Below are 72089 nucleotides of genomic sequence, written 5' to 3' on the forward strand. Positions count from 1 at the left end.
ATAGAAGCATCATCGTCAAACATAGTAGATAAACCAGAAAAATTCTCACCTAAACGCAAAGTGATGGCGCTGAAATGCTCCTTAGATTCAGTAGCGTTTGATGGAGTTCCCAATTGCTCTTCAGCTAGTAACTTGAAGATTAAGCCTACTTGATGCTCTATGTTGTTAATCGAGGCTTGTTGATCTTCAAGTATCCTCTCTGTTTGTTGGAATCTATCATTAAGGCTTGTAATGAACCTCATCATCAGCTTCTCCGACACTAACTCTTCATCTTGAGTTGAAGGTGCAAGATTAAATTTCTTTGATGTGGTTCTTTGAGATTCTGGTGGTTCTAGGCCATCTAAGCTCCGTCCATAGGGTGAATGAGTCCTCCACTCTTGATTATAGGTGCTTCTATACGAGTCATTTAGCCAATTGCCCGTATAATTCACCTGTTCACAGTTACTAGAATAAGGAGTAAAATCACTGCACAATGGACAATCATTACTCAAATGTAAACCACAACAAAATTCACAAAAAACTTGAGATGAAAGGATAGGAGTGGAAAGTTGATCGGTAGCCCTACAAAACGATTCCACTCGAGCTTCTAAAGATGCACGGGTATCCCAATTTTTAGCACTCTCTTGGTTCCTAATCCCATTTTCCAATGCGTCATACAAAGAGTTTGAGTTTAGCATTGAACCTCCTTATCATTCACTATCTGAATCATAAACTTAAACTAAATAAATATGTACAAATAAAATAAAATAAATAAACAAAAAAATCATAAAATAATAAGAAAGAGAAAAAAAAATGGCTAAATTAACAAATAGCAAATTTCATTCTAGTTTTCAAACATTCCCCGGCAACGGCGCCAAAAACTTGATGGGTGCTAATCGTGTTAGCTACAATCTAAGGCAGTGTACCTATCGATGCAGTCTAGCACTAATGGCGAGTATCAAGGTCGTATTCCTCGGGAAAGTGAAAGCCCAGAGTTACTCCTTTGTTCTTTGTTATATTAACCTAAAATGGATAATGAATAATTTCTAAACTAACTATTAACTACAAGCTAAGTTTCGAGGGAGATGCAGGAGTAATTGATAAATGAAATAATCAAGACAAGAAGACAAACCCAAAAGGGAATCTAAACTAGTTGGCAACCGAACAAAAGATAAAGGATCGGTGAGTCTAATTATGCTACCCGTGGACGAATTCTTAACCGAATTCAGTTTCTCTCTCGAGATAACCAAATTTCTAAACATAATAACCTAAAGTTGGAATCTCTTCCTAACGATTGATTCTTAAATTAGCATTAAGCTTTAATCCGCCTCTATTAAGCTTTGTTAATTCTTAATCCGGCTAGTTAATTATCCTTATCTCTAAGCGATTATTAACCAGTTCTTGCTATTCAAAATTCCAATTGCCAAACGGATTTCTCAATCTCATAAAGCAATCTAAACATCACAATTCACAACGTCTCATGAATAATGCATAATCTTATTAATACTGAAAACAAGAAGAATATAAAACCAACTCAAACAATCCAACAATATAATATCAAGCCAACATAGTAAAGAAATCCTAATGGATTTAATCAATCTAGCTAATCATGTTCACTCTCAAAATATACAAGAATTCAATTACAACAATAAGCAAAGGTAGAGAAAACCCGATTACACCCTTGGATGAGAGTAAACATTGAATCCTTTTGCTCCAATTGAATCGATTCTTGTTCCTCTTGCTCGATTTGAAAATCAATCAACGAACCTTGCCCAATCTTCGATCCTTCAAGGAAATCTGATTGAAACCTTGATTCAAGTCTCCTTTTCCCTTGGTTTCAGCTCAGAAAACCCTTAGGGAGAGAAAAATTAGGGTTTTGGGACGTTCTAACCCTAGCCTCCTCCCTATTTTTTCTCTCTTCGTTCTTTTAATTAATACCCCATGTCGCCTCCAACACGGCCATGTCTCTGGCCGTGTTACTCTCTGTGGCCGTGCTCCATAAGATCTACTTCTTTCTTGATGTGCAACACGGTCGTGTTGGTAACACGGCCTGTGTTTGTGACCGTGTTGAGAACACGGCCAGTGTTGAGACCAACACGGCCATGTTCAGCTTCCTCATGCTCGTACTTAGCTTGTTTCGGCAGCTTTGACATTCAATTATGCTCCAATTCTTTCCTTTTTCATTCTTTGACTTCTTTTAGACCTAATGCACACAAATATATGCATAGGGTGAGTGTTGGTACCAATTTACATCCAAATATCCATAAAATCAATCTTAAAAACCCCATTTAGATGTGTATATTTTACGCACATCACCTTCATTCGTTTATTGATTCTGTAGATAACCCCCTCTTTCACCATTTTTTATCATATTTCATTGCCACTTAGTTTTATTCTGTTTTGGGTTATGATTCTGCACATGAGTTGTTTTTATTGGGAATATTTGTCTTGCGAATAGCGTTGGAATCTTGTAGTAGCTTACTTTAATCCAAAAGAATATGTTCTTCCCTTATGAAAAAGAGGAAAAAAAAAAGAAGAAGAAAAAAATATAATAAGAAGAATAAAAGGGAAGGGTGATGAAAAGAAAGAAAGTAAGTAAGCTAATTATTTAATTGCTTCTCGGAGTTTACATTTTGACTTGATTCCTATTTCCCACCTTGGACTACTGTCCATTGTTTACCCCTTGTGATCATTGTGGCTTGTGTGCAGTTCATGTATTTCATTGCAGAATACCATAGGTTCAACTCTAACCAAATTTACCTACCCCTACCTAATCCTCATTACAACCTTTATGAAGACCTCTTGACATGGTTGTTGACTCTCCATAAGTGGTAGGAGTAGGATTTAAGAGCAAGCATATAGTAAGTAAGGTAGTAGTTGATGCATTGAGCGATTAAACACTACCCTTTAAACACCTTGAGTGATTTAGAGTGTATCTGGTGAGGAGTTGGTTCTGAATAGTTTTGTTGAGACAGTGTTTTGCGAATTATTGGCATCTTGGTTGTGATACTTGAATTGATTGCTTCATTTCTTTTTGTTTAACTTACGCTTGTTAAGGATATGTGCAGGAGCTCCCTAGCTTGTCTGTCAGTTCAAGTGTTGTTCCTTAGTGGTTTATTTTCCTTATTTTACTTTTGATTGCTTGAGGATAAGCAATGAGCTAAGTGTGAGGTTATTTGATGTGCGTAAAATACATACATCTAAATGGGGTTTTTAAGATTGATTTTATGTACATTTGGATGTGAATTGGTCCCAACACTCACCCTATGTATTTGTTTGTGTGCATTAGGTCCAAAAGAAGTCAAAATATGATAAAGGGAAGAATTGGAGCATAATTGGACATCAAAGCTGCCAAAACAAGCTAAGTATGCCCATGAGGAAGGTTAACACAGCCATGTTGGATTCAACACGAACACAGCCACCAACACGGCCGTGTTGGATGCATCAAACATCAAAGAAAAGAAAGAGAGGTTTTTAGGGAGCACGGCCACAGAGAGTAACACGGGCATAAATACCAGAACGTGTTGGAAACACGAGCATCAACACGGCCATGTTCATGGCAACTGGTAAAATTCATTTAAAAAGAAAGAAAAGAGAAAAAGGGAGGCAGCTAGGGTTAGAACGTCCAAAACTCATCTTTTTCTCTGTCTAAGGGTTTTCTGAGTTGAAACTAAGGGAAAAGGAGACTTGGATCAAGGTTTCACTTGGATTCTCTTCGAAGATCAAAGATTGACGAGGATTGTCGATTGGTTTCAATCCGAGTAAGAGGAACAAGAATCGATCCAAAATTGGGCACGAGGAATTGGAGCTATTTACTCTCATCCAAGGGTGTATTCGGGTTCCTCTACCTTTACTCATTTTTTGTAATTGAATTCTTGTTGGTTGTGATTATGAACATGATTAGCTAAACTTATTAACCCATTGGGGTTCTTTATCTAGGGATTTTTGTACTTCAATTTTGAATTGAATGTATTGATTGTCAATATTAGTTTGCAATGGAAGTATTTATTGATTTGTTCTTCATATCTTGTTGAATGATTTTTGAAATTTGAATGATCTTGAGAAAGACGTTTAGGTTTGGATTGTCCTTTGCAACCTAGAATTGAATTTTCCTAGAGATAGGGTGTTCGTTCTACCGGATTGAGAATTAACAACTCTCAATAGTGTTAAATGGTACATAATGCTAATTTGGGTAATTAGAGTTAGGAAGAGATTTCAACCTAATTAATCTAAGTTAAGATGTTAGTGTCCTTGAGAAAGGCATTAATTGTATAGAGATTTTCCCACGGAAATTGGATTCAATCAATCAATTCCCCTCTTAGTTTCCATTCCTTAGAGACAAGAATTCCCAAAGGGTTATTCCTTTACTTGAATTAATCATTCCCTAGTATACGTAGTTCGACAACAATTAGAGTAGCTATTAGTTAATTTAGGAATTATTCATTAACACCATTTTTTTCTGTGATTAGATAGTAGAGAAGATTGAGTAGATTTAGGTTCACACGTTCTTTGGGGAATACGACACTTGGTACTCGCCGTTAGCTATACTCCACTGATAGGTTAGTAACACATAATACAAATAATCATATAGGTTTAGAGAGACCAATTCGAGCACGTTCATCGATTGGTCGGTGTTGCAAGGAGGTAGTTCTTCGTCCTTGCCGAGGACTAGTGGGTAAGAAATAATTTATGCAATGAAAAATGTATGCATGTATGTTTGTATAAAATGTACTAACTAATCTCCTTTAGGTTTTCATCAAAGAGACCACAAGAACTTGCAAGAGCAGGTGGATGACCGACATTGTCAGATTGATGCTCAGTAACATAGGATCGACACTCTGACGTTTCAGTTATCTACCTTGCATACTCAGGGGATGGAAACTGATTTAGATGATGGGATGGGGTACTCAGGAGAGAACCATGACTTTTGATTCTTTTATTATTGCTTGTACTTTTCTTTTTCTGCTATTGCTTGTAAAACTCGGCTTTTGATATATAAAATGTCACGCTTTCGGTACATGCATTGTCACTATTTCTTTTTGATGTCATCTATTTTGGGTATACATATGACCAGGGCTAAGAAAATGCCAAAAAATCCTTTGAAAAGCCGAAAATCGGCCTGATGATAGCACACAGCCGATTGGCTATATGATAAGCTGATTCGACTCTGTAGTCGTAGAGTCTAAATAAAATATTGATTTTAAGGCTATAAATACACATGCATCTGTCACACTTCCTATACATGGTTTCCTCTTCCAAAGGTTAAAACAAATGTCCTAAAAAAGCACTAAAAGCCTACAAACTCTTCTTAAAACCCTAATTGGTGATGGTTGGATCAAGCTTGGAAAATTTCATTTTCATCCTTCAAAGTTGTGCATCACACCAAGCTTGATTATGTATTTCTTCATTCTCCTGTCAAATTTTGGTGTCTAAGAGACCATGTATTTAGGTTCAATGGGAAAGAGTTGTGCCCCATAATTGAAGAGTTCTCCACCATTCTTGCAGGCCCTATAGATTCCTCTTATCCGATTGCTTTGCCAAAGCTTGATGATCCCTTCTCTAATAAAATGGTGGAGCTATTTGACATGCCCCCAACTGAAGTACTTTCCCATTCCGTTGGTGAACACATTACTCTTACTTCTCTAATCTCTTGTTGTGAGAAGAAAGAATGAGGAATACCTACTTGGATTCGGATGCTGGGCTTGTTTCTTTATGCCCAATATTTATTTTTTTCACCTCAAGGAAGGGGGGATATTAGGATTGTTGGTATCATTGATCAAGTGGAATATGGAGTGAATCCTATACTCGTTATTCTAGCTAAAACCATCATCGGGCTAGACATGTACAAAACCCATCAACGGTTTGGAGGCAGCCTCATTCTCTTACAAGTATACAACCAAATCTCTTTCTCCTTTGTTATTTTCGCCTTAACTCTTGCCTAAGCCGCACTTTCGAATTTTTAACTTGGCAGGCTATTATCTTAATTTTTGCCTAAGCCACCTTTTCGAGTTTTCAACTTAGTAGACTCTATTTTTACCTAAGCCAGCCTTTCGAGTTTTCAACTTAGCTTTCCTTTTCCTTTTCCTTTTCTTTTCATTTTTCTGTTTCTTTTCTTTTGCAGGTCTGGTTGCGCGAGAAGTCCAATTACTAACCATCTTAGGAACATTAACACACACAAGACAAAGCACGTGTAAGTTCGATCAGTAGTTACCCCGCGGGACCATGATGGCTGGGTTTCTTGGATGAAAGGCATTCCAGATTGATGTGCGCTATCCGCATACGGCAAAGCGCACTGATTGTATCAAGTAATATAATGATAAATAAGAGCATCATTCTACTAGGGACTTAGTTATGCATACTACCTTGAATCTTATACTAATATTCATCAATCAAAATGTTGTTTGGGTGTAGTTATATTTAAAATAAAATAATCTTGAAAACGAATTAAAAGGATTGGTAAATTTATCAAGGGTAAAACCTATTTAGGTAGTGATTCCCCCTAATAAGTTAAATATTTCATGAAACAAACAACTAATTCAAATCAAGAGTTGAATTGGCATTCCACAAATTTAGATTTAAACCTTTCTCAAGTGATTAAACCCCTAATTCCTAAGAGGAGGGAGAGGAATCTCTTCTCAAATCCACTCAATTAGGTCATGCATTAAGATTAAGGAACTATTGAACCAAAGTATCTTGTAGATCTAACTCTAGTATCCTAATCAATCCTCAATGCCTAAGATGTGAGCAATTCATATCTCTAATCAATTTATGAAAATAAATCCTAATTAATATGTCGACTTATCAATTGAAATAGATAATTAAGTAATTAGAGGGATAACACAACTCATGAAAAAGATTAATTGCATTAACTTTAAATTAATCCACACAAAATAAATTAGGGTTCATCAAAACTTAAATAGCAAGAAGATTAATTTCTAGAAATTACAATAAAGAAGTAAAGATAAGGGAAAGAAGATCTCAAACTCGTCATGGAAGAGTAGAAATAATAATCTTCAATCTTGACAAGCAATGAAGGAAATGATGTTCTTCCTTGAAAACAAAAAATAAAAACCCTAAGAATGTAAGGCAATTAAGTTCCCTAAGCTTTTCTCTCTTTAGAAATGGAAATATGATGGAACTCCCTTGAGAAAACCTAAAAGTTCGCTTAAATATTATGTGTGGCATCCTCGACCAAAATTCACACTAGAAGATATCTTTTACCCATACGAGAAGGGAACACGGGCATGTCCTCTTCCCGTGTCATTCTTTAAACAATCTGCCATCTTATGTCAACTCACACAGGTAGGTCACATGGGCGTGTGTGTCCCATGTCATGCAAACCAACATTTTACCACTTTTAACACTTCACACAGGAAGGTCACATAGGAAGCTTCTTCCCATGTCATGCCCGTGTGACACTCCTATCCTCAATAACAGGTGCTACTTGGCTAATTTTTCTTGTACTTTAAAGCTAAAACTTCCTCCCATCAAGCAATCTTGCCAAATATCTAATAAGAAACTAAAAACAAAGTCTGACAAATAAATTAAACTCAATTTAAGGTGAAATTGAGGTAAAACAAGCTTCAAAAGTAAGTGCTACCAGTACTTATCGAATTCCCCCACACTTGAGCAATTACTTATCCTCGAGCAAATTGAATAAAATCAAAAATAAAGAAATGATAAACTCCCTCTCTAATAAATAGATTTCAAATAATATCAAGGCTAATCATTCATATAATCTCAATTTAGAATTGCTTAACCAATAGTAGATCCTTAAAGAAAATACCAACGTCTAAAGCAATCGAATAATAGGAAGCAATGAATATTAAAACCTTGAAATCTAAAGTTCAAAAAATGAGCATTCCTTCTAATTAACCCAAAATTTTCAAGAAAATAGAGATAAAGATTTCCCCCTAAGCACAAAACAAGTTCTCATGAAACTCGATAGCTTATATCATTTTTTCATAGAGATCCACGCATATTCAAAATTGTCATTCTAGTCTTTTGATGCGAGTGTAGACATTGGTGATGCCAACCCCCGGTTACTGAACTAGAGTCACAAGTCTAGAAACTACTCATATTCTCAGGTTTCCTTTAACTTATTCTTTTCATCACGAACCCTTTTTGAGAATAGCAGAATAGAGCGAAGGGCTCTTAGGATCATTACTGTTGTTTTTGTTTGTGTTTTTTGTTTCATATCAAAAAGAATAAGAGAGTACAAAGGGATATTAGATGTGTTTACTTATCAAAATTACGAGAAATTTGAAATCTTAAGGCTCATAAACATAACTAAAGTCTAAAGATATAAAGATAATGTAACACTACGGATCATAATCCCTAGCATCGATACCAAGCTTAATTCTCAATTCAAATACAAATCAACTAAATCTCAATTCAATAAATAATTAACAGCATTTATTTAGAACCTATAAATTCGAGAGAAAGAAAATCATAGCAAGTAATTAATCAAATTTAATAAGTTTATAGGAAATCAATCACAACTAAGAAGAAGATAATAAAAACCCTTCCCCCACACTTATTAGACATATTATCCGATGAAAGAAACAAAGGGAAAGGAATTTCTTTCCTGGTTTGCACTAGATTCCCAATTGCCGAATCCAAAACTCATAGGTACTTGTTCTATCAACACATGCTAAACACAATGATAAATAAAAGAATAATAGGAGAACATATTAACACACTAGAATTTTGAACTAAATTGACTAAAAATATAATTGAAACAAAAGAATTGAAATAAGTAATTGAAATGGTGCAGAAAGTAAAATTATTCTAATGCAAAGCACCTTCAAAACAAAAACTAAAAATGAACAAACCAAAACAAAACAAAACTAGTAAATTGTTCAGAACATGTAACGACCAAATGAATTTGGTATTCAGCTGGCCATGCCATCGTCATTGTCGTCCTCCTCCTCCTCCTTTACTATCATTAATCGCTCCGTCGTCCGGTTGCACTTGATATGGTTGATAAAAATTTAGTGGAGGTCGTGGCGGAGCATATTCTTACGACTGCTAATAGTGTACCATTGAGTTTTGGAGCCAGTCCATGTTCATTTGTTGATAGCGCATTATTTCCTATTGATTCCGAAGAATCCCTAATATTTGGACCTGATTATGTAGCAGCTTATTGTCTTGGCCTTGAAGGCCATGCAATTGCATTTCCAATCAAAAAATTTGCTGCTCAAATTATGTCGGCTTCCGGTCCTCATTTGTTCATATAAAATTGTAAGCCATCCAATCTTTATAAGGTTCATCACCAGAAGGGGGGGAAGAAGAAGATGATAGCCTATCGCCTTGGGGAGCAGATGACGTACCCTGAGTGTTTGGAGGAAAGGTCGGTGGTTTAGTTGGAAGGTCAAAAGGGAAATCATCTTGAGGGGGAGGTATGTTAGGTAGAATGCGTTTGTCCTTGTCCATCCACTATAGAGTTTCAAGACCCATCAACTTGGGAAATTCATCGAGTGTCATTGTCGAGAGTCCATTAAAAACCCGTAGATTCTTAGAACTTAGTGATATACATTCCACCATACAAACACCCCATTGTCTAATTTTTTGGCTTGCTCAAGCAAATAGACTAACAGACATAAAGCCACACTGCACCAAATACCCTCATATAGACATATCATGTAAAATAGGTCTTATTGAGTGCAATGACCCCTGCTCTCCCTTCTAACCATGATTGTGGTAGTCAATGAAAAGTGCAAGAAATGCAAGGGAAATGAACCGAAAGTAGAAGCCTTAGATTTAGAGGTCAACATACCCTGATGCGTTTGGTAACAATTTTGCCCAAACTCCTTCCGAAGTGTGATTGCCGAAGAATTTGAAGGGTGCATGTTTATACTCATCGGACACCACTTCTTCCTCGGTGTAGATGCCCATTGCAATTATAAACTCATTCACTGACATATCAAAATATTTTATACCCAATCTAAATTTAATTGTCTTACTCGTGCGATTAATCCTTGGTCCCACTTCAAAGCAAATGTACATAAGAATTCAAGAGTGGTCTCTCAAAATGTTGGTTTTGAAATCTCGAAGAATTTTTTCCACACCGGTTGATTAACCCATCCTCTGAGTTCCTTTTAAATCCAATAGACCTCATGAATTCCCAATCAAAGTGACGGGTTGGGCAAAATCTTTTACTGTCAAGATTCTCAAACCTTGCTTAAGAGACATTATCTGTGAATTAACGGAAGGGTGGTTTCTGTCAAAGGAAACTAAAAGAGCACCGGAGGAGGGATTTGTGATGAAGAACTCCCACTCTTGGGCCGTTTGGTTGAGATTTGGGTGGGAGTTTTCTTTTTAGAGGCATTCTTCTTCGATGCCATAGAGAAAAGAGAAAGAAAAATGAATAGAATAAGGATGAAAAGAGTAAAGAAGAGAGAAAAAGAATGTGGGAAGAAAAAAATGTAATGTATGTAAGCAAGGAAGGAAGGAGTTTTGAGAAATAAGCGAATAAAGGAAGAATGGGCTGCTAGGGTTTTGTAAAGAAAGGAAGATAGAAATTGTGAGAAGTTTAAATAGCAAGTGAGTTTTAAGTCCACATGGGAAGTTCACACGGGTGTGTGGCTCCCCGTGTGGCGTTACATTACGTACACACGGTTGGGTCACTCAGGAATGACACGGGCATGTCACTACCCATTGATGTGCATAGTTTTACACATATTTGCTTGCATATTATTGCGTATGTTCTTAGCAATTATTGTGCTTTTATTCCCATATCACCCGTGTTTTGTGTTCTTTTGCATTTCAGGAGCATTTATAGGACCGTCATTGGTGTTTAAGCAATTATAGATCAATACGTGTGTAAATGGATGAGAATTCATCAAGATCGGACAAGAGCCTGCGTTGCACACATTGAGCACGGCCTGAGTCAAGGTCGTGCTGACCATCACGGCTTGGACTCTGGCCACGACCAACCATCGAAACTTGGTCTTCAAAATAATGGTTTGGGCACGGTTTTCGAGGCCACAACGAGCCGTGGTGGCCAGCACCGGCGGGGGCACGGCCATGGTGAAAAACCTACTTGGTGAGATCCACAGTTTCATCACGGCCTGGACTCCGGCCGTGCTGACCAGCATGGCCTTGACCACGGCCATCCTGAAACAAAAATATAAGGACAATGAATTTTTTAGGTTTAGAAACGGAGGAATGAGTGAGAGAAAGCCCTGGCGGCTGGTTCGGTTTTTGCACAGTGTTGTGTGCGGGAGAGAGTTGTAGAGAGGAAGAACCTCGGAATCACAAGGTTTCGAGTGCAAAACAATAGTGGAGCAATTTAAGAGGCAATTTGGGAGATTAATCGTAGTGCAGATCCAGATTTGGAGTTGTTCATCCAATTCGAGAGAAAAGGGTGTGCATGTTTCATTTTCATTATTCTTCCATTGTAATTGATTTCCTATATTGTTTTAAACATGAACATGTTTAGCTAGATTGATTAAATCCATTAGGATTTCTTTACTATGTTGGCTTAATATTATATTATTGGATTGTTTGAGTTAGTTTTGTATTCTTCTTGCTTTCAGTATTAATAAGATAATGCATTATTCATGAGACGTTGTGCATTATGGTGTTTAGATTGCTTTATGTGATTGAGAAGTCCATTTGGCAATTGGAATTTTGAATAGCAAGAACTGGTTAATAATCACTTAGAGATAAGGATAATTAACTAGCTGGATTAAGAATTAACAAAGCTTAATAAAGGCGGATTAAAGCTTAATGCTAATTTAAGAATCAGTCGTTAGGAAGAGAGTCCAACTTTAGGTTTAAGAATTCAGTTATCTCGAGAGAGAAACCGAATTCAGTTAAGAATTCATCCACGGGTAGCATAATTGGAGTCATTAATCCTTTATCTTTTGTTTGATTGCCAACTAGTTTAGGTTCCCTTTGGGTTTGCTTTCTTGTCTTGGTTATTTCATTTATCCATTTATGTAACGCCTGCATTTTCTCATCATCCATGTTATGTGCATTTACATTTAATCATTGGGCATATGATGGTATATCAATGATATTTTTATTTTATGAGAACATATATATATTAATTATAAGTAGAGAATAAGAAGCATGATATTAGATTATTAATTTAGATAAGTTGATTAAGTACTTGGGTTATGTGTATTAAGCCTTAAGACTTAATTGAACCAATAGTTGAAGGTTGGGTAAATAGATTGGACTTAAAAGATACAATTAAAAGTTAGTACCTATATATGGTTAGTAAGAATTAATTTAGGGTGATAAAAATAGTTTAGTAGGTGGTGGCATTAAGAGAGGAATATTGGAAATTGGAACCATGAGTAAGCTCATTTTACCTCTTCATTTCTCTAAAATTCGTACATGGCCAAAAACACAAAATTTGGAATAAGAGAGAGGAGTGGAATACCTAGAAAAACTTAAGATTAAGATAGGATTTTGCCAACTATTGAAGGAGCCAAGCTAAAGCTAAAGGATTTAAGCATATTAGCAACCCAAAAGCTGAAATTGGTAAGTTGTTACTTGAGTGTTATTAATTTGTCATTAGGGTTCTTGATTACAAATTGGAAAAACTTCATTTGATGCTCTCATTGATTAATTAAAGGTCTGATTATCATGAATTAGTAGAGTATTGAATGATTGCATAAAGATTAAGCTTGATTTAAGTTTAAGTATGTTAAGATAGAAAACTGTCAAAATTCCAGCAACCTTGATGTTCTGTATTTTAGGCATAACATGGGTTATATAAGTCCAAATTAAGCTTAATTGGTGTCTATGGAAAGTTTAAAGAGTCCTCTATAACTTTGTAGTTTTGTGATATTGCTATTTTTGCCGTTTTGGTTGCTTAAATTGAGCAAACAGATTTCTGCTCGGGTACAACTAGCTGTATGACCCTTGCTCAGTAATTTGAAAATAATTAAATCTATAGAAGTCGGAATTGAGTAATTCTTCTTGGAGATGAAACTAGACGCATAAATGGATATGTCTATTTAATATGAGATTTTTGTATTAAGCCAATTTTTCCCAGCAATAAATATACCTTGGTACTAAATTCTGTCTAGAAAACAGAAATGTTGGAGATTAGTTTTATGCAATTTATTGATGTTAATTTGAGTTAAATTGGTATTTAACTAGATGGGAAATGTTTATAGGATATTAAAACAGTAATTGAGAGTCTTAGAGGAAGAGTTAGACCTATGAATTAGAGAGGGGATGATCTTGTAATGCATTAGAACTCGCATTTACATGAATATTTGTAATATGCATGAAATGTGAATTGATGAATGTGTTGACAGGTACTCAACGGCCTGGAAAGGAAGTTGTGGAGAAAGGAGGTTCTTATATGCTAAAGGAATAAGTATATTTTGAGTAAGTAAATAGTTAGTATTTGCTATGTTCATATATTTAATCAAATGTTCCGCAAATGGTTGCGTTTGCTTAATATTGTTTATGTTTGAATGACTGAGATGGAAATGATTGGTGTTGAGTGGAACAATTGTTATTGCTGAAATATGATATAAGTGAAATGATTGAATTGTGATGTTAAGTGCATATGTGCATGTGAATGGTGGATTCCCCTATGAAAAAAAAAGATATATATATATAAAGCCTTGGGAGGCTAAAGCCTAGAGAGGCTATAAAAGTGTATAATGTGAGATGAGGCGGAGCAGCTTACGTGTGTGATATGTGAGGATGAGGCGGAGCAGCACATTAAAGGGGATCCACAAGCCATGAGAACTAACCATAATTGTTGAATTGTATTTCTTCTATGATGGTTGTAATGAATTGAGTAGAATGGTATGACTTTATACCTAAACTATGAATATCATGGAAAGTTATGTGATTGGGTGGAAATTGTATTAAGTGTATGTGATATAGATTATGTTGATTATTTATTTACTGAACTGGAGGCTCACCCCTCTCCAAAATTTTTCTTTTCAGGTTTGTAAATAGTAGTGCATCCGTTGGTTGTATGCGAAGTCTAGCTTTTAGCAGTTCTGTCAAGTTGGGCCAGTTTTGTGAAGTCTCCTCCTGATGCATTTTTGTATGCAGTTATGTGATATATATGGAAGTATGCCTTATAAGGCATAAGAAGATGTTTGTAATACTTGTTAAATGATGTTTAAGTATAATCATATGTTTATATGTTAATAACCTTGTGTCTGGATTCTTAACAACCTATATATTGACCTATCTACCTGTAGTATATATTCTACGACGCTTGTATGCTTCCTGGCTAATGTTTATTGGTTAACATGTGATGGGGGTGTTACAATTTATTCCTGCATCTCCCTTAGAACTTAGCTTGTAGCTATTAGTTAGTTTAGAAATTATTCATCATTCATTTTAGGTTAATATAACAAAGAACAAAGGAGTAACTCTGGGCTTTCACTTTCCTGAGGAATACGACCTTGATACTCGCCATTAGTGCTAGACTGCATTGATAGGTACACTGCCTTAGATTCTAGCTAAATAAAGTAGCAACCATCAAGTTTTTGGCGCTGTTGCCGGGGAATGTTTGAAAACTAGAGTGAAATTTGCTATTTGTTACTTTAGCCATTTTTTTATTATTTTATTTTATTATTTTTATTTTTATTTATTTATTTATTTTATTTGTACATATTTATTTAGTTTAAGTTTATGATTCAAGTAGTGAATGATAAGGAGGTTCAATGCTTAATTCAAACTCTTTGTATGACGCATTGGAAAATGGGATCAGGAACCAAGAGAGTGCTATAAATTGGGATACCCGTGCAACCTTAACAGCTCGAGTGGAATCATTTTGCAGGGCTACCGATCAACTCTCCACTCCCATTCTTTCATCTCAAGATTTTTATAAAATCTGTTGTGGTTTACATTTGAGTAATGATTGTCCATTGTGCAGTGATTTTGCTCATTGTTCTTATAACTTTGAACAGGTGAATTATATGGGAAGCTGGCTAAATAACTCGTATGAAAGAACCACCAGGATTTCAGCAACTACATCAGCAGCCTAGTCTTGCACCTTCAACTCAAGATGAAGAGTTAGTTTCAGAGGAGCTGATGATAAGGTTCGTTGCAAACCTTGATGATAGATTCCAACAAACAGAGAGGGTACTTGAAAGTCAACAAGCCTCAATTGAGAACATAGAGCATCAAGTAGGCTTGATCTTCAAGTTACTAGCTGCAGAACAATTGCGAACTCCATCAAACACTATTGAATCCGTGGAACATTTGAGCGCCGTCACTTTGCGTTCAGGTGAGAGATTTTCTAGTTTATCTACTATGTTTGACGATGATGCTTATGTGCAGGACGATTCTTTGAACATGGAGATAGAACCAGAAAAGGAAGAGGCGAACATGATTCCTCTGAAAGACTACCAACAAAAATGTATAGTTGATGAAGCTGAGTTGCAGTTACAGGAATTTTTGGTGGATTTTCCACAAGTCCTTTCGATGATGGAAGATGAGCACGAGTTATCCAATGAAGTAGTCTTGGAGGAGCTCGAGTTCCTTCTAGCAAGTGAACCAAGCCAAGGACTATAGAAAACCATTGACATTCCTGAAGAAATTGCCCAACCTTTGGTCCTTCCAGTTGGTGAAACTTCAGCTTTCAAATTGGAAGAGCCCCTAGAGCATCATGACTACGTGCAACTATATGAGGAGCGAGTTTTACCCATCATATTGGCAGCCTGCTTGATAGTCGAGAGGAGGAAATTGACGATTATCCCTCTAAGTGGATACTTAAAGCCATTTGCTTGGAAGAAGGATGGATGGTCGTCGATCATGCCCGTTTGCTTTTCACTGAGGCCAAGGACATCTAGGCAGACAACGATTCCGAGTCTGAGTCAGTGGGTAAGGGCAAGGAAGCTCGGGTATAAGAGATGAAACAAGAGAAGCAAGCACCTAAAGGCCGGGATGCCGTATTGCTAGAATTGTGGAGGAAGGAGAAGAAGACAACTGATGTCTAGGAGCTGTTGATGCATTCATTAGACCATACAAAGGCTTTGATCAAAGCCTTATCTGGTATAAGTGTTAGCATATGAGAAGATAATCAAATCGGACTCTGCACTGAGCCGATCGGCTTTAGGGCTTTGGCAGGAGATTTTCGATAGTTCTTCCCTCGATCCTAATCATGTTATTAATAATTAAAACATTTACCAATCAAATCATTAAAGAATTATATATCTAATTTAACATCCTAATCATGTTATTAATAATTAAAGGAAATAAATAAATTAAAATCTTACATGTTCCTATTATTAGATTCAATTCCTAGTAATATTATAACATGCAATCATCCACAAAAACCATTCTAATCATATAAAAAACATAAATGAATAACCCTAATCATGTTCTTAGGAAAGCATAAAAGAACCAGGTTTAAGAGATGATATGGATGATGAAGATGTTGGAGAACCTTTAGGCCGTCACTGTAGTTGGTTGCTCTACGAGTCTCAAGAGACGATGATGCAGTTGAATCGAAGATCGGTTGAGAATCTAGTTCTGCTTGGGATATGAAAAGGCTTTTGTCATTCTTCTAAAAAACTTTCTAATTGTCTTAGTTCTTTCTTAGTGTCTTAACTCTTTGTATTTTTTTTTTAAAAAGTGTATCGACTGCTAAAAGTTTCTAAGAGTCAATGTGTGTAGCTATAGCTTAGAATTGGTATCCCTCCCCCTAGACCTAGAAGTTAAATCTGTATATATAAAGCTATAGTTTGGAAACCCTAGAAACAAATCGATATGTTTTAAGTTTGTTTAGAGATTATCTCTCATAAAATCAAATAAAATTCAGTATTTATCCATAAAAATCCTTTTAGAAAGTCATTTTGGACATTAAAATGACGTCGATCGGCTTAGCATATAGCCGAATCGGCTTTGTGTAGTGCCAGTTGGCTCTAGGCAGTGCTGGTTGGTCCAAAAATCAGATTTTTGTGTCGTATTTGAGTATTTTTCACTTTAAAATGACAAAATAAATAAAAATACATCTTCTAGAATGTCTTATTGATAAATATGAAAAAATTTAATGGTTTTCAGAATATTTTCAATATTTATCGATAATTATCTTTAAACAATTTGATAAGTCCAAAACTATGTTTTTTAATTATGGATAATTATCAAACAAATCAGAATGTATATCTAAGTCTCTAGGGTTTCCTTAAACCTTTCCCTATAAATAGAAAAGAAAACCTTAGGCTTAGGGGGGGCAACTAAGTATAAAATGATTGGTATGATTTAAGCATAAGTATTGTGATTTTCAAAAGTAAACACAAAACCCATTAAACACTCTAGATTCCTACCCCATCTTTGGATTAACTTTCTCCTTTACTCCTTAGACTCAAGGATATGCACATATGCTGACAATCTGAGGGTTTCAGAGCATCCACATCATCGTCTTTCCCTTCTCTTCTAATTTTATTTATTGTCTTTTCATGTTTTCATTCTCAGGAACGTGTTAGGATTTTATGGTTTCTTTCTATGATTGTTATTCCTTTTAATGTTATATTTGTTATAATTAGATTTCTTGCATGATTTATATGTTTTATGATATGCATGTTTCTTAGATTTTGAAATGGATAACTTTTATGTTCTTGGGTTTTGAATATGATAATATGAACATGTAGGGTTTTGAATCTGATAATATGATTTTATTGGATTTTGAATCTGATTAGTCAATGAGTAGGTAAACATAATTGATTTATATTTTTATACAATTGAATTAGATTTTAGGGTTATATAATTGATATTTGGAATCTGTCTTAAAATATTATATTTGCCTACTATTTATTATACTTTTTTAGCTTTTGTATCTTTTTAGGTTTTCTAGTTAAATTTCATGTTTTTTATGCTTTTTGTTTCATTTTACATGTTTTGATCTATTTTCTACCTTTTGTGCATGTGAAATCGATTCTTGGATATGAGAAACTAAAGGAAAATTGCAGAAAGACCATATAAAGCCCTAGAGCCGATTCAGCTCTGCGTTGAGCCGGTCGGCTGTATGCCCTAAGCCGATTGACTTTGCACATCTTGGCTCCCGATTTTTGGATTTTTAATGTATTTTGGCGATTCCATGTTCTGTACTTAGTTTTAGGCAATTTTCTTTCAGTTTTTAGTTGTAGGAAGAGTTATAATAGCTAGATTTAATTTTTCTGCACTTTTACTTTTATTTTTTGCCTTACTTTGGATGGGTGCCTAATATATGTTGTGTGATTACATAATTAAAACTGGATATATAAATATTAGGCCTTAAAATTGGACTTGGCATGAAAACTGTAGTTTATTAGGTAAGTAGATGGCAAATTTGGCTTTAATCTATTATCTATATATACTTAGGGGACTTGCCTTATTTTAAATTGAACTAATTAGGTCACATTAGATTTAAAATCACCTAATTGGGCCTTATCATAAAAAGTAGTCCATTATGTTTAAGGGCTAAAATCCAAAGCATAATTTATAATTGGGCTAGAATAGGAAGGCTTTGTACATAATTAACTAGTAGATTAGATTAATAACTACAAATGTGGGATTGGGCTTAATAAAATGGGCTAGACTTAGGTGGACCTCACATACTTTAATGCTTAATATGTAGAAATATAACTATTGCATTTATAGGGAATAGCCTGTTAAACAATAAAATTAGAGATAAAGATACATAAATACGGAAGTTGGCTTCCAGATGCATCTCTGGATTTGTGGCGTAAGCTTTCTTCTGGAATCAAGAAATGTCATTGTCAACACCCATTTTTCGAATATAGATATCGAGGAAAAAACAGAAAAATCTATGATGAGAGTTACTGCTTTCTCGAGTCTCGGGAGGAGAAGGACATGTGAATCTGAACCTAAGTTCGAGGTTAATCCAGTTGGAATTATCTCTTTGGAATAAATTTGGACCTAATTGCTAGAAAAAATTAAGTCTGGGGGTCAAAGTGGTAATTTTTACAATAGGGACTAAACTGCAAAATTTAAGACTTCCTCTATAGAGCCAGTTGGCTCTACATAGAGCCGATCGGCTCTTCATAGAATCGATTGAATTTTAACATCCGGATGTCGTTTTTCTAGACGATTTTATATTCAGATACAGATTCTAGAAGGTTTCCTTGACGATAATCATCGTTTTATAAATAATTATTTAAATTTTAAATAAATAAATTGAATATTTATCAATATTTCCTAAAATTTATATCTTTCTTTAGGGTTTCCTTTAAAACCGTATATAAATAAAAAGAAGTGTTTAGGATTTCAACAAAGAAATAAAGAACTAAAATTTGGGTGTGAGTTAAATCCATATAGAGAAAACACAGAGAAATAAAGAACAGAGAGAAAATCAAAAAGAAAAAGAAAGAAAAACACTGTCAACCTTAGCTATCATTAGAGAGTAAAAGCCATTGAAGAAAAAGCCATTTTAGGAAATAAGTCACTTAAGAAAGAGCGTTTTTGGAATCTTTTTTTTCAAACTACAGAAGAGTTTATAAAGCCAGATCCAACTCTAGATTCCTACCCAGTTTTCAATTTAACTACATCCTCATCGCCCGAGACTCATAGATCCAACATCCATGGTGACAACTTGAGGGTTCCTTCCACCATACATCTGCATTCATCATAAAAATCAGTTCTTTCATTCATTCTTGTGTTTTCTATATTATTTGTTTTTAGAAACATGATTAGGGTTTAAATCTATATAAATATGATTAGTTTAGTTTCTTTAATTAATATGCATGATAATAGAGTTTTGAATTTGATATTAAGAACTTAGGGTTTCTTTGAGATTTGATATTTTTCCAATTAGAATTTTAGATTTTATTAGAAACATGTTATATGGTTAATATTTAGATCTATTTGTTAATATGATTAAGTAATTAAATTTGTTAAAACACAATTCTTCTATTTTAATTGCCTTCTGTTAGTCTATAAGATTTAGGGTTTTAGGGATTTAGGGTTTTGATTAGCTTCTGTAACTTTTTATTTTGATTTTTTTTATCTATTTTATCTCATTCTAATTAATTTTTAATGTCTGTACATGTAAATATCGGCTTTGAGGGTGCGAGATTATACTTGAGATTGAAGGAAAATCGATAAAAACCTATTTAAGGACCCTAGAGTCGATCGGCTGTTCAAGCCAGATTCCAGATTTTATATATTTTTGACATATTTTGATGTAGTCTCGGCCTCTATATAGTTTTAGGTCTTTCCATTTTTGTAATCATAGTTGTAGGCGGGTAGTAATAATTAGAGTTTTTCTTTCTTGTTTTGTTTATTTTTATTTATTATATGTTAACACAATACATGATTAAGTGACTGGTAAATTAAAATGGGCCATATAGATTTAGGGCTAAAAACTGATCCAACATGAATATGGTAGTCTCATAGGCTAATTAATCTTAACCAGGCCTGAAACCCTAAAATTCAAGTAGACTAGCAGGCTTTGACATGTTTAGTTAGGGTTGAAATCACAATTAATGAGCCTTTCTCATAATAAGTAGTCCATTTGTCTTAAAAGGCTGGAATTCTAAAGAGCATAACATGTAATCGGGCTAGACTAGATGGGCCTTACACATAATTGGTTAGTAAACTAGATCAATAACTTAAACATGGGCTGGGCTTGAATAAAGTGAGCTAGACTTAGGTGTATTCTATGTTGCTTTGGTATGCCTGTGTATAATTTGCTTGCATTTATGGGGAATACTTGGTTAACCAATAAATTTAAAAACTAATATATACAAATAAAGAAGTTGGCTTCTAGATCCATCTCTAGACTCTATAGCATAAGCTTCCTTATAGAATATAAGAAATGCCATTCATTAGTAAAAGTATCCCGGTGATTACCTGGGGTGGCGACTCCCATCTCCGAGCTAGTCTCAGTGATTAGTTAGCATGTTCCTGATTAGGTTGAAAAATTTTACAGTGTCGTAGTCGCTAAAGACATTTAGGTGTGCGCCCGAAACCTCCACCTACAATGGCAAATCCACTAGGGATAAAAGAAGCTGATTCTAGTGTATGTTTGTCTTTCATTTTATTATTAAAAAAATATTCTTAGGTGTCCAACCAAAACCCCCTCCTAAAGTTGCTACTAAAGCTCCTTATGCATCTAAATCTACTTCTAAAGTAGTGAGGTGTTCAGGGTGAATTAAACAAAAAATGTTTTCTCCAACACCTCTGCAGACCCTTTGAGCCTTTTGGATTCTTCTTCCGACTAGAGTGAGGATAAGTCTTCTTCATCTTCTTCTTAGATGAAATGCTCTTATTTTCTTGTTTTTGATAAGTAAAGCTATATATGTAAACACTTAAATATTTGTTTTAGTTTCCATTGTAGAGTGAAGAAAACTCTTTGCCTCCTAATGTTGGTGATGTTTCTAGTGGAGGTCAACCATATGAATTAGATGATGATGATATTGAGACTGAGATCGATACTGGTGGTAACCTGTTTGACCAGTGTATTCCTGACCCTCCCTTTAAGAGGGGTGCCCCCAAAATTCTAAGAGCGTTGATGCTCCTACTCCTTTTGTCTTTCCTGAGGTATTTCTCACTTTTTTGGAACCTTTTTTATTTATACTTCACCCCTCATTACTCTGATGTGATATATTATTTTTTTTACTTCATGGCTTCTATACCTGAATGTGTTAATCCTCTCTCTGGCCTCGATTTTAGATTTCTCATTAAGGCTTCTTCAGATTAGAGCTCTATATCTTCTCTTCTTTCAGAGGCCTCCATCAAGTCATCTAAAGTTAACCTCCAGCATTTGTTAAGCCTTGACCTGATGGGTTTGAATGAAGCCCAGCAGCAAGTGGTTCATTCTTCTTTCCAAACCTTGAAAGTTGTTGTTGCTTCACCAGAAGATTAAACCCTGATTGGGGATATTGCTTATGAAGTTAAAGTAATGTTTTCTTTAGCCCAAAAGATACATACTAGCATTTCTAGTCTCTCTCAGAGAATATTGCCTTTAAAGCTTTGGAGGATAGCTTTGATGTATTGACCATCACGACTGGAGCTGCTTAGTGCTTACAAAAGGGTTTCAGATGCCTATGAGTAAACTTATGATGAGCTTCATACTTTGAGGGCTCAGGTAATCGCAAAATAGGCCAAACTTGTTGAACTTTTGGCCGAGAGTGAGAAACTAAAGACAGATTATGAAGCTACTTCTTCTAAGGTTGTTATTGAAGGTCAAAAATTAAAAGCAAATTACCCTTCTATTCAATCTTGTAATGAAGAACTCGAGGTTGCCCAGGCTATTCAGGACTCCATGTGTTAGAGATGGAGTAGATTTATTTCTCCTTTGTCCAACTACCTTAAACCGTAGTACATTTATTCTTTTGGTATTGATTCTTATACTCTCTTAGTTTCCTGAGATGGTTTTTTATACTTCATTGGTGATGGCCGTCTTTTATTTTGGATTATCTAAAGTTTTTATACTCCAGTTTTCTCTAATGTTTGATCAAGCTTTGATTTTCAATTTTTGTGTGTTTGTATTTTTTCTCGGAAGATGCGTGGCCTTGTTTCTCTCTTGCCACTTTATGCAGCCATTTCACTTTTCCTTTCACGTACTTGCATTACAGCCATATCATCTGCATCATGCAGCCATTCATTTCATACAGCCACTTTTCATCTTGCAGCCATGTGTTTGTTGTATATCTCCATATTCTTATTAACTAAAAATATGATAAACACAAATATGATAAACAGTGAGAATAGAATAAGTGGCCATAAGGCCTACTTTCATTCATTTTCAATGGCTCTAAAGCTGACTTACAAAATAAGACAAAAAACAAACTAAAGCCTAAATAGATTAAGCAAAAGAATGGCCATATTTTAGCCTTGCAATTCTCTAAACAACTGAAAATATTATTTCAAATCCCCAAGCCGTGGATTGGCTTTACATCCCAATTTCCTCCTTTCCCATTATCTCCCACATGGTAGGAAAATACTTTTTTAAATATTTATCGTTGATGTATCTTCTATGAGGTTCGTCTTTTAAATTAGACAACCAATACGCATTGCCTACTAATACCTTATGAATTTTAAATGGTCCTTCCTAATTTGGAGACCATTTGCCCAACTCACTATCCTTCATTCCCACTGGTAATATTATTTTCCAAACTAAATCTCCTTTAGCAAATGACTTTTTCTTCACTCTTTTGTTGTACAGTTGGACTACCCTCTTTTTCTGGGCAATTAAATTATTGAGAGCCTGCATTCTTTCTTCATCTACTTGTTCTAATTCCATCATCATGGCTTCATTATATTACAAAGGCTGAAGAGCATTCTGTTTTACTACTCTTAATGAAGGCACTACTATTTCCATAGGCAACACAACATCATGACCATAAGTGAGGAAAAATGGACTCATACTTGTAGAACTTCTTTTGGATGTCCTATAAGCCCATAGGGTTTCAAAAAGAATTCTTGGCCAGTCCCTTAGATTATCTTCTAACATTTTCTCCAAAATTCTAATGAGGATTTTATTTGATGCCTCTGCTTGTCCATTGGCCTGTGCATAGAATGGGGTAGACTTGATTACTTTTATCCTATAATCTTTTACAAATTCTTTCATGTCTTCCCTAGTGAACATCGTTAATTGATCAGTAGTGATGGACTGTGGGATGCCAAATCTATGAATACCATGTTCTTTTATGAATTGAATCACATCCCTTTGCTCTACTTTCTTCATAGGAATTGCCTCCACCCATTTGGTAAAAAAATCAGTTGCCATAATAATGAAACTATGACCCTTAGATGAAGCTGGGTAAATTTTACCTATTCAATCGATGGCCCATCTTTTGAATGGTCATGGCTTGAAAATTGAATGTAGTTCATTCCCTGGAGCTTTCTAAATGTCTCTATGCTTCTGACACTGTTGACACCCTTTTGTATAGTTTATACAATCTTTTAAGAAAGTTGGCCAAAAGTGGCCATGTCTCCTAATTATCCATCTCATTATCACCCCGCTTGATGTGCTCCACAGATGCCTTCCTGTACTTGTTTCATCACCTCTATTGCATCTGGGAATCCTAGGCATCTAAGCAACAACCCATCATGACCTCTCCTGTAGAATTCCTCTTCTAACAAGACATAATTCTGAGCTTGCATCTTTATCTTGTGAGGCATTTTCTTTCTAGCACACTTAAGATATTTCTTTAAATCACTCCTCCAGTCTTTAACAATTCTTGCATCCAAACTAAAAGTTTCCACGTTAATTCCTCTCTCAACTATTAAGGGATGCATTCTTTTTTCTACCACAATTAATTTATTAGTAAGCTCTTCACTCATCTTGATGTCTGAGGCTATCTAAGCTAGTTCAACTGCTTCCTAATTTTCTTCTCTAAGTATATGTAAGAAAGAAACTTTCTTAAATGAATCAATAATTTGAGTAGCAGTAGTAAAATAAGGAGCTAAAGATTAACTACTACATTTATACTCTCTTAATAATTATTTAAGGACTAGTTGAGAGTCTCCAATCACCATGACTTCTTTTGCTCTTAGCTCCTATAGAATTTCCAACCCAATCACGAGCGCCTTACACTTAGCTTGGTTGCCGGTACAATCAAATGCTAAATTGAATGATAATGCTATTTTTGTTCATTTGGTGATGTTATGATGACTCCTGCCCCTGCAGATTTTCTGTGCTTGATCCATCAAATTTTAGTATCCATGTTTGGACCTCCATGTTATTCATTGGAAATTCTTGCTATTTACTTTCTCCAAACTTTAAGGACGGGTGGTCAGCCAGAAAATCAACCAATGCCTGTCCTCTCATAGATTTTTGAGGAAAATAAAAAAAATTAAAATTCAGTTAAAGCTAAAGACCATTTACCTATTTTCCCTGTGATAAGTGGCTTGCTGAGCATGTATTTTACCAAGTCTATTTGAGATAATACGTACACCCTTGATTTAAGGAGAAAATGTCTTAACTTTGTACAAGCAAAATAAAGTGCCAAACAAGCTTTCTCAATTAGTGAATATTTGATCTCAATAGGAGTTAAAAACCTACTTAATAGTAAATAGCCTGCTCGTGACCCATAGAGTTGTTTTCTGCTAACAAACAACCTATAGATTTATTTGCAGCTGACAAATATAACTTAAGTGGAAATCCATCTCTCGGAGGCATTAAGACCGTCAGTTTTGTCAAAGTATTCTGTGATTCTTTCAAACGCCTTTTGATGGTGATCCTCCCATTTGAACTCTTCTACTTGCTTCAATCTCAATAAGTTTGAGAATTCTTTGGTTTTTATTTCCAAGTTAGAAATAAATCTCCTTAAATAATTTACTTGGCCCAAAAATCTTTGTGGAGGTTTTGCTTTAATAATTGCCTAGGCTTTATTTTTGTCTACCTCCACTCCTCGTTGATGCACCAGAGAACCTAGAAACTTTCCTGCCTAAACTCCAAAAGCACATTTCAATGGGTTCAACTTTAGTCTGTGCTCTCTTATCCTCCGAGAGCTTTTCTTTAGGTGCTTCACGTGGTCAGTAGCTTTTTTAGACTTTACTACTATGTCATCAATATAAACTTCCATATGATGACCTAGCATATCATGAAAAATGGCATTCATGGCCTTTTGATAAGTGGCACCTGCATTTTTTAATCCAAAGGGCATAACAAGCATTTAAATGTCCCTATTGGTCCTGGACATCTAAAAGCAGTTTTAGTAACATTATCTACAGTAATTAAAATATGATTATAACCTAAATAACCATCCATAAGAGATAATATTTTATAAGTAGTAGTAGCATCAACTAGCATGTCTACTATAGACATTACATACATATATCCTTAGGAGTTGTTGTATTTAAATTTCTAAAGTCAACATATACCTGTAGCTTTTGATTCTTCTTCATAACAGGCACAATATTGGAAAGCCACTAGGAATACCTTGTGGTCTAATGAAGCTTGCTTTTAGCAATTTCTCAATTTCATCCTTTACCCTGAGTTTGATTTCTTTAGACATTCTCCTGGCTGGTTGTTGATATGGCTTAAATTCTTCCTTGATTGGAAGGCGATGCTCTACCAAGCTCCTGCTCAATCCAGGCATTTCTTCATAGCTCCATGTAAAACAATCTTTGAACTCATGTAGAGTCTCTATAATTTCTTTTCTCAAATCTTCTAGTAATAATGTGCTAATGTACATCACCCTTGGTTCTTATGAGGTACCAAGGTTAACTTCCTTTAGAGGATCATGTACTCCTGGTTTCACATCTTCAAGTTTTTGGGATGCCATTGCTAATCGTCTACATCAAATTTTGGTTCTTTCTTAAAGATTACCTCAGCTCCATCCACCTCTTGAGAACCAACTCAAGTTTCTCAGAAATTGTTGCTTTTTAAATATAGTGGCTACAGCTGCCGCCAACTCCTCATTAGAGTGCTCAGTCATCAATCTTCTCTATGATGGACTGAGACATCAGCATGTGGGGTTACGATGGTTGTGGGTTTGAGAAGTGCTTTAATCTGGCTGTCAATTTCTTCTCTGCACATATAAACATGTTTAGGATCTCCATTCTTTTTTCTTCCTGTGAATCTAATTGGCCCAAAATCTAAATCATAAATTTTGGCTTCTATTGCATCTGAACAAGTAAAAAAAGGTTTTCTATCCGCCCATACCACCTCCACATCATTGCCCTTCTAAAAAAGTAAAAATTGGTGAAGGAAGATGGTACACACCAATTGGCATGAATCCAATCTCTCCCCAATAAAACATTGTAACTAGGAGAAGAATTTACAACAAAGAAAGCGGATGATGAAGTCTTACTTCCAGTAGTAATAGCACACCCATAAGGGGTAGGGACCCTCCTAATACAAAGGTGCCTTACATCAATTGATCTTCCTGCATGTTATCATCAGAACTCCCAATAGAAGATAACAAATCATCATCCTCATCAGAGTTACCTATATCTTTAGTGGCCTTTCTGCAGAATTTAGATTTTCCTTTGCTTGGAGTCTCCATTATTCCCTGTTTTCTTTTTTCCTCAGCCTTCTGTCTCTGTATTCTTCTTTTCTAAGTCTTGTCAACGATACCTCGGGGAACTTTTCGTGCTGCAACCTATACCACTAATAACTTGGTTGCACTCTAGGTGGTACAATAAACCTGGCTTGTCCCCTTGAAACTTTAGACTTTGAGAAGAAAATGGCATTCTCTTCTGAAGCTCTTTGGAAAAAGGGGTAAAACAAAAAATCTCTTTACTTCTTGATTCTCTTTGATGGGTAAAAACCTCTTAGGAGCCCAAACTTTATCAAACACCTTTCTTGGGTTGAACCTCCACCTTCCTTCCCTTCTTTTGCTCTGCCTTTCTATTTAACAAGGTTCTTAGATCAAACACTGTAGTGTTGATTGAAGCTACAGGTGGGAAAGGATCTTCATCAATAAGCATGGCCTCCTTTTTCTCTTGTAATTTTAGGATTCCTTTATTAATCATGTCTTGAACCATATTCTTGAAAGCCCAATAGGAGTTAGTTGCATAATTAACAATATTATAATACTTATAGTAGTCCTTTCCCTTAATCTCTTCTTTAAGAGGAAACTTATGATCTGGTGGAAGCTTGATGAATTTCTCATTGAGTAAGAAATCAAATATCTCTTCAATCTTAGAGACATCAAACGTATACTGTGGAGATGCATTACTAGCGTAGGATTTTTTCCAAGTCTCAGGGACCTTCTTCACCAAAGATGGGCAAAAACTTCCTGTATTACAGAAATCTGCTACTGCTACTTCTGGAGAATTGATATCCTGATAGTACGTCCCCATATTAGATTTCTTCTTTTGATTTTCTTCTTTGAATAGTTCTTCGTATTCAGCCACTTTTGCTGCGAGCTCGTAAAAATCCCAAGACTCCATTCCTTGAAATTTCTTTCTCAGTTCAATATCTAATCCTCTTTGTGCCATCTTCATAAATTTTATCTCAAGTAAGAAAATTTTGCATCTATTCCTCATCTTTTTAAACCTGGCAATGAAGAGATTGGTAGTCTCCCCTACCCTTTGAGTTATCCTGGACAATTCAATAATGCATACTTCAGGTTCAACCCTGAAGAACTGAGAATGGAACTATCTCTCCATTTCCTGCCAAGTTAGAATAAAATTCTTAGGGAGAGTAGCGTACCATGTGAATGCAGCACCAATTAAAGAATTTGAAAATAACCTCAATTTGAAATTTATAAAATTTTCATAATTAGCCAGTTCACCACACTATATGATAAACCCAGCTATGTGTTCAAGGGTTGACTTCCTCTAGCTCTTTATGAGTTTATTATGAGCTTCCTCCATATACTTTTGAGCAACCTCTACTTGCATTCTGAAAACATCAATCATAGGATTTTCATTCCTCAATTTGAACTAAAGGTAATATTTCACCTTCTTCTCCAACAACAGCATTTCCTGTTAGAGGGATAAGTGCCTCACGTGATTGGACATCTTGAAGCACCATGTTCTTTTCAATCTGCTCCATAATGTGAGGAACAAGGCCTTTTGTCCTGCTTCATCAGCAGTAACTGGCATCCTGGGACCCCATGATGTCCTTTCCAGTAATGCTTCTTATTTTAAGTGCCATAAGCACTAGTTCCACCGAGCGTGCTAAATTATGTTTAGTGAAAAATTGAATGTTGAGCGTGCCACATGTGTAAGGTACAAGAACCATTAAAACTGAATTGCGCTTTGACTTCTATAATCAGAGTAATTGTGAATTCCTAAGCTCTTTTACCACAATTTGCTTAGATCCTCAAGGCACCACAAAAATCAATTAAATAGTAAATGATTGGTATTTAGTTTGCTAGGGAATTGTATAAACATTGAATGTTTAGGATGAGCTGAAAACTTGTATTAAATTGATGTTTGAAATAAACATAAGGACAAGGAAATGATTAAAAAATAAAACTTGCTGGAAACTAAAAGTATTTGCAGAGAAATTGTGTTTGAGATATTTGAGTTTTGCAGTAGTGTTGTTGATGTCGATCCTTTTTTTTTCTTGGATGTTGCCTTGCTCTTTTTTATAGAGATCCATATGTTTCAGTTTACTTAAGTATCTTTCCCCATGTTGTGTGCCTTCAGGACCCATTATCTCCTGCTTCTTTGGGAAATGGGAGTAACTGACTCTCTTCTCTTTCCACTACTCCTTTTTCACGTGCCTTTGTTAACCTCCCACTATCCAAACAATTAATTTAGTTAACCTAATTAAATTAATCTGATTAATTATTTAAATAATTATAGATTTTGATCTTTTGGGCTTTCCGTTTATTTTTTGGCCCAACAATTATTTCTAAGCTCAACATCCTTATTAAACATTTTATTGTTACGATATTATATTTTATTTTAGTACCTATTAGTAGAGGTTTTGACAATTTTATGTTTAAAGGTGTTTTGATGCTTTCTTTATTATTCAAATATGATGAAATCCTTTAGAGCAATTACTATTAAGATCTAATAGTTAAATTTTATTATATTTTTCATTGAGTTGTATGAATTATCAAATTTAAACCACTATATTAATGGCAAATGTACAATAAATAACTATGGAGATTTGAATTCGAACCCTAAAGAGCTAACTTACAACAAAATTATTGTTTTTTTCAAATAATATCATAGTTACATATATATATATATTGTTGTTGAAGGAATAGAGGCCGTTTCGGCTCTTGGAGAGCTCCGTGACCGTTCAAGGGAAGGTCCACCAATGATTGATAGGCCATTCCCCCCTTATCCGTCTCTTGATCCCCGGGTGGGCGTCGGCCGGTCTTTCGACCAGATCCCCCTAAAAACCGTACGTGCGGGTGTCCCCGCATGCGGCTCACGCCATTCGAGGTGGTCCAGCCTAGCAGCTAGCATATGGGGGCAAAGTTCAACACCACATGGGAAAAATCGACAGTAATCCTGGCACAAGCTGCGCTATACATCGTTAGTAATTTTCGATTCCTCGGGTAGTCTCCTCTATAAAGGCATTCCAGCTTATATATATATATATATATATATATATATATATATGTGTGTGTGTGTGTGTGTGTGTGTGTGTGTGTGTGTGTTGCTATAACTTAACAGAATTAAGCACTACTTTAGTGGCAGACTATACAATCACTATAGTGACCTGAGTTTAAATCCTAGGGAGCAAGTTTACAATAATTTTTTTATTTTAAATACTACAAGAGTTGAATATGATTTATTGGAATCAATAGTAAAATACCTTATGGCAACTAAGAGGGGGTGAATTGGTTGTTTACAAAAATCAATTTTAATTAAAAACTTTTACTTTGAAAAGCTTGAGTATTAAAACCAATATTTGCATAAGCAAATAATCAAAGCAATTGAACAATTCTCAATATAGAATGCAAGAATAAATTAAAACATATAGCAAATATAAATATAAAAAATATAAAAGTGTAAGAAAGAGAGATTCAAACACAAGATTTATAGTGGTTCAACCAACTCCTTGCCTACATCCACTCCTCAAGCTTCAGTTGAGATTTCCACTATCAATGATCTTTTTACGGGTGCAAGATCAAACTCAAATATTTTCAAGCTCACATTCAAACTTCTTACAAGTGTTGTGATGGCTAACACTCGAACCTAAGTGTTTTTTTATGGCTAATACTCAAATCCAAATATTTTTCAAAGGCTAACACTCAAACCTTCAAATTCAAGTGTTTTATTGCTCACACTCAAACCAAGTACTTTTCTATGACTAACACCCAAAACTTCAAATCCAAATATTTAATGGCTCACACTCAAACCCTTACAATAGAGAATAATTTAGAGAAGAAAGAAATCAAGTTCACTCTTACAAATATAACTCAATAGTAAAAAGTAGAGTGAACTTACAACCCTCAAACAAAAGTATTTCAACCTGACAAATGAAACACAAGAAGATTTGATGATGAATTCTATGCTCAAAGATGTAAGAAGATGTTTTCCACTTGTATTTTATCTTTTGAGAGCTTAAAAACCTTCAATTTAATGTTCCAAGTGAGTATTTATAGTGTTTTTCCTCCATACAGCAGTTACAAAAATTAGTTAGCTCAAATTTCTCTAACAACTATAAAAGCGTCATTAAATGTACTGTCAGCACGAATTTCATTGTCAAAAAATCCTTGTCGTGGTCGCAACCTCTACTGGACTATTTTTGCTCTTTTTTGTAGTCGTGATTTTTATTACTTCATGATTTTATCTTGATCTTCATCTTGGAATACCTATTAAAAACAACAATATTACACAAAATTGTTAGTAATAATAATGTTTTGCATCATTAAAAGCACATACAAAATCTTGGGATTAATAAATAGATTGAGAAGCGATTTTATAGATCAATAGCTCCAATTACCTTTTCTAGTTATACCTTCTATATTTATTTTTTATATTTTTCTTTTATTATAATAGTGCACCCATATAAATGTGGTTCTCTCCTACTATTACAAAATTGTGGATATTGAAACATATCTTGCTCATCTTATGCATAAATACAAAATTTCTATCTGCAATTTGTAAATAAAATATTTTTTAATCAAATATGGATATTACTAATTTAAATATAAGTCATTAAAAAATAACCTAACAAATTATAGTCCCTGGTTATATGAATTACCATTACCTTTGGTTATATCAAATCACCATTAATTCTAGGTGTAATACAAAATCACTATTGTTGGAATAAGATCCTATTGTAATAAGTCAAGAAGAGGTTCATATTTATTTACTCAGTTACAAGCATTCCCTCTCCAATTACATGACCAAGCATTCGGTTATTTACTCAAATTTCAAGCATTTCCTCTCTAATTTCATAATATTCAGACTTTTCTACTTTACTCTCATTAATGTTTTCATTACAAAAATAAGGTTTTCTCCAATTTGATAAAAATAAAATAAATATAGAGAACCTTTTTGAATGAGTCAATTTGTGATGTCCCTGCCCGAACTGGGCCTAACTATCTAATTTGCCAATTCTCAATCTTCTCTTTTTCAGACTATAGAGTTTAGCAGCTTGAAGCTCTAACTATTACTGCTTTAATCCTGAACTAACTCTTAAATATCCTACATAAAACTAATGCTTTAATCCTGAACTAACTCTTAAATATCCTACATAAAACTAATGGGAAATAGGAATGAGTAAGACTCAGTGAGAGAATAAAAAAATAAAAAAGGGGAACAAACAAGGATTTAAATAAAATTCATACCATATTATGTTATCCTTGAATACTTTTCTACTAGATAAAAATATTGTTATTATTCTGAATATAAATATTTAATGAAAAAATATTTTAGTTGGGCAAAAGAAATTTACAAAAATAATTAAAGAAAGAATCATCCGATTTATCCAGCATATGCCCCAAAAGCATACATTAATCCCCTAAAAGACAAATCCCCCAAAAGACACCATCTAGCATACGCCCAAAAGCAATGTGTATACTAAGCGATGTCCCAAAGAAAGTATCATCTGATTACACCCAACATCTAATGTGTGATTTTATAGGTCACATAAATAAGTGTATATCCATTTATCCGGTTATGTAAATTTATATTCATTTATAAGATAAAATTTAAAAACCATTCTCTATTCCTAAATTTTTATAGAAAATAATTTGGTTCAGAAATGCATTTAAACTAAGTAACTTTCCATAGAAACATTTCAACAATTCATAGGAATATTATTATAAATGATATATTACTCAAAAATACAATGTTTTAAGTTTATCTACTCATCTGGTATGCAGGACCTAACCGACTGTACCTTCACTCAATTTTCTATTAATTTCCTCCGAATTGCTATCTGAACGCACAATCCTAAAATTCACGCATAAACATATTTTAGAAATAAATATTAAATTCTATTTCTAATAATCCTTGACCAACATTTATCACTAAAATCTAATTCTACTCTAGCATAATTCTAGTTATTCCCTTTCTATTCCAATTAATAAATTATACCAGAAATTCGACAACACTTCCCCTATAATACATACTAATTTTCTTTATAAAAACGGATCCAAAACCTACAAGAAAATTCACACAACATATCTCATAATAATTTCCATATGAGACCTCCAATAATTTTACTAGATTCAATCTCTCACTGATCAAAACAATTTATCATCCACAACTACTCAAAAATTACTTATACCCTATCTAGATACTTTTTCAGCACAAGAATTTTCATTATATTTACTTTCCTCTATATTGATCAATAACTAAATTAATAATTATTATTATTTCTATTTATTTATTTTTAATATTATATTTATTCACTTGCTATTATAATTAATCTCGAGTATTCAAAAATAATAACTGACTTACCTCACATATCAAACATCATAACCAAACTAATTATTTCAGTCCAAAAATCTTAATATCATATAGCTAATATTAATTCCACCTATTTTTTCTAATCAATTAAATTTAAATTTACTACATTTATTTATTCTAACAAAATATGATATTTTTTATCACATATCATTTACTCAATATTAACACAATCAAATTTAATTATAGACTAATCACCTAATTAAAATCTAATTTATGAAAATTCTGGCTATCGCTTATTGACCCTCTAAATCTTATATTCTAATTAATTAGCTTCACCTTATTAACATTTATAAAGCAACTAAGTGTAGAGTTTTATAAAATTATCACAATACTCAAAATTTACTCCATTTCATTAACACATATTTTATTTCTTAAAAATACTTACATATATACCTTAAATCATTTTTTTCCAATTAATACTGATATAACTTTTAATTAATAATTTTTAAAATTAACAGGCTAAAAGATTTACCCAAAGCCTCCAAGAGTCCGATCGACAATCCGAGGTGCCTAAAACTCGAAATAATTCGTAGAGAATGAATTCATCTTCTATTTCTTTGATCCAGTTTCAGATCATCTCAAAATCTCACCGACAATTCTCAACTGTTGATTTCTAACAAAGTCTGATCGGGTATGAAATCGGTGTCATTAGAAAGCTTGTGACAAGGAGAGTCCGTTGGTGAGCTTTGATCAGCCTAACCTTGCCGAAAATGGCCAGAAGTGTCCAAAAAGCGAGCTGCCTTCACAATCTTTCCTTCATCGAAACTCTCCTCTCCAGCCACCTTTGTCAATATTGTTCCCCCATATGAAAGCCCATTCTCAAATGAGTTGATCGCCACCGAAATCAGTGGTTGTTGTTGCCGAAAAGCCATGAACAGTGTCTAAAATTTGTTGTCTTTCCTTGACGTTTTCCGCCACCTAACTGCTGCCATCTCCTCCATCGAGCTCATCGGTGTCTACTCCTTCACCAGTCGTGCCACCACGCCTCAAACCGCCTCATTAATGACAGCCGCACTCCCTGTCCTCTATCTTTTTCTTCGTCCCTTTCTCTTTCTTTCTTTCTTTTCTTTCCTTTTCTTACCCATATACCCATTTAACCCCTCCTTTTATTTCCCTATAACATTTACCCCTGGAAAATTCTGATTAAACACTCCAGGTTGCATTTGTTGATTCAATTAAGCCCCTTGTTGATATCATTGGGCCAAATTAAAATTATTATAAATATAAAATTACTTATTTATCTCTGTCCTTAATTACAATATTACCATAGTGTTTGTACCGACACAAATATTGATAGAAATACCATAGATGATATTTTTTCATTTAAATCATATTTTAAATCAAATTTTACTTTTAACTCCCCTTGTAAAATTAGATATTAATTTAATCCTAGTAACTCAGTAATTTAATAAATCAATGCAATATAAATTTAAACACTTAAATTATTACTATCATGAGGCATTATAAATACTAAATTTACTCCTCAATTAGGTTCTATATATTTAGATCATTTCTTAAAATAATATGGCCCCAAAATTGCAATTCACCTACTAATTTATAAATTATAATCTCATATTATATAAATAACATTATAAAATCACCTTATTAAAATAAATCATCATTTCTACTATTTTACCTCTGATTTATAGATATATTATTATTTAGTTTCAGGAACTTAAGTCTAATTATATGTTTTTAATTATATATAAATATATTATATATATATATATATATATATATATATATATATATATATGTGTGTGTGAATTTAGAAAATATAGTGTGTGACATTTATAGAAAGTAATTATCCCTTTATATGTCTTACTTAATTAATTAGTTGAAAACCAAACCAATTTAATATAGTTTAATAGATTTTTTTTATTTTTATCTAGCATTAAAAATCTTTTTATAAATCATCCAATTTAAAATAAAACTATGCGACTCTAGTCATATATATTAATTTATAAAAGTTATACTTTTATTATTATTATTATTATTATTATTATTATTATTATTATTATTATTATTATTATTATTATTACTGCTGCTATTATGATACGGTGTTACACAATTAACTAAGCCAAATTTTAGATAATGTAATAGAATTAACTATTAAGAAGGGTACATGCCTTAAATTCAAACTGGAATTCACTATTAATAGGAGTGTACATGCCTTAAATTCAAACAAAGATTTTGGCCATGCAAAGATATTATATCCAATCTAAATTGCCTTTTTCTTTTCATTTATAACACATAAAAGTTATTTAAAAATTAAATTGTCCTATTTTATTTTTAGTAAGATTTGTAGGTCAAATCTTTAGCAAGATTTATTAACTCAACTTCATATATCTCTTTTTTATATTATATTTCATAACATAATTTTTTCATGTTTACAAAAATTTAAAAAACTAAATTTCCATAATTATAAAATAAATAAAAATAACTAATTGAATAAATTTATACTCTATTGTAATTTAATTTGAATATGAAATAAACTATTTTTATCCCATTTAATTTAATCATTTATAAATTCATGTATAATTTAATACGTCCAAAATTAATTACTTAAATTGAATCTATAACTTAACATATAATAAGCTCAAAATCTTTTTTAACTCAATGACCTCAAAATTAATCACTTAAGTTGAGCACATAACATCTCATTTAATAGGTTCAAATTTATTCATTTAAATTGAGCCCAAAACATTAAAGAAATTTACCACATGTTTCAAATTTAATAAGTGAAAGGACCCATTAACTTGAAAATTTATCCAACAGGTTAAAGTTTACCTTCTTTTTACATATTATAACATGTCGAAATTTCCAGTGTAAAATATATGGGGTGCATGCTAGAAGGATTCATTTTCTGAACATCATCTCTTGAAATCTGATATAGAAAACGGAAAATGAAAGACAAAAAAAGAATTGAGAAGTAAATCATGCTTGGTCTACCAAGCAATATTTTCTGATTCATAACAATTTTCAAAAGTGAATTACGAAAAATAGCAGCTGAAACTGTCTTAAATTCATAAAGCAACACAGAGCATAAATTATTTTCGAGTTTTACTCCTAACAGCCTCTCAGTCCTAGCTAAAAAGAGTGGCTGTTAGGTTGTTGCATATGTAATTGCACATCAATTAACAAAGCTTAGTGCAAAAACAGCGGCGACGGACTCCTTTGCACCGTCCACCGGAGAAAGCTTCATTCCTACACACCATGGCACAGTTGTGGTCTCTCAGGCATGGTCCCTTAAAATAATGGCTCTGTGATTCACAGACCCTAGCCTCAGTTGGTACGATCGCCTCTTCTGCCAATAATAGACACATCAGAATAGTAATACTAATGATAACAACAATAATCTGTCAATCTCCTGGATACAAAACAAAAATGAGAAAAGAAACTTGAAAATGCTGTTGCTATCTTACGAGATGCCAAGACAATGAGCAGCAGCAAGAAAACCCCAAAGAATCTCTTCTCCATGTTTGTTCAGGGCTGTTCAGGGCTTAGCTCTTTCTCCACTGCAGGTTATGTATGGCTTCCAAGTGCTAAATGAGCTACACTTTAATGGGTTCTTCATGTATCCATGCACCCATATATAACCCCATAAGCCATGATCATATTCGGATGTGTTTAGTGTAAAACAAGAATACTTTCACGTGAACTGCAGGTTAGGATAGCTTGTTCACATGCTATCCTACTCATGTTCTTGTCTTGTTTCCTGGTGTGCGCTATCATTGCTCAGTTTATAAAGCAGATCTCGAGACTCGAGATGCAAAAGTAAATTATTCTTATATAAAAGTAAGAGTACATTACGGTAAATTATTAAAGTAACACTTTCATACTTCTTGTTTAAAATTTAAATTTAATGGTCGTTTTATTTATACTTAAAATATTTTTAGTTAATTAATCTTATCAAATGACTAATATGTAAAATATATTTAATTTGATCCCTTGAGTTTGATATTCTATTTTAAATTTAATAAGTAAATTACTTTTTTCAGTGATTAAATTCTTGAATTTGGTGGTTTCAAAAAAAAAACCCATTAACTTGGTTATTAACTAAATTATTTTACAAAAAGCTTAAATATAAATAGATAAAATATAAATATCAAGTAACATAATGCATAAAAATTCATAATTATTTATTTAAAATTAAAATAAATTGTAATCTTATTTTAATTTAAATAAAAATTGCGTCTTGAGATTTTATTTTGTGGAATGACTCTTTATATTATAAGACTAACAAATATAAAATTTACCTTAGAGATGATCTTGTCTAGTTTGCCTTTTTTTTTCTTTTTAACTTACTTTCACTTTTTATGATTCACCTTTACCAAAATGACACCATTTTTTATTCCGCATTAAAAAAAAAAGTCGAATGATCACTCATTAAAAAATAAATAATAAAAGGCATGACTAATGATTCAGTAAATTATTTTGAATAGTATTATATTTTTAATTCATTGAATAAAAATAATTTTCATTTTTTAAATTATTAATTTCTTGTTTTATATTTTTAATTTCTTCTTGTAAATCTTGAATATTAGGTGTAGAATTTCTAGAAGATTTTGAGTCAAATCTTTGAAAAATTTCTTTTAAGTTATAAGGAATAGGTTCAGATTTTATCAGAGCCTAGTTATTAAACTCGTGATATTGTTTAAGGTAGCGTTGGTCAGCCTGGTTTTCCGTTGGTCAGCCCGTCTTCCTAATTATCAGTCAGGGTGGTCCCGGTAGGTAGTCCCACTATCCTAAACATTATTTACTCGTTTATTATCTTTGGTAATGACATCGTTGTTTCGCAGTTTTAGTAGTCGAGAAATAGTTTCTCCTTCTTCTTCTTCTACTCTTTCTGATTTAAATTCTGAAGAATTTACTGTTCAAGGGTCTAATATCTCAGAAATAGAAAATCAGTTACATAATTGGTCCATCCCTAAACAAAATGTTAATAACATTTATCGAATTGGAACTTTTGATTTTGCACAAAATTATTCTATTAAACAAACTGAACAAACTATTGCTTTAAATAAATCTCATGAAAATTTACATTTACTTTCGTCTTCTGCATTGCATGAACATATTAAAAAGAAATTTAAATTTTTACATATAGGCATGGTTCAAATTGCTGTTAAACCTTTATTTAGAATTGGATTAGACATACCTATTTTCCTTTGTTTGAGAGATGCAAGACATTTGAATTTTTCAAATTCACTTTTGGCTATGGCTGAATCAAATTTAGCCAATGGTCCTGTCTATTTTAATTGTTATCCAAATTTTTCAATTTCATTATTTGATTCAAATATTTTAGACACTTTAATTTTAACTGTTAAAACAAAAAATATGGATTTTGCTGAAAATTCTAGATCTATAGCTGTCATTTATAGGATCTACTATAAAGTAATGACAACAACTATAGATCCTAGAGCAAGACATTCTTTAACAAGAAATGAAACGGTTTTATTTGAAGCTAATCCTTTACATTCTAAAATACAAGTCCCCAAAAGACTAAAATGGAATGAATTATCGCAGGCCGGAACTTGGGATTTACAAGAAATAAATAAGCCTCAGTCTATAGAAAATAATTCTAGAGTTTCACAAATTTTAGAGCAATCAAATGGTTCTGTTCAAATAAGTTTCTCACCTACTTTTGTACCTTCATCTAGATTGTCTACTTTTGAAAATTCTAGACCTTCCACACACACAACACGTTTTCCAAATTCTAATACAAATTTACAAGGAGTTGATTTTGAAAATAGGATTCCTCAACCTTTTTACACTGATTCTGTTAATATAGAACAAGATAAAAATTCTGATGAACCTGTTTTGTCACCTTCTAGATCAACTATGGAAAATTTTTCAACTTTAAATATGATTTTTACACCTTTTGAAATAGATAAACCTTTTTTACGATCCGATTATTACCATATAAGAAATCGTGAAAAGTTTTATGATTTCAAAATCATTTTCAAAGGGGGAGAGAGACTATTCAAGAGAAATTTTATGAATATTTGAATTACATTAAGATAAATGTTCCGTTTTTTATCCGGTTTGAAATTTATTGTAACAATAATGATATAAAATTTCCTTTTAAAAATATTTACAAATGATAGAGTTTCTAAAACTTGGAATACAACCAGTAGGAAATAAACAAATTATTTCGCTCATCCACCTTTAGAAGAAGTTAAAATAAATGTTCATAATCAGGAAATAATTGCTTCACCCTTTAAAAAGATAAGCTCTGAGAATGACGACAAACTCCCTTTACTAAAAGATATTAGAAATGTTCAAAATCAAAATAATTATACAAATCAAATTCTTTTTACAATTGCTTCACAACTTGATAGGATAGAGACATCTAGCCTAAATAATCATGCACCTAGGCCAGGTGGTATACCTATGAAACCTATTTTTCAACCCCATGAGATTCCTGAACAACAATTAATTAAATTAAATGATAAAGATGATATTTTGAACCAAATAAATTTAAAATTAGCTAGTTTGTCCTTAAAAGATAAACCTTCTGTTAGTGTACTTAATTCTGATAATCTTGAACAAAATGAAGTTAAAAATTTAGAGAGTCAATTTATTAACGATAAAATTGAAATAAATAAAATATACCATAATAAAGGTTTTGACAAACCTAGGACTAGACATTATTATCCTAGACCTACTCCTCCAGATGTCTTATTTGAGGAAAGAGTTAGCTTTACTCAAGCAAAATATGATGGAGATTCACATTTATGAATGGAACTTAGATGGTCCATGCGAATATCGGATTTTAAATATGTTACAGGAAATGACCATGGCACATGCCGTCTGAGCCGGATCTGTAAATATCGATAAAAAAATAGCTCGGATGTTAATATCCGGCTTCACCGGGTCAATTAAAAGGATGGTGGGATAATTACACCTCCTTAGAAGATAAATCAAGGATTTTAAATGCTAGGAAAATAGTTATAAAAACTGAAAATCAAACATCTATTCAAACCGAAGAAGAAGATGTTTGTTGCAACTTTACTTTTGCTATTACAAAATGTTTTGTTGGTGAACCTAATCAATATCAAATTCGATCTTCAAATTCTTTCAAATCTAACTTGTCCTAAACTTCAAGATTTTCGTTGGTACAAAGATGTCTTTTTAACAAAAGTTTTCTCTAGAACTGATTGTAACCATAGTTTTTGGAAAGAAAGATTTATTGCTGGTCTACCTAAATTATTCGCTGAAAAGGTTAGAACAAAGATTAGAGATTTTTATGGAAATACTATTCCTTATGACACTTTAACCTATGGAGAAATTATTAATTTTATTAATAATGAAGGCTTAGCTTTGTGTACTGATTTGAAATTAAAAGCCAAAATTAAAAATGAATTTTCACAATCTAGAAAGAGTTAGGAGATTTACATTTTCAATATGGCTATGAACGTATTCAAGCCCCTTCCTCAAAAACTAAAAAATATCTGAAAAGAAAATCTTCTAATAAAAATTATAGAAAAAATACTTCGAATTTTCAAAAACCTTCTTCATCTAAAAATATTTCTCAAAATAAAAATAAAAATAATAAAAAGAAAGGTCCTCCTGTCATTACAAATGTGGTCGTGTTGGTCATTTTAAATCCCAAATGTAGGATGAAAGAAAAATTAATAAATTAGACATCTCCGATAAACTTAAAGATCAAATGCTTAATCTTTTACTATCCGGTGATCCCGAAAATTCGATTTAAGTGATTTTGAAGAAAATGATTTAAATATTCTAAGTGATTCATCTTCTACAAATACCGATTTTGAAACATGTGAAGGTCCTGGAATTTGTACAGTCCTTGTTGTAATTCAACTTTAAATGTTTTAACAAAAGAAACCCTTCCGATCTTTTTGAATTAGTAGACAAAATTAATGACCCTTCCGATAGAGAAAAATACTTTTTAAAATTAAGAGATATTGTTTTGCATAACGAAATTCAAAAATCCGAACCTATTCCTTATAACTTAAAAGAAATTTTTCAAAGATTTGACTCAAAATCTTCTAGAAATTCTACACCTAATATTCAAGATTTACAAGAAGAAATTAAAAATATAAAACAAGAAATTAATAATTTAAAAATGAAAATTTAGATTTCAAAGAAAGAATTTTAAAATTGGAACTAAATAGGAAAAATAAAGATATTACTTTGAGTCCTCTGAAAATCACGAATGATTCTCATATTAATGAATTTTTAGCTCATATTACCGAGTAAATTTTCATAAATGGTTTATTTTTGTTAGAATTCTTATAAATGATTTTAAAATTGAGACAATTGCTTTAGTTGATTCCGAGTGACCAAAATTGTATACAAGAAGGAATTGTACCTACAGTTTTTGAAAAACAACCGAAAAATTACATCACTGGCGATGGTTCAAGAATGCAAATAAATTATAAACTTTCTAAAGTTAAAATTTGTAATGATGGATTGTGTTTTACACTTCTTTTATTCTAATAAAAATCTATCCTACATCGTTATTCTTGGAACTCCGTTTTTAGCATTACTTTATCCTTTCACAGTTGACACACACGGTATCAAAACTAGATTATTAGGAAAAGAAATTTGTTTTAAATTCATCTTCTCCGAGCAAGAAAAGGACATAAATGTTTTGAAGAAAAATTGCGTTTTTAATGATCTTATTAGTCAAAAGAAAAAACAAATCGCTTTTTTAAACAAAGAAATCTTATCTTTAAAGATTAAAGAAGAGTTAGACCTTGATGTGACAAAAGCCAAAATAAAAGATATCGAGAATCTCTTTACTAAAGACTTATGTGCACTGTCCCAAATGCTTTTGGAATAGGAAAAACATGTGATATCTTTACCTTATGTTAAGGATTTTCCAAAATAACATACCAACAAAATCACATGCTATACATATGAACACAGAACTTGAAAATCATTGTAAGAAAGAAATAGATGAATTATTACAAAAGGGGTTAATTCGTAATTCTAGTTCTCCTTGGAGGTACTTCCGCTTTCTATGTCTATAATGCAGTCCGAGAAGGAACGTGGTGTACCCAGACTTGTCATAAATTATAAACCTTTAAATAAAGTTTTAGAATGGATTAGATACCCTTTACCTAACAAAAGAGATTTGTTGAAAAAACTTTATGATTCAAAAATTTATTCTAAGTTTGACATGAAATCTGGCTTTTGGCAAATCCAAATAGATGAAAAGGATCGTTATAAAACTGGTTTTAATGTTCCTTTCGGTCATTATGAATGGAATGTCATGCCATTTGGATTAAAAATGCACCATCCGAATTCCAGAGAATTATGAATGACATTTTTCATGATCATCAATCATTTACCATTGTTTACATTGATGATGTGTTAGTCTTTTCAAATTCATTAGCACAACATTTTTCTCATTTGCATAAGTTTTACAATATAATTAAACAAAATGGTTTAGTAGTTTCTGCACCTAAAATGAAACTATGTCAAACAAAAATTAGATTTCTTGGACATGAAATTTTTGAAAATAATGTTTCACCTATTTCAAGAGTTTTGGAATTTACTTCTAAATTTCCTGATGAAATTAAGGACAAAAATCAACTTCAAAGATTTTTGGGATGTCTTAATTATGTATCTGATTTCTTTAAGGATATTAGAATCCTCTGTAAACCTTTGTTCAATCGTCTTAGAAAAAATCCAAAACCCTGGACCCATGAACACACTCGAGTCGTACAAACTATTAAACAGAAAATTCGTCATTTACCTTGTCTATCCATACCACATCCCACTGCTTTTCTCATAGTAGAAACAGATGCCTCTGATTTAGGTTTTGGAGGTATTCTCAAACAGAGGTTACTGATCAAAATCTGAGTCTTTGGTTAGATTTCACTCTGGAGCATGGAATGAAACCCAATCCAAATACTCTACTATTAAAAAAGAGCTTTTATCAATTGTTTTATGTATTACAAAATTTGAAGATGATTTAGTTGGAAAACATTTTTACTACGTATTGATTGTAGTGCTGCAAAAATATTTTGGAAAAGGATGTTAAAATTTTATTTCAAAACAAGTTTTGCCGGATGGCAAGCACTATTAGGAATATTTGATTTTGATATTGAGTATATTAAAGGTTCTTCAAATTCTTTGCCTGATTTTTTGACAAGAGAATTTTTGCAGGGAAATAAATCAAGCTAATTCTTATGGGCACTCCCATAAAGAAAAAATTATCTCCAGCCGATTTTGCGGCTAAAAAGTCTGGACAATCTTCGTTGATTTCTACCAACTGATTTGAAATACTTGACAAAACTCCTTCTACCCCACCTAAACCATCCAACTTTTTACAAATCGTTACAAAACCAGGTTCTTCTAAAACCGAACCACCCAAATATTTCACAAAACCTCAACACCAAATTGTAACTATTCTTGAAAGCGAAATATTCAATGGAAATTTAGAAAATCCTAATTACCAACAATTATTCCAACACATTTTTCCCTCTGGACAATTCTTCATTCCCCGAAAGTTCGTACAAATTAAAAATTTTTACGAACTTATCCTTTGGACACTCACTCAATAGAAATTGAACATTCCTTTGATAAAGACGTTCTGAAAGATCTCCTATTCAAAATGCAGAATTTTGAAAGTCCTTACCCTAACTGACCGGAACCAAAATCCTTATACCGCCAAAAATTTTCATTACCTTTACACCTCCTTGTTTCAATTATTTTGATTACAAAAAGCCCTGGTACTATACTTTTATCTTCAAATTGGAACCATTCTTGGTTTTTTATGTTTCACAAAACCAACTCAAAACCTTTCCAAATTGGTTTTCCGATTGGTGGACATATTTTGGACTATGCCCGAAATTTTACCTACCAAAATTATGGAAGGATTTACTATCTTTAAAGAAAAATTACCCATTCTTAAACATGACAAATTGATTATTTTTTCCGAAACTTTTAACCTACCTTGGATATTTTCTTGGCAATTCAAGGTGAAACCTTATAAACCCTCTCCAAATGTAAATTCTATTACCGCTTAGTTCGAGAATATAGTGTCAAATGGTGGACAAACTGCAAAGACATTCAAGCCAATAAAGAAACTGTTTTGAAACATTTTGCGGGAAAAAATCCCATGATAGCGCAAGTCAATCTATGGAACAATTTAACTTTTATCGGACAAAAGTAAAATTTTAGCAAAATTATCTGGAAATACAACAAAGAAGGAATTCAAAGCAGCCTTGGAACAAGCTTTGTCACAAGTCTCTGGAGATAGTGACAATGAAGACTCTGGAAGCACTAGTGGACCAAGTCTTACTCCTCAAAATGAAGATGATTGCTATGGACTCGACAATTATGACATTATTTTTGACTAAATGGACAAAGAATCTTTTCCTTTTTACAAATGGAAGAAAACGGACAAAAGAAGATGATAAGAATGGACAAAGTGGCAGACAAGAATCTTTTCTTTTTGACAAAATGATGTAATTATTGTACAAAGTGGCAGACAAGAATCTTTTCTTTTTGACAAAATGGTGTAATTATTGGACAAAGTGGCAGACAAGAATCTTTTCTTTTTAACAAAGTAGTTTAATTATTTGTAATAATGTAACGGACTCAAGTTTAAATTACTTACTTCTTCTCTTTTTCTCTTCTCTTTTCTCTTCTTTTATTATAAACTATTTCTCTATTATTCGATCCTGCTCCGCAAATGGTATCAGAGCCTAGTTATTAAACTTGTGATATTGTTTAAGGTAGCGTTGGTCAGCCTGGTTTTCCGTTGGTCAGCCCGTCTTCCCAATTATCAGTCAGGGTGGTCCCGGTAGGTAGTCCCACTATCCTAAACATTATTTACTCGTTTATTATCTTTGGTAATGACATCGTTGTTTCGCAGTTTTAGTAGTCGAGAAAAAAAAATTATAAACTATTTCTCTATTATTCGATCCTGCTCCGCAAATGACCCTTCTGATAGAAAAAAATACTTTTTATCTCTTAATTTTAAAAAGTATTTTTCTCTATCAGAAGGGTCATTAATTTTGTCTACTAATTCAAAAAGATCAGAAACTGCAAAGACATTCAAGCCAATAAAGAAACTGTTTTGAAACATTTTGCGCTGAAAAGGTTAGAACAAAGATTAGAGATTTTTATGGAAATACTATTCCTTATGACACTTTAACCTATGGAGAAATTATTAATTTTATTAATAAATGTTCCGTTTTTTATCTGGTTTGAAATTTATTGTAACAATAATGATATAAAATTTCCTTTTAAAAATATTTTTACAAATGATAGAGTTTCTAAAACTTGGAATACAACTAGTAGGAAATAAACAAATTATTTCACATTCATCCACCTTTAGAAGAAGTTAAAATAAATGTTCATAATCGGAAATAATTGCTTCACCCTTTAAAAAGATAAGCTCTAAGAATGACGACAAACTCCCTTTACTAAAAGATATTAGAAATGTTCAAAATCAAAATAATTATACAAATCAAATTCTTTTTACAATTGCTTCACAACTATAGATCCTAGAGCAAGACATTCTTTAACAAGAAATGAAACGGTTTTATTTGAAGCTAATCCTTTACATTCTAAAATACAAGTCCCCAAAAGACTAAAATGGAATGAATTATCGCGGTACGGAACTTGGGATTTACAAGAAATTAATAAGCCTCGGTCTATAGAAAATAATTCTAGAGTTTCACAAATTTTAGAGCAATCAAATGGTTCACATTCAAATAAGTTTTTCACCTACTTTTGTACCTTCATCTAGATTGTCTACTTTTGAAAATTCTAGACCTTCCACACACACAACACGTTTTCCAAATTCTAATACAAATTTACAAGGAGTTGATTTTGAAAATAGGATTCCTCAACCTTTTACACCGAATTACATTAATATAGAACAAGATAAAAATTCCGATGAACTGTTTTGTCACCTTCTAGATCAACTATGGAAAATTTTTCAACTTTAAATATGATTTTTACACCTTTTGAAATAGATAAACCTTTTTTACGATCCGATTATTACCATATAAGAAATCGTGAAAAAGTTTTATGGTTTCAAAATCATTTTTCAAAGGGGGAGAGAGAGACTATTCAAGAGAAATTTTATGAATATTTGAATTCTGTTAAGATAAATGTTCCGTTTTTTATCTGGTTTGAAATTTATTGTAACAATAATGATATAAAATTTCCTTTTAAAAATATTTTTACAAATGATAGAGTTTCTAAAACTTGGAATACAACCGTAGGAAATAAACAAATTATTTCTGTTCATCCACCTTTAGAAGAAGTTAAAATAAATGTTCATAATCAGGAAATAATTGCTTCACCCTTTAAAAAGATAAGCTCTGAGAATGACGACAAACTCCCTTTACTAAAAGATATTAGAAATGTTCAAAATCAAAATAATTATACAAATCAAATTCTTTTTACAATTGCTTCACAACTTGATAGGATAGAGACATCTAGCCTAAATAATCATGCACCTAGGCCAGGTGGTATACCTATGAAACCTATTCTTCAACCCCATGAGATTCCTGAACAACAATTAATTAAATTAAATGATAAAGATGATATTTTGAACCAAATAAATTTAAAATTAGCTAGTTTGTCCTTAAAAGATAAACCTTCTGTTAGTGATGCCTGCCTTCATCTAACTTACATCTATATATAATAAGAAGTAGGACACTATTCGGACTTCAAACAAGCTTGAGTCCGTTACATTATTACAAATAATTAAACTACTTTGTTAAAAAGAAAAGATTCTTGTCTGCCACTTTGTCCAATAATTACACCATTTTGTCAAAAAGAAAAGATTCTTGTCTGCCACTTTGTCCAATAATTACACCATTTTGTCAAAAAGAAAAGATTCTTGTCTGCCACTTTGTCCATTCTTATCATCTTCTTTTGTCCGTTTTCTTCCATTTGTAAAAAGGAAAAGATTCTTTGTCCATTTAGTCAAAAATAATGTCATAATTGTCGAGTCTATAGCAATCATCTTCATTTTGAGGAGTAAGACTTGGTCCACTAGTGCTTCCAGAGTCTTCATTGTCACTATCTCCAGAGACTTGTGACAAAGCTTGTTCCAAGGCCGCTTTGAATTCCTTCTTTGTTGTATTTCCGGATAATTTTGCTAAAATTTTACTTTTGTCCGATAAAAGTTAAATTGTTCCATAGATTGACTTGTACGTGCTATCATGGGATTTTTCCATAAAATGTTTCAAAACAGTTTCTTTATTGGCTTGAATGTCTTTGCAGTTTGTCCACCATTTGACACTATATTCTCGAACTAAGCGGTAATAGAATTTACATTTGGAGAGGGTTTATAAGGTTTCACCTTGAATTGCCAAGAAAATATCCAAGGTAGGTTAAAAGTTTCAGAAAAAATAATCAATTTGTCATGTTTAAGAATGGGTAATTTTTCTTTAAAGATAGTAAATCCTTCCATAATTTTGGTAGGTAAAATTTCTGGGCATAGTCCAAAATATGTCCACCAATCAGAAAACCAATTTGGAAAGGTTTTTGAGTTGGTTTTGTGAAACATAAAGAACCAAGAATGGTTCCAATTTCGAAGATAAAAAGTATAGTACCAGGCTTTTTTGTAATCAAAATAATTGAAACAAGGAGGTGTAAAGGTATGAGAAAATTTTTGGCGGTATAAGGATTTTGGTTCCGGTCGGTTAGGGTAAGGACTTTCAAAATTCGCATTTTGAATAGGAGATCTTTTCAGGAACGTCTTTATCAAAGGAATGTTCAATTTCTATTGAGTGAGTGTCCAAAAGGATAAGTTCGTAAAAGTTTTTTAATTTGTACGAACTTTCAGGAATGAAGAATTGTCCAGAGGGAAAAATGTGTTGGAATAATTGTTGGTAATTAGGATTTTCTAAATTTCCATTGAATATTTCGCTTTCAAGAATAGTTACAATTTGGTGTTGAGGTTTTGTGAAATATTTGGGTGGTTCGGTTTTAGAAGAACTGGTTTTGTAACGGTTTGTAAAAAGTTGGATGGTTTAGGTGGGGTAGAAGGAGTTTTGTCAAGTATTTCAAATCATTGGTAGAAATCAACGAAGATTGTCCAGACTTTTTAGCCGCGAAATCGGTCGGAGATAATTTTTCTTTATGGGAGTGCCCATAAGAATTAGCTTGATTTATTTCCCTGCAAAAATTCTCTTGTCAAAAAATCGGGCAAAGAATTTGAAGAACCTTTAATATACTCAATATCAAAATCAAATATTCCTAATAGTGCTTGCCATCCCGGCAAAAACTTGTTTTGAAATAAAATTTTAACATCCTTTTCCAAAATATTTTTCGCGTACTACAATCAATACGTAGTAAAAAATGTTTTCCAACTAAATCATCTTCAAATTTTGTAATACATAAAACAATTGATAAAAGCTCTTTTTTAATAGTAGAGTATTTGGATTGGGTTTCATTCCATGCTCCAGAGTGAAATCTAACCAAAGACTCTGTATTTTGATCAGGTAACCTCTGTTTGAGAATACCTCCAAAACCTAAATCAGAGGCATCTGTTTCTACTATGAGAAAAGCAGTGGGATGTGGTATGGATAGACAAGGTAAATGACGAATTTTCTGTTTAATAGTTTGTACGACTCGAGTGTGTTCATGGGTCCAGGGTTTTGGATTTTTTCTAAGACGATTGAACAAAGGTTTACAGAGGATTCTAATATCCTTAAAGAAATCAGATACATAATTAAGACATCCCAAAAATCTTTGAAGTTGATTTTTGTCCTTAATTTCATCAGGAAATTTAGAAGTAAATTCCAAAACTCTTGAAATAGGTGAAACATTATTTTCAAAAATTTCATGTCCAAGAAATCTAATTTTTGTTTGACATAGTTTCATTTTAGGTGCAGAAACTACTAAACCATTTTGTTTAATTATATTGTAAAACTTATGCAAATGAGAAAAATGTTGTGCTAATGAATTTGAAAAGACTAACACATCATCAATGTAAACAATGGTAAATGATTGATGATCATGAAAATGTCATTCATAATTCTCCGGAATTCGGATGGTGCATTTTTAATCCAAATGGCATGACATTCCATTCATAATGACCGAAAGGAACATTAAAACCAGTTTTATAACGATCCTTTTCATCTATTTGGATTTGCCAAAGCCGGATTTCATGTCAAACTTAGAATAAATTTTGAATCATAAAGTTTTTCAACAAATCTCTTTTGTTAGGTAAAGGGTATCTAATCCATTCTAAAACTTTATTTAAAGGTTTATAATTTATGACAAGTCTGGGTACACCACGTTCCTTCCTCAAATTTGCATTATAGACATAGAAAGCGAGCGTACTCCAAGGAGAACTAGAATTACGAATTAACCCCTTTTGTAATAATTCATCTATTTCTTTCTTACAATGATTTTCAAGTTCTGTGTTCATATGTATAGCATGTGATTTTGTTGGTATGTTATTTCGGAAAAATCTTTAACATAAGGTAAAGATATCACATGTTTTTCCTATTCCAAAAGCATTTGGGACAGTGCACATAAGTCTTTAGTAAAGAGATTCTCGATATCTTTTATTTTGGCTTTTGTCACATCAAGGTCTAACTCTTCTTTAATCTTTAAAGATAAGATTTCTTTGTTTAAAAAAGCGATTTGTTTTTTCTTTTGACTAATAAGATCATTAAAAACGCAATTTTTCTTCAAAACATTTATGTCCTTTTCTTGCTCGGAGAAGATGAATTTAAAACAAATTTCTTTTCCTAATAATCTAGTTTTGATACCGTGTGTGTCAACTGTGAAAGGATAAAGTAATGCTAAAAACGGAGTTCCAAGAATAACGATGTGATAGATTTTTATTAGAATAAAAGAAGTGTAAAACACAATCCATCATTACAAATTTTAACTTTAGAAAGTTTATAATTTATTTGCATTCTTGAACCATCGGTATGTAATTTTTCGGTTGTTTTCAAAAACTGTGTAGTACAATTCCTTCTTGTATACAATTTTGGTCCGCTCCGAATCAACTAAAGCAATTGTCTCAATTTTAAAATCATTTATAAGAATTCTAACAAAAATAAACCATTTATGAAAATTTACTCGGTAATATGAGCTAAAAATTCATTAATATGAGAATCATTCGTATTTCGGAGGACTCGGCAATATCTTTATTTTTCCTATTTAGTTCCAATTTTAAAATTCTTTCTTTGAAATCTAAATTTTCATTTTTAAATTATTAATTTCTTGTTTTATATTTTTAATTTCTTCTTGTAAATCTTGAATATTAGGTGTAGAATTTCTAGAAGATTTTGAGTCAAATCTTTGAAAAATTTCTTTTAAGTTATAAGGAATAGGTTCGGATTTTTGAATTTCGTTATGCAAAACAATATCTCTTAATTTTAAAAGTATTTTTCTCTATCGGAAGGGTCATTAATTTTGTCTACTAATTCAAAAAGATCGGAAGGGTTTCTTTTGTTAAAACATTTAAAGTTGAATTACAACAAGGACTGTACAAATTCCAGGACCTTCACATGTTTCAAAATCGATTATTTGTAGAAGATGAATCACTTAGAATATTTAAATCATTTTCTTCAAAATCACTTAAATCAGAATTTCGGGATCATGTCGGATAGTAAAAGATTAAGCATTTGATCTTTAAGTTTATCGGAGATGTCTAATTTATTAATTTTTTCTTTCATCCTACATTGGGATTTAAAATGACCAACACGACCACATTTGTAACAGACAGGAGGACCTTTCTTTTTATTATTTTTATTTTTATTTTGAGAAATATTTTTAGATGAAGAAGGTTTTGAAAATTCAAGTATTTTTCTATAATTTTTATTAGAAGATTTTCTTTCGGATATTTTTTAGTTTTTGAGGAAGGGGCTTGAATACGTTCATAGCCATATTGAAAATGTAAATCTCCTAACTCTTTTCTAGATTGTGAAAATTCATTTTTAATTTTGGCTTTTAATTTCAAATCAGTACACAAAGCTAAGCCTTCATTATTAATAAAATTAATAATTTCTCTATAGGTTAAAGTGTCATAAGGAATAGTATTTCCATAAAAATCTCTAATCTTTGTTCTAACTTTTCAAATGAATAATTTAGGTAGACCGAAGAATAAATCTTTCTTTCCAAAACTATGGTTACAATCAGTTCTAGAGAAAACTTTTGTTAAAAAGACATCTTTGTACCAACGAAAATCTTGAAGTTTAGGACAAGTTAGATTTGAAAGAATTTCAGAAGATCGAATTTGATATTGATTAGGTTCACCAACAAAACATTTTGTAATAGCAAAAGTAAAGTTGCAACAAAGATCTTCTTCTTCAGTTTGAATAGATGTTTGATTTTCAGTTTTTATAACTATTTTCCTAGCATTTAAAATCCTTGATTTATCTTCTAAGGAGGTGTAATTATCCCACCATCCTTTTAATTGACCGATTGAAGCCGGATATTAACATCCGAGCTATTTTTTATCGATGTTATTTACAGATCGGCTCATGCAGTACGAGCCATGGTCATTCTGTAACATATTTAAAATCCGATATTGGACGGACCATCTAAGTTCCATTCATAAACAGAATCTCCATCATATTTTGCTTGAGTAAAGCTAACTCTTTCCTCAAATAAGACATCTGGAGGAGTAGGTCTAGGATAATAATGTCTAGTCCTAGGTTTGTCAAAACCTTTATTATGGTATATTTTATTTATTTCAATTTTATCGTTAATAAATTGACTCTCTAAATTTTTAACTTCATTTTGTTCAAGATTATCAGAATTAAGTACACTAACAGAAGGTTTATCTTTTAAGGACAAACTAGCTAATTTTAAATTTATTTGGTTCAAAATATCATCTTTATCATTTAATTTAATTAATTGTTGTTCAGGAATCTCATGGGGTTGAAAAATAGGTTTCATAGGTATACCACCTGGCCTAGGTGCATGATTATTTAGGCTAGATGTCTCTATCCTATCAAGTTGTGAAGCAATTGTAAAAAGAATTTGATTTGTATAATTATTTTGATTTTGAACATTTCTAATATCTTTTAGTAAAGGGAGTTTGTCGTCATTCTCAGAGCTTATCTTTTTAAAGGGTGAAGCAATTATTTCCTGATTATGAACATTTATTTTAACTTCTTCTAAAGGTGGATGAACAGAAATAATTTGTTTATTTCCTACGGTTGTATTCCAAGTTTTAGAAACTCTATCATTTGTAAAAATATTTTTAAAAGGAAATTTTATATCATTATTGTTACAATAAATTTCAAACCAGATAAAAAACGGAACATTTATCTTAACAGAATTCAAATATTCATAAAATTTCTCTTGAATAGTCTCTCTCCCCCTTTGAAAAATGATTTTGAAACCATAAAACTTTTTCACGATTTCTTATATGGTAATAATCGGATCGTAAAAAAGGTTTATCTATTTCAAAAGGTGTAAAAATCATATTTAAAGTTGAAAAATTTTCCATAGTTGATCTAGAAGGTGACAAAACAGGTTCATCAGAATTTTTATCTTGTTCTATATTAACAGAATCAGTGTAAAAAGGTTGAGGAATCCTATTTTCAAAATCAACTCCTTGTAAATTTGTATTAGAATTTGGAAAACGTGTTGTGTGTGTGGAAGGTCTAGAATTTTCAAAATTAGACAATCTAGATGAAGGTACAAAAGTAGGTGAAAAACTTATTTGAACAGAACCATTTGATTGCTCTAAAATTTGTGAAACTCTAGAATTATTTTCTATAGACTGAGGCTTATTAATTTCTTGTAAATCCCAAGTTCCGGCCTGCGATAATTCATTCCATTTTAGTCTTTTGGGGACTTGTATTTTAGAATGTAAAGGATTAGCTTCAAATAAAACCGTTTCATTTCTTGTTAAAGAATGTCTTGCTCTAGGATCTATAGTTGTGAAGCAATTGTAAAAAGAATTTGATTTGTATAATTATTTTGATTTTGAACATTTCTAATATCTTTTAGTAAAGGGAGTTTGTCGTCATTCTTAGAGCTTATCTTTTTAAAGGGTGAAGCAATTATTTCCTGATTATGAACATTTATTTTAACTTCTTCTAAAGGTGGATGAACAGAAATAATTTGTTTATTTCCTACGGTTGTATTCCAAGTTTTAGAAACTCTATCATTTGTAAAAATATTTTTAAAAGGAAATTTTATATCATTATTGTTACAATAAATTTCAAACCAGATAAAAAACGGAACATTTATTAATAAAATTAATAATTTCTCCATAGGTTAAAGTGTCATAAGGAATAGTATTTCCATAAAAATCTCTAATCTTTGTTCTAACCTTTTCAGCGCAAAATGTTTCAAAACAGTTTCTTTATTGGCTTGAATGTCTTTGCGCTTCCGATCTTTTGAATTAGTAGACAAAATTAATGACCCTTCGATAGAGAAAATACTTTTTAAAATTAAGAGATAAAAGTATTTTTTCTATCGAAGAATCATTATGAGCAGGATCGAATAATAGAGAAATAGTTTATAATTTTTTTTTCTCGACTACTAAAACTGCGAAACAACGATGTCATTACCAAAGATAATAAACGAGTAAATAATGTTTAGGATAGTGGGACTACCTACCGGGACCACCCTGACTGATAATTGGGAAGACGGGCTGACCAACGGAAAACCAGGCTGACCAACGCTACCTTAAACAATATCACAAGTTTAATAACTAGGCTCTGATACCATTTGCGGAGCAGGATCGAATAATAGAGAAATAGTTTATAATAAAAGAAGAGAAAAGAGAAGAGAAAAAGAGAAGAAGTAAGTAATTTAAACTTTTATTGAGTAAAGATTTTACAAAGAGATAGTAGGGAAGATAGTTCAAGCATTCAAGTGATGCCTGCCTTCATCTAATTACATCTATATATAATAAGAAGTAGGACACTATTCGGACTTCAAACAAGCTTGAGTCCGTTACATTATTACAAATAATTAAACTATTTTGTTAAAAAGAAAAGATTCTTGTCTGCCACTTTGTCCAATAATTACACCATTTTGTCAAAAAGAAAAGATTCTTGTCTGCCACTTTGTCCAATAATTACACCATTTTGTCAAAAAGAAAAGATTCTTGTCTGCCACTTTGTCCATTCTTATCATCTTCTTTTGTCCGTTTTCTTCCATTTGTAAAAAGGAAAAGATTCTTTGTCCATTTAGTCAAAAATAATGTCATAATTGTCGAGTCTATAGCAATCATCTTCATTTTGAGGAGTAAGACTTGGTCCACTAGTGCTTCCAGAGTCTTCATTGTCACTATCTCCAGAGACTTGTGACAAAGCTTGTTCCAAGGCTGCTTTGAATTCCTTCTTTGTTGTATTTCCAGATAATTTTGCTAAAATTTTACTTTTGTCCGATAAAAAGTTAAATTGTTCCATAGATTGACTTGTACTTATCATGGGATTTTTCCCGCAAAATGTTTCAAAACAGTTTCTTTATTGGCTTGAATGTCTTTGCAGTTTGTCCACCATTTGACACTATATTCTCGAACTAAGCAGGCAATAGAATTTACATTTGGAGAGGGTTTATAAGGTTTCACCTTGAATTGCCAAGAAAATATCCAAGGTAGGTTAAAAGTTTCAGAAAAAATAATCAATTTGTCATGTTTAAGAATGGGTAATTTTTCTTTAAAGATAGTAAATCCTTCCATAATTTTGGTAGGTAAAATTTCTGGGCATAGTCCAAAATATGTCCACCAATCAGAAAACCAATTTGGAAAGGTTTTGAGTTGGTTTTGTGAAACATAAAGAACCAAGAATGGTTCCAATTTGAAGATAAAAAGTATAGTACCGAGGCTTTTTGTAATCAAAATAATTGAAACAAGGAGGTGTAAAGGTAAGCAGGAAAATTTTTTGGCGATTATAAGGATTTTGGTTCCGGTCAGTTAGGGTAAGGACTTTCAAAATTCTGCATTTTGAATAGGAGATCTTTCAGAACGTCTTTATCAAAGGAATGTTCAATTTCTATTGAGTGAGTGTCCAAAAGGATAAGTTCGTAAAAGTTTTTTAATTTGTACGAACTTTCGGGAATGAAGAATTGTCCAGAGGGAAAAATGTGTTGGAATAATTGTTGGTAATTAGGATTTTCTAAATTTCCATTGAATATTTCGCTTTCAAGAATAGTTACAATTTGGTGTTGAGGTTTTGTGAAATATTTGGGTGGTTCGGTTTTTAGAAGAACTGGTTTTGTAACAGTTTGTAAAAAGTTGGATGGTTTAGGTGGGGTAGAAGGAGTTTTGTCAAGTATTTCAAATCATTGGTAGAAATCAACGAAGATTGTCCAGACTTTTTAGCCTTAAAATCGGTACCGGAGATAATTTTTCTTTATGGGAGTGCCCATAAGAATTAGCTTGATTTATTTCCCTGCAAAAATTCTCTTGTCAAAAAATCAGGCAAAGAATTTGAAGAACCTTTAATATACTCAATATCAAAATCAAATATTCCTAATAGTGCTTGCCATCCCGGCAAAACTTGTTTTGAAATAAAATTTTTAACATCCTTTTCCAAAATATTTTTTACTACAATCAATACGTAGTAAAAATGTTTTCCAACTAAATCATCTTCAAATTTTGTAATACATAAAACAATTGATAAAAGCTCTTTTTTAATAGTAGAGTATTTGGATTGGGTTTCATTCCATGCTCCAGAGTGAAATCTAACCAAAGACTCTGTATTTTGATCAGGTAACCTCTGTTTGAGAATACCTCCAAAACCTAAATCGGAGGCATCTGTTTCTACTATGAGAAAAGCGGTGGGATGTGGTATGGATAGACAAGGTAAATGACGAATTTTCACATTTAATAGTTTGTACGACTCGAGTGTGTTCATGGGTCCAGGGTTTTGGATTTTTTCTAAGACGATTGAACAAAGGTTTACAGAGGATTCTAATATCCTTAAAGAAATCAGATACATAATTAAGACATCCCAAAAATCTTTGAAGTTGATTTTTGTCCTTAATTTCATCGGAAATTTAGAAGTAAATTCCAAAACTCTTGAAATAGGTGAAACATTATTTTCAAAAATTTCATGTCCAAGAAATCTAATTTTTGTTTGACATAGTTTCATTTTAGGTGCGAAACTACTAAACCATTTTGTTTAATTATATTGTAAAACTTATGCAAATGAGAAAAATGTTGTGCTAATGAATTTGAAAAGACTAACACATCATCAATGTAAACAATGGTAAATGATTGATGATCATGAAAATGTCATTCATAATTCTCTGGAATTCGGATGGTGCATTTTTAATCCAAATGGCATGACATTCCATTCATAATGACCGAAAGGAACATTAAAACCAGTTTTATAACGATCCTTTTCATCTATTTGGATTTGCCAAAGCCGGATTTCATGTCAAACTTAGAATAAATTTTTGAATCATAAAGTTTTTCAACAAATCTCTTTTGTTAGGTAAAGGGTATCTAATCCATTCTAAAACTTTATTTAAAGGTTTATAATTTATGACAAGTCTGGGTACACCACGTTCCTTCTCAGCTGCATTATAGACATAGAAAGCAGAGCAGCTCCAAGGAGAACTAGAATTACGAATTAACCCCTTTTGTAATAATTCATCTATTTCTTTCTTACAATGATTTTCAAGTTCTGTGTTCATATGTATAGCATGTGATTTTGTTGGTATGTTATTTTCAGAAAAATCTTTAACATAAGGTAAAGATATCACATGTTTTTCCTATTCCAAAAGCATTTGGGACAGTGCACATAAGTCTTTAGTAAAGAGATTCTCGATATCTTTTATTTTGGCTTTTGTCACATCAAGGTCTAACTCTTCTTTAATCTTTAAAGATAAGATTTCTTTGTTTAAAAAAGCGATTTGTTTTTTCTTTTGACTAATAAGATCATTAAAAACGCAATTTTTCTTCAAAACATTTATGTCCTTTTCTTGCTCAGAGAAGATGAATTTAAAACAAATTTCTTTTCCTAATAATCTAGTTTTGATACCGTGTGTGTCAACTGTGAAAGGATAAAGTAATGCTAAAAACGGAGTTCCAAGAATAACGATGTGAGATAGATTTTTATTAGAATAAAAGAAGTGTAAAAACACAATCCATCATTACAAATTTTAACTTTAGAAAGTTTATAATTTATTTGCATTCTTGAACCATCGGTATGTAATTTTTCGGTTGTTTTTCAAAAACTGTGTAGGTACAATTCCTTCTTGTATACAATTTTGGTCTGCTCCAGAATCAACTAAAGCAATTGTCTCAATTTTAAAATCATTTATAAGAATTCTAACAAAAATAAACCATTTATGAAAATTTACTCTGGTAATATGAGCTAAAAATTCATTAATATGAGAATCATTCGTATTTTCAGAGGACTCAGCAATATCTTTATTTTTCCTATTTAGTTCCAATTTTAAAATTCTTTCTTTGAAATCTAAATTTTCATTTTTTAAATTATTAATTTCTTGTTTTATATTTTTAATTTCTTCTTGTAAATCTTGAATATTAGGTGTAGAATTTCTAGAAGATTTTGAGTCAAATCTTTGAAAAATTTCTTTTAAGTTATAAGGAATAGGTTCAGATTTTTGAATTTCGTTATGCAAAACAATATCTCTTAATTTTAAAAAGTATTTTTCTCTATCAGAAGGGTCATTAATTTTGTCTACTAATTCAAAAAGATCAGAAAGGGTTTCTTTTGTTAAAACATTTAAAGTTGAATTACAACAAGGACCTGTACAAATTCCAGGACCTTCACATGTTTCAAAATCAGTATTTGTAGAAGATGAATCACTTAGAATATTTAAATCATTTTCTTCAAAATCACTTAAATCAGAATTTTCAGGATCTGTATCAGATAGTAAAGGAAATTTTATATCATTATTGTTACAATAAATTTCAAACCAGATAAAAAACGGAACATTTATCTTAACAGAATTCAAATATTCATAAAATTTCTCTTGAATAGTCTCTCTCTCCCCCTTTGAAAAATGATTTTGAAACCATAAAACTTTTTCACGATTTCTTATATGGTAATAATCGGATCGTAAAAAAGGTTTATCTATTTCAAAAGGTGTAAAAATCATATTTAAAGTTGAAAAATTTTCCATAGTTGATCTAGAAGGTGACAAAACAGGTTCATCAGAATTTTTATCTTGTTCTATATTAACAGAATCAGTGTAAAAAGGTTGAGGAATCCTATTTTCAAAATCAACTATCCTATTTTAAGAGTACATTACGGTAAATTATTAAAGTAACACTTTCATACTTCTTGTTTAAAATTTAAATTTAATGGTCGTTTTATTTATACTTAAAATATTTTTAGTTAATTAATCTTATCAAATGACTAATATGTAAAATATATTTAATTTGATCCCTTGAGTTTGATATTCTATTTTAAATTTAATAAGTAAATTACTTTTTTCAGTGATTAAATTCTTGAATTTGGTGGTTTCAAAAAAAAAACCCATTAACTTGGTTATTAACTAAATTATTTTACAAAAAGCTTAAATATAAATAGATAAAATATAAATATCAAGTAACATAATGCATAAAAATTCATAATTATTTATTTAAAATTAAAATAAATTGTAATCTTATTTTAATTTAAATAAAAATGGCGTCTTGAGATTTTATTTTGTGGAATGACTCTTTATATTATAAGACTAACAAATATAAAATTTACCTTAGAGATGATCTTGTCTAGTTTGCCTTTTTTTTTCTTTTTAACTTACTTTCACTTTTTATGATTCACCTTTACCAAAATGACACCATTTTTTATTCCGCATTAAAAAAAAAAGTCGAATGATCACTCATTAAAAAATAAATAATAAAAGGCATGACTAATGATTCAGTAAATTATTTTGAATAGTATTATATTTTTAATTCATTAATTAAAAATATTATTTTTATTCTTATCTACAGGTGGATATTTTATCCGCGCTCATTTATCCATTCTATTCTATTCTTATTATGTAAGCATAAATAACAAATAGATAATATATAAGAATAAAAAAAATTATAAAAAAATCAAAAAAGTAATTTTTGTTTATAATGGTTGCATTATATTAGAAATAGATGTCCATTAATAAATTCTTTTATCAATTTTTTCTTTTTAAACTTTCAAAATTTAATACAAATTTCAAGATTCATCTTTCTCTCTTTTAAATGCATAATCTTAAGATTAGTTTAGTATGACTTCTTTTATTCTTTTATTTATAAAAAAATTAAAAAATGTTTAATATTTTTTATTTGAGAAAATAAATAAAAAAACATATCAAAAATACAATAACAAGTGCTTTCTTAAATTGCTATTATAGTTTTTTTTCTTATTTAAAATATGGAGTAATTACTACTTGCCCCTGTACTTTTTCATATTATATTAGTTATCTCTTGACATTTAAAAAATATTTTTTTTATTCTTCTATTTTATAAATTTATACTTAAAATTCCTTCTCTTAAAACTTCTGTTAGAAAATCGTTAATTAGGTTTGGTTTTATACTATTTACCCTTTGATTTTTTGTGTAATATGTAAATTGCCTCCTATATTTTATTTATTACATTAAAATCTTCTCGCATTTTGAAAGTAAATATAAATAAGAATCTAAATTGATAAAAAGTATAATTTGATCCTCAAACTTCTTATCAAAGTTACAATTCTAATGTAATAAAATTAATAATAATAATACTATCTATTTTATTTTAACAATTTAAAATTAAATTATATGAATTTTTAATATTTTTATTAATATAAGTACTATTAAAATATTTAAATTTTACTAGAATTTGATTACGCTAAAAATTAGAGTAATTAAAGAACATTAATTAATTAGATTTATATGAGACACTAAAATTGATTTTTGCATAAAAACTAGACAATGAGGTTTTAGTATAATAAATAAACTACAAGGGGCAATTTGCATATTACAGCAAAAATCAAAAGGCAAATAATATAAAACCAAACCTAGTTAATAGTAACAAAAATTCTGACCGAAGAGGTTTTTAGTATAAAATTATAAAATAAAAAAATAAAAAGTATTTTTTTAATATATCAAAAAATAATTAGTATAATATAGATAAATACAGAAGTAATTACGTCTTAAAATATTCACTAGCACAATCTAATGTTCCCAGCAGTATTCTATAAGTAATTTTCATATTTGCATTCCCATTTTTTGTTATACAAATTGACCCAATTCTACCAATTACAATTTATAATTTTTACTTTTTGAAAATGGAATTTTAAGTAAGGCAAAAAGATAAATATCCTTGATGCTTGTTATAGAAATTTTTTAGAATTGGGATCTTTTTATTGATGTTTTAACTTTGTCATGCACCAATTGTAGGATTTCTTTCGTTTGCCTTTTTCTTTGCATAGTACATAGTTTTGTTTTTGTTTTATATTTTTTTCCTGAATTATCTATGAGAAACAAGATGAATAGAGAAATTTGAGAAAGAGATAGCCTCTAATGAAGACCAATGACTAAATATATTAAAGAATGAAAAGTTGGAGTAATTCTCATACTTGCATTCCTATTTTTTTTATTGTTATAAAAATTGACCCAATTCCATCCAATCCAATTGTTGGTCTAAGTATATTTGGGCTTTAATATCTAAATTATGTGTTGCTAATCAATGTCTATTATATAGAGTTAAAATACCTTAAGTATTGGATAAAAGATCTTTAAAAAATTCAAGTTACATTAATAAAGACTCATAAAGTACGATAACGCTTGCAAAATGCAGGAGCACTTTTCATATAGTCAAGTTGACTATCCACGTATAAAGAGCATCTGGAACCTTCCTAATCATATGTTGGCACCTGGCAGTCAAAGAGTTTTCTCTTTAAAAAGCATGAAGGAACTTCTATTTTAAGAGAAAGACAATTTTTTTGCTAGAGAGTAGCACGACCTCACGGGCGATCCCGCTTTTGGGTGTGCTTCAAGCAAGTGCAAGGGCAACATTATCATTTAATGCTGAGTTAAAGACTGTTATGCTGTAACCCCATAAAGCTATGCCACGTGTCAAGAGCCATTGGACTTTCAACGACTATATTAAAAAAGCGCGAGACGCTTTCTTAACAAAAACTCACTTTTTGCCAAAGTATCTTACTTTGCATTAAATGAGTAAGGGGCCATTTATAATGTATCTATGGGCTTGGTATGATTATAAATACTCCTCATGAAGACATGGATATAGGTTGGATAGTTTTCTGAGTGTTCAAACTCTTGTAAATTTATTTCTCCACTCTCTTTATTTAATTCTTTCTTTATAAGTGCATTTAGTTGAATATTATTTCATTCAACTAAACTTCTAAAGGGTTGTTGTGTGAGCCTAGAAATAAAACACAATGATTTGGTTGTTGAGTTTTCATTAAAACTCAAGGGTTTAAGGGACTTATAATGAGACTGGGATACATTAAAGGAAGGTTTACTGTTAGCCTAGAAAATACCAAGTTGTTGGGTGAGCTTACTAAAACTCAAGGTTATAATCAATATTTGATTATAGTGAATACTCAAGTATGATCTTGAGGAGTGGATGTATGAAGAATTATTCTTGAACCTTTACGTCAATCACTATATCCTTTTTACTTCATACTTCTTATTGTGTTAGATTCTTGTGTTTGTGATCCATTTTATTTTTTCTGTGATTTGAGGTCACCAACTCAATTCTCGTTCTTGATCTCAAGGAACAATAAGTGGTTCAAAGAAATGTCACTCAATTGCAAGCTTAATTGTGAGTTTAAAGATCAATGGTAACCAATGAAGGATATGAACACCTCAATCCATTCTTTCATGGATCCGATTATGCTTTTTGAAAGTTTTGTATGGAGATATATTTAGATTCCTATGGCATTAAGGTTTAGGACTATGCTATAAAGGAATGGAAGCCTCCTACCAAAATAAGAGATGGAGAAGAAACAATTCTTCCTAGGGAAGGTGGGTAGATGCTCAAAAGAAATAAAATTACAAGAAAAAATAAGCAATAGCCTTAATTGTGAGTTGTCTGCTAAGAGAAGAATGTAAGAGGGTGCAACATTGTACAATGACACATCAAATTTGGATTACAGTAGATGTGGTGCTTAGGAGCGTCGCGTTTCTGCCAGACTCGATGGTTTCATACTGGAGCCCCGCTGGTACCATAAAGCATTGACTTACCATGGAGCACTGCCTCCCTCTAGAGTTCATTCAGAGTACTTGCACGAATGTAAGTTGCATTCCCTTTTGATACTTCACATATTTTCTTTTCCTGAAATGTTAGTAATATACAAATAATCATACAGGTTCAAAGAGATTGATTTGAGCACGTACATTGGCTAGTCAGAGCTGTGAGGTGGTAGTTCTTCATACTCGGTGAGGACTGGCGGGTAAGAATCAAAATAAATTATGAAATGAAAAATGTATGCATGTATGAAATATAATAACTAATCTCCTTTTAGGTTTTCTTTGGAGGGATCGTAAGGGTGTGCAAGGGCAAGTAGATGACTGACAATGCCAGATCGAGGCCCACCAGCACAGGATCAACACTCTGACACTCCAACTATCCACTCTACGGACCCAAGGGATGGACACCGATTCTGATGAGAGGATGGGAGACTCAGAAGAGAGTCCTGACTTTTGATTTTACTAATGTTTAGATCCATGCATTGACATTATTTTCTTCCCAATCTTGCATATTTTGGGTTTACATATGACCAGGGGTCGAGAAAATGTCAAAAAACCTCAAAGTGCTGTAAAATTTTCTAATGACATCAAACAGCCGATTCGGTTCTGCAGTTGCAAAGTTCGAATTTAACTATGATTTTGGACCTTTAAATAGGTGTACACCCCTCACACTTCCCATACATGATTATACCTCAAAATTCGAAAAACCATGACTCAGAATAGTGCCAAAGCCCTCTAAACTCATATGAAGACCTTCACTAGTGATGAATGGATCAAACTTGAGAAATTTCACCTTTTTTCCTTCAAAGCTATACAACACACTAGGCTTGATTATAGGTTTCTTCACTCTACCGTCAACTTTGGTGCCTAAGAGACTATGTTTTTTGATTCAATGGGTAGAAGCTATGTCCCATGACAACGCCTTAGCTATCCATTTATGGTATAACTGCATGTGATAAAGGGGATGAATCTTTCATCCTCTTTTCATCGATTAGAGCCAACTGCTGGTATCTCTACTCAACCCACTAACACTCTAATATTTCAGCCTCTAACACTACACTCAAAGATTTCAATTCCAACTCAACTAGCAAGACTGCTTTAGTCCTATAAACCATGGAGTAAGGAGTTTGTCCTATCAACATCCGCTCAGTTGTTCGATATCCCTAAAATGCAAAGGGTAATCAAAACAATCAATCCTTGTGATTCGAGATCATCTTCGAGAGTATTTTCTTAAGGTTCTTGTTGGCTGCTTCCACCGCTCCATTTTCTTGAGGTATTTATGAAGAAGACCTGTGATGTTTAATCTTGTATTTTGCTAATAGGTCTGTTGTTTCGCACAACACACCATTATCTATCACAACATGATGTGGGACCTCGTTCGTGCAGATTAGGTTCCTCTCTATAAACCTAACCATCTACCTTGCCTCTATAGTAGTGAATGACTTAGCCTCAACCCACTTGGGGAAGTAGTTGATTCCCATGACTATGTACCTATGACCATTCGATGGAGGCTTTATCTCTCTGATGATGTCGATTCCCCAATCTGCAAAAGGCTATGGAGAAGCCAAGTTGTGAAGTTCAGCCGGAGGTATGTGACTCAAGTCACTATAGAGCTGACATTCACGACATTTCCTTACCACAGCTATACAATCCTTTTCTATTATTAACCAGTAATAACCTTGATGCATAACCTTTCTAGTTAACACTATGCCATTCATGTGAGGCTCGCATACCCCTTTATGCATCTTTTCCATTACAATTTGCGCTTCCACTTTGGTAACACACTAAAGTTGGACACCCGAAGTCATCCTTCCCACAATACTCCTTCATGGCTAAAGTAGTTTCTTGCCTGAATCCAAAGTGCATACCTTTGCAGTCCCTTCCTCTAGATATTTCCTGTTTTCTTTAAATTTTCTCAGATCATAAATCCAAGGCTTCTCTTCTGATCCTATCTAGACTTGCATTACCTGGTCTCCCTGATAACAACGCGCTCCTGATTTTATAATCACCAACAGCTTCTTTGAAAGCTGTGAGAGGTTGTCCCACATAGACGATATGGTGGCCAATGCGTCTGCCATCTAGTTCTCATCTCGCAACAAGTGTATGAACGAACACTTGGAGAAGTTGCAAACTAAAGTCTTGAGGTAGTTGACAGGGGAGCATGAGGGCTTGCAAGGGTAAATGGATGACCGACAGCATCAGATCGACACTCAGCAAGGTCGAATTGACACTCTAATACTTCAGCTATCGGTTTTGCAGACCTAGGAGATGGAAATTAGGTCAGACGGTAGGATGGGAAATTCGGGAGAGAACCTCGGCTTTTGATCTTCTTTTGTCATTACTTACACTTTTAACCATTTTTTATCAGCGCTTCTATAACTTTTGATTTTTAGAACTCTTGTAAAACTTTTGACTTTTCGAGGATATATAGAATTATAATTTTGGCTTTTAAATTACTTCATCCTTTCTTATTGCATTTGTATAAGCTCATATACGACGAAAATAAAAAAAAGCCTGAAAACCGTTGAAAATTATCAAAAAAATACCAATCGACTCTGTAGTTGCAAAGTCCGAATCGAACACTGAGTTAAGGCCTACATATACCCATGAGCCCCCTCACTTCCTTACATGCAGTTTCACACTTTAAAAAGGCAAAAATATGTCTCAAAAGAGTTCCAAAAGCCTACAAACTCTCTTGAAGGCCATGCAACACACCAAACTTAGGAAATTCTATCTATCATCTTTCAAGGCCATGCAACATGCCAAACTTGATTATGAGTTTCTTCATTCTGCTGTCAACTTTTGGTGCCCAAGGACCATGTCTTTATATTTAATGGGCAAGAGTTTTACCCCATGATTGAAGAATTCTCTACTATTCTTGGTGTTCCCATGGATTCTATGCATCCTATTGCCCTGCCAAAACTTAATGAGCCTTTTCTTGGCGAATTGGTGGAATTGTTCGACATGTCCCTAACTGAGGTACTTTCTCTTTCTGGTAGTGAGTACATTATCCTTACTTCGCTGGTCTCTTGCTGTGAGAAGAAGAAAAAGGGCATATCTACTTAGATTCGGATGCTGAACTTTTGCCTTTATACCCAATTTCTACTGATTTCTCCTTAGAGAGAGGGAGATATCAGAATTGTTGGCATTATTGACTAAGTGGAGCATGGTGTAGATCAATTCCAGTCATTTTAGCTGAAACCATCATTGGGTTAGACATGTATAAAACTCATCAATGATTTGGTGGCAGCCTTGTTCTCTTACAAGTACACAGCCAAATCTCTTTTCTTTTACTATTTTTATCATTTTTTTGCCTTGCCTAAGCCGCCCTTTCGGGTTTTCAACTTAGCAAACTTTATTTTTGCCTAAGCTACCCTTTTTGGATTTTCAACTTAGCTTACTTTCCTTTTTTTTTTCTTTTTTTTTCTTCTCTTTTCTTTTTACAAATTTGGCTACTGGAGAAGCTTCAAAAACTTACTATCCCATGGAATATCGATAAGTACGAGCCAAAGCACGTGCAGGCTCGATCTGTTGCTATCCAACGGGGTCATGATGGCTGGATTTCCTAGATGAAAGGTGTTCCAGACACACTCATTCACTGGACTTGCCCTTGGTGGAGAATTAAGTATGTCACACTAATGGTGTATGATGATTGAGTTCCCGTACCTAGACTATGGGCATCCACCTTATACACACCTTCGAGACTTTACCGCTAGTGTGGGCAGAAGCAACGAATCTTGGAACTCCCGCCTGAATACGAAGGCTTTTCATTCAGATTGGACTTCCTGGATAAGATTGAGATACTTTGGCCCCTCTAAGACATAGATCAAAACCTTGACTTTGAGGGTGATCTGACCACCGATGAAAACTTTAAGGCTTAGGTTTAGCTTCAAATTTCCACTTCTCCTAGTTTTGCTTAAAACTTTTGGCTTTGTTTTCCTTTTAGTTAGGATGTAGAATGGTAAACAGACATGTATATGTTTGATAACAATTCTAAACAATTTATTCATTTAGTAAAAGCCCAAATGGGTACATTTTGATTTCTCAAGATATACCTCTTATTATCATATAGTCTTTTCAGATTTTCTAGCTGACTATTTTCTCTCTTTTATCCTAATTTTTGCTTGACCATCCTTTTTAGGTTTTTGATCAGCATGCTATTTTTCTATTATTTATTATTATATTTTCTTATACATAGTATTTCTTGAGATGATCTAAGTTGATTAGTTCAATGAACTCATTCCCCTCAAGGTCTGAGATCTTAGCAACACCTTTAGGTAGGATCTTCTTTACTAAGTACGTGCCTTCCCAATTTGCCTGGAGCTTCCCTCTCAGGTTGAATGTAGTAGGTTTGTATGCTTCAGTACTAGATCACCAGCTCTGATATTTCCCGACTTTACTTTTTTATTGAATGCCCTAGCTACCTTTATCTGATACAACTGCATGTGCTATAGGCCTTGCATCCTTTTTAGATCAACCAAAGCTAATTGCTAGTATCTTTGCTTGACCCATTGGTATGTTGTTATTTCAGCCTCTAATACAACTCTCAAAAAATTCAACTCTAACTCAACTGGCAAAACTACTTCAGCTTCATAAACCATAGTGTATAGTGTTTACCCAATCGATGTTCGCTCCATTGTTCGATATCCCCAAAGTGCAAAGGCTAACCAAAACGACCAGTCCTTGTGATCCCACACCATCTTCAAGAGTATTTTCTTCAGGTTCTTGTTGGCTGCTTCTATCGCTTCATTAGCTTGAGGTCTATACAGAGAAGATCTATGATGCTTGATCTTGTATTCCGGTAGCAGGTCCGCTGTCTCACCCATGAAATGTACCCCATTATCTGTCACGACATGATATGGGACCCCATATCTGCAGATCAAGTTCCTTTTTATAAATCTGGCCATCTGCCTTGCCCCCATGGTGGTAAATGACTCGGCTTCGACCCATTTCGAGAAGTAGTCAATTGCTATGATGAACTTATGACCATCTAAGGGAGGTTTTATTTCTCCAATGATGTCGATACCCCAAGCTGCAAAGGGCCAAGGATACGTTAAGTTGTGCAGCTCAGTCGGAGGTACGTGACTCAGGTTACTGTACAGCTGGCATTCACGACACTTTCTCACTAATGCTATACAATCCTTTTCCATTATTAACTAATAATAACCTTGCCACATGATCTTCTTGGCTAACACTATGCCCTCATATATGGCCCACATACTCCTTTGTGCATTTCTTCCATCATTACTTGAGATTCTGTTTTAGTCACACATCAGAGTTGTACACCCGATACCATTCTTTTATACAAGACTCCCTCATGGTTGACGTAATTTCTATCTTGAACCTACAGCGCGTATCTCTCCCTGGCAGTCGCTTCTTTTGGATATCCCTTTTTTTTATGAACCTCTTCAAATCGTAGAACCATGGCTTTTCTTTCGGTCCCATATGAACTTGCATTATTCGATCCCCTTGATAATAAGGCGCACCCGACTTCACAATCACCAAAGGTTTCATTAAAAGCTATGAGGGATTAACCCACTTAGATGACAGGGTAGCCAGCACATCCGCTATCTAATTCTCATCTCGAGGCAAGTGTACAAAGGAATACCTAGAGAAGTTTCACACTAAAGTTCTGAGATAGTTGACATGCGGCTTCAACCTATCTTCTTTTACTTGCCATTCCTTGAAGGCTTGTTGGATTACTAGCATGGAGTCCTCGTAGACCATCAAGTGCTTAGCTCTTGCTACCACAATCACTTCTAATCTAAATAAACATGCTTCATACTCTGCCATGTTATTGGTCACTTTAAATTCCAATCTTTTGGCCATTGGTAGCATTTCTCCTTCTAGTGTGATCAAAACTACTCCTAAGCCTGCACCTGTTGCATTTACAGCTCCATCAAAGTACATCTTTCACCCTGGATCTCGATTGACACCAGATTTTCATTAGGAAACTCCAAATCCGAAAGGTCATGTCCTTCAATCACATTCTAAGCTAGAAACTCAGCTACGGCCCTACCCTTGACCACCTTTTTGGTGATGTATTCAGTGTCAAACTCTATTAAGAGTACTAACCATCTAGCCAGCTTCATTGTAAGAGATAAAGCTTTAAATAGGTACTTCAGAAGGTCTATCTTTGAAATTGCCTGCACCTTATAAGACTGAAAGTAGTGCCTTAACTTTCTTGTAGCCCATATCATAGCTACACACGTCTTTTCCACGAGGTTATATTTCGACTCATAAGGCAGCAACTCCTTACTGAGGTAATAGACTGCATGCTCCACGTCATTGGATCCATACTGTGCTACCATTGCCCTTCTGGCTTCCTCTTCCAAGGCTAAGTATAGGATCAATGGCTTCCCATCCTTCGGTGGCTTTAATATTGTCGGCTTATTAGACAGTCTTTGATTCTATCGAAGGCCATTTTACAATGTTCATCCCACATAACAGGTTGATGTTTCCTTAAGAGCTTAAAGATAGGATCACAAACCATCGTGAGCTTGAAAATGAACCTGCTGATATATTGCAAGCATCTTAGAAAGCCTCTGACTTTTTTATCTATCTTCGGTGCTGGCATCTCTTGAATAGCCTTCACCTTGTCCGGCTCGATTTATATGCCTCGTTGACTCACTATGTGCCCCAACAACTTCCCTGATGTAACTCTGAATACACTCTTCTTCGGGTTGAGTCTTAGGTTATACCTTTCCACATGTCCTAAAAACTTATCAAAAGCCTAAAAGTGCCCTTCCTTTATTTCGGACTTTACCATCATGTCATCAACGTACACCTCCACCTTCTTGTGCATCATGTCATGAAACAATATAGTGGCCATTCTCTAATAAGTTACCCTTGCGTTCTTTAATCTAAAAGGCATGACCTTGGAGCAGTACGTTTCCCACTCAATCTTTCTTTTGTCGTTCATGATCTCCTCGACCTGTAGCCCATCATCGTACAATTCCATGAAGTTTTTTAGGTTCATCATCTATAACCTTTCAACCCATCCCGGAAGAACGTTTCAGACCACCGTACGAACTTGGTCCTTTTCAGAGGGCTTTTTCTTCATTAACCCAGCCTTATTCCTCCATCGTTAAGAAGTTAGAGAAGGACTCATTTGGCTTTTGCTTGGTGGACTCAAAATCATGATTGACACTTCTAAATGAGTATTATAATCATACTGGTACCAGTTTATAATGGGTCCTTCAAGAGACAGCATAAATAGCTTGACAATTTGGGTCATGCTCAGCTGAGTAGTTCTCATGATAGTTACATACTACTTCAGGTGAAATTTTAGATAACTAGTCCTATTGATTTCCTAAATTTTGCAGACACTTTATATTCTCCTATCAGAACAAATGCTTCAAAATCATAGGTAGGATCCAAACCTTTAATTTCCAGCATACCTTGCATTTTGTCAAGCTTGACACTCAGGCCACTCACAGCTTCATTGGTGGCAAGAACAGTCTCCCTCTTAGCTTGGTCTAGCATAAACTCATCAAAGTCCTAAAAATTCTAGGGCACTCGTCTTCTAGTTGGGTCTTCAGTATTAGCATTGGCTGTGGTAGCAGTAGCTATTGTAATGACAGCGGTAGTCTTAGCGTCAACTACAGCGAGGTCAATAGCAACAGGGGGATTGTCCGGGATAATAGGAGCAGTAGATGGGGCTTGATTTGCAGCCATCCCAACTAAGAGTTGCTGGAGCTTTTCTCGAATCACACCCCTTAAATCGCCGATCATGGCGTTCTTAAGGATCTCAACATCTTGCTCGTTAGCTCTCTCGTTGGCCATCTTAGATGTAGCTTCAGTAGCTTGGCATCTTACTCTTTTAAGATGTTCTAACACACTCTAATTCTCGGAGAAATAGGCACTCTTCCAATCTTTCACTATCTTGCCTCTTCCAGCCCACAAGAGAATCTATATAGCTAAAAAAACTTTAGTATAATGCATGCGATGCGTGAGATGCATGATGCACGTGCAATGCACAAAGATAAAAGAAAAAGGGGTTAGCACATACAATAATATACAATTCATCCTTCCAACCTCATTACTCGCACACACAATTCATTGTGACTCTTCTTCCCTAGGACTTTGGGTCTGGGCTTTTGATGGTTGCTGATGTGCGTAAAATACACACATCTAAATGGGGTTTTTAAGATTAATTTTATAGACATTTGGATGTGAATTGGTCCCAACACTCACCCTATGCGTCTGTTTGTGTGCATTAGGTCCAAAAGAAGTCAAAGGATGATAAAATGAAGAATTGGAGCATAATTGGACATCAAAGCTGCCGAAACAAGCTAAGTACGAGCATGAGGAAGCTGAATATGGCCGTGTTGGTTTCAACACTGGCCGTGTTCCCAACACGGGCACAAACACGGTCGTGTTGGGTGCATCAAACATCAAAGAAAAAGTAATTCTTAGGCAGCACGACCACAAAGAGTAACACGGCCAAGAACATCGAACCTTGTTGGGAACACGGGCATCAACACTGCCTGTTGGAGGCAACATGGGGAATTAATTAAAAGAAAGAGGAGAGGAAAGAAAAAGAGAGAGCGGGGGAGAACGTCCCAAACCCTAATTTTTTTCTCCCTAAGGGTTTTCTGAGCTGGAACCAAGGGAAAAGGAGACTTGGATCAAGGTTTCAATCAGATTCCCTTCAAGGATTGAAGATTGGGCGAGGTTCGTTGATTGGTTTTCAAATCGAGCAAGAGGAACAAGAATCGATTCAATTTGAGCAAAAGGATTTGGGGCTGTTTACTCTCATCCAAGGGTGTAATCGGGTTTTCTCTACCTTTGCTTATTATTGTAATTGAATTCTTGTCTATTTTGATAATGAACATGATTAGCTAGATTGATTAAATCCATTGGGATTTCTTTACTATGTTGGCTTGATATTATATTGTTGGATTTTGGGTTAGTTTTGTATTCTTCTTGCTTTCACTATTAATAAGATAATCATTATTCATGAGACGTTGTGAATTGTGTGTTTAGATTGCTTTGTGTGATTGAGAAGTCCATTTGGCATTTGGAATTTTGAATAGCAAGAACTGGTTAATAATCGCTTAGAGATAAGGATAATTAACTAGCCGGATTAAGAATTAACAAAGCTTAATAAAGGCGGATTAAAGCTTAATGCTAATTTAAGAATCAATCGTTAGGAAGAGATTCCAACTTTAGGTTATTAGATTTATGAATTCGGTTATCTCGAGAGAGAAACCAAATTCAGTTAAGAATTCATCCACGGGTAGCATAATTAGATTCAACAATCCTTTATCTTTTGTTTGATTGCCAACTAGTTTAGGTTCCCTTTGGGTTTGCGCTCTTGCCTTAGTTATTTTAGTTATCAATTACTCTTGCATCTCCCTTAGAACTTAGATTGTAGCTATTAGTTAGTTTTGAAAGTATTCATCACTCATTTTAGGTTAATATAACAAAGAACAAAGGAGTAACTCTGGGCTTTCACTTTCCCGAGGAATACGACCTTGATACTCGCCATTAGTGCTAGACTACAACGATAGGTACACTGCCTTAGATTGTAGCTAACACAAGTAGCACGCATCAAGTTTTTGGCGCCGTTGCCGGGGAATTGTTTGAAAACTAGAGTGAAATTTGCTATTTGTTAATTTAGCCATTTTTTTTCTTTCTTATTATTTTATGATTTTTATTTTTATTTATTTATTTATTTTATTTTATTTTATTTGTACATATTTATTTAGTTTAAGTTTATGATTCAGATAGTGAATGATAAGGAGGTTCAATGCTAAACTTAAACTTTTTGTATGACGCATTGGAAAATAGGATT

General features: G+C 32.9%; 2 protein-coding genes, 1 long non-coding RNA gene and 1 other non-coding gene across 4 annotated transcripts; all 4 read right to left on the bottom strand.

Moving 5' to 3' along the window:
• Positions 1 to 23179: 23179 nt before the first annotated feature.
• LOC107260821 lies at positions 23180 to 23647 on the bottom strand. Its single transcript, XM_015715565.1, has one exon. The coding sequence runs from the start codon at positions 23645 to 23647 to the stop codon at positions 23180 to 23182; it is 468 nt and encodes a 155-aa protein (XP_015571051.1).
• Positions 23648 to 25310: 1663 nt separating this feature from the next.
• Positions 25311 to 26873, bottom strand: LOC8287607. The gene is made up of 3 exons (XM_015715564.1): positions 26740 to 26873; positions 25805 to 25947; positions 25311 to 25504 (listed from the first exon to the last, which is right to left on the bottom strand). The coding sequence occupies exons 1-3, from the start codon at positions 26871 to 26873 to the stop codon at positions 25311 to 25313; spliced, it is 471 nt and encodes a 156-aa protein (XP_015571050.1).
• Positions 26874 to 29632: 2759 nt separating this feature from the next.
• On the bottom strand, positions 29633 to 34478 carry LOC125370500. The gene is made up of 2 exons (XR_007216532.1): positions 33677 to 34478; positions 29633 to 31097 (listed from the first exon to the last, which is right to left on the bottom strand). It is a non-coding gene; the product is annotated as an uncharacterized LOC125370500 (long non-coding RNA).
• Positions 34479 to 36129: 1651 nt separating this feature from the next.
• LOC8287605 lies at positions 36130 to 36918 on the bottom strand. Its single transcript, XR_007216567.1, has 2 exons — positions 36630 to 36918; positions 36130 to 36511 (listed from the first exon to the last, which is right to left on the bottom strand). It is a non-coding gene; the product is annotated as an uncharacterized LOC8287605 (transcript).
• Positions 36919 to 72089: the final 35171 nt, after the last annotated feature.

Source organism: Ricinus communis, chromosome 7 (assembly GCF_019578655.1).
Source record: "Ricinus communis isolate WT05 ecotype wild-type chromosome 7, ASM1957865v1, whole genome shotgun sequence".
Classification (NCBI taxonomy): domain Eukaryota; kingdom Viridiplantae; phylum Streptophyta; class Magnoliopsida; order Malpighiales; family Euphorbiaceae; genus Ricinus; species Ricinus communis.

Bases quoted from the DNA above. Each gene is read 5' to 3' on its own strand.
- LOC107260821 (XM_015715565.1), bottom strand. From the start codon at position 23,647: ATGGCAACTGATTTTTTTACCAAATGGGTGGAGGCAATTCCTATGAAG.
- LOC8287607 (XM_015715564.1), bottom strand. From the start codon at position 26,873: ATGGAGACTCCAAGCAAAGGAAAATCTAAATTCTGCAGAAAGGCCACT. The intron at 25,948-26,739 runs GTAAGGCACCTT...TGGATTGAGCAG, and splicing joins ATGCAGGAAGATCAATTGAT to GAGCTTGGTAGAGCATCGCC. The intron at 25,505-25,804 runs GTATTCCTAGTG...TAAAAAATGCAG, and splicing joins AAGCTTCATTAGACCACAAG to GTGCCACTTATCAAAAGGCC.